Source organism: Pyrus communis, chromosome 1, assembly GCF_963583255.1.
Source record: "Pyrus communis chromosome 1, drPyrComm1.1, whole genome shotgun sequence".
In the NCBI taxonomy this organism is placed as follows: Eukaryota; Viridiplantae; Streptophyta; class Magnoliopsida; order Rosales; family Rosaceae; genus Pyrus; species Pyrus communis.
Genome location: NC_084803.1, coordinates 30,673,069 through 30,745,157, shown reverse-complemented (window position 1 = coordinate 30,745,157; position 72,089 = coordinate 30,673,069). Strand labels below are relative to the sequence as shown.

The window sequence follows — 72,089 nt, the reverse complement described above, 5'->3', positions numbered from 1 at the left end:
TGCTTGGTTGCTACTTAGAAGGCGTTTCATCATATAGTTCCAAATGCTAGAACTCATGCCCATTTCATTCAAAGCATGTTATTGATTTGCATAACACATATTCAAGAAGAAGTTGTGTAGTGACCACCACCATAGCCAAATAGCCTTACTTCCCATACTTCGTATATGTTGTAAGTTTTAACCCCGTTGAGCCTTGTTTAGCCTTTATTCTTTGTTTACCCACATTTTCCTCACCTAGCCTAGTTTAGGACAATCCCCACCCTTGTTCTTAAAAGATAGTGAGCATGACTTAATTGAATTCCTTTTGAGTTACATTATGAAAGAAAATAAGTGTGGGGGAGAGAATGTTTAAGTGTTGATGTTTTGAGATTCAAAAAAAAAAAAAAAAAAAAAAAAAAAAAAAAAAAAAAAAAAAGAGAAAAGAAAAAAAAAAAAAAAATGAAAGAATAAGTGATTGAAGAAAGGTTCCAAAACACCAATTCTGGGTGTAAATTGTCTAAACTCTCCCTTTTTGTTCAAAAGTTGAGTTTTCATTCAAAAGTGAATTCTAAGTTGATTCAAATGCTTTGCTCACTATTTCTTTTAAAAACCTTTGTTTTCCATATCCCTTCTTTGTTATCCACATACCCCAAGCCCCATTACAACCCTTGACTTCTATCTTGAGTGTTGTGTATTTCAATTTGTGGAGTTTGAACTTGGTATGGGCTTATGGTGTCACTGGTTCTCGCGTCTAAGTAGTAGCATTCCATTCATGAGATCATATCTAAACATGCTTATTAACTCCAGAAAATGCTTTCCTTATTATAACATATGTGAGTGTTCGTCTACATGTTTACATCAATCTTCTCACATATACCTAGTGTAGGGTGTGTAGTCAGAAAATCTGTGTGAAAAACGAGAGTACATCTAGTAAGAAATTGAGGAAATTCTCTAAGGCATGTTACTACATTCAAAACATGGTTTTAAATGCTTAATTGTGAACTAGTATGTGGTGACTATGAGTAAGAATGTACTTAAGTGTAAAGATGGCTCAAATCTGTGAGAATAATGATTTTTAATTTGTCATGTGCATTGGAAGTCCCTGATACGATTGTTGGAAGGTGTAGGTTGTGTTTTGTTCTTTTTGTTTTGTTTTTCTGTTTTGCTCGAGGACTAGCAAAAGCTAAGTGTGGGGGTATTTGATAGGAGCATATTTATGCGACTTAAATGGCTTGTTCTCGTACATTTACGTTATGTTTCTTTAGTTATTTTAGTTCTTTATGCTTCTTTTGTGTGTTTTCAGGTTCTAAGGGCAAAGTACGCAAAAGGATGCCTTTTGGAGCCTTTTGGAGCAAATTAGAGATTGGAATGGATATCATATGCTTGGAGCCAAAAGAATGGACGAAATTGAAGACTTGAAGTAGGAAAGTTAAATCCTAAAAAGACCTCATGTTTGAGCATCATTGAAAACTCCTACGCATTTTAGAACACAAAAACAACATTCCTAGCAACCTTAGGACATTGTCGTGTGTTTCCTTGTGTCTCCCTTCCTTGCCATGCAAGGAAGGGCTTTGTTCCCTATTTTAAATACTTAAACACTACCACTTATCATTCACCACATATCATTCACCACTTATCATATCATACATTCATTTATCACTTATCATAATCATTCACTTATCACTTAACAATCATACACTTATCACTTATCACTCATAATCACCTACAACATCCACCTACTTCACCTACAACATCCACCTACTTCACCTACAAATGACATAGCCATATGTTCCCTCCACTACTCCTATAAATACCCTTGCATTCATTCATTCAAAAACATCTCATTCACAACACAACACCCCTCAAACACTTCCATTATTCCCTAGCCGTGAGCTTCCCATCTTCCCCTTAGAATCCAAACCGTGAGTCCCCCTTCCACCATTCCTCATCCATTTCCATAATTCCCCAAACCTCACCTTAGACCTTGTGCTACAACAACGAGGAAGATAAGAGGGCCTAAACGTTCATACAATTCAAGTTTGAGTTGTTGGAATGTTTAGGTGTTTCTTTGATTTCAAAGTTTAAATTCAATTCTCTTTGTTTTGTACGTATGAGGAATGGAAGAGAAGAGTGCCTAAACGTTCATACAATTCAAGTTTGAGTTGTTGGAATGTTTAGGTGTTTCTTTGATTTCAAAGTTATGAGGAACTAAACCCCCTTTAGCTAGGGGGTGATTCGAAACTATGTTTATATTTGCAATATAAAACATATTAATCAATTCATATTGCAAATATAAACATAGTTTCGAATCACCCCCTAGCTAAAGGGGGTTTAGTTCCTCATAACTTTGAAATCAAAGAAACACCTAAACATTCCAACAACTCAAACTTGAATTGTATGAACGTTTAGGCACTCTTCTCTTCCATTCCTCATACGTACAAAACAAAGAGAATTGAATTTAAACTTTGAAATCAAAGAAACACCTAAACATTCCAACAACTCAAACTTGAATTGTATGAACGTTTAGGCCCTCTTATCTTCCTCGTTGTTGTAGCACAAGGTCTAAGGTGAGGTTTGGGGAATTATGGAAATGGATGAGGAATGGTGGAAGGGGGACTCACGGTTTGGATTCTAAGGGGAAGATGGGAAGCTCACGGCTAGGGAATAATGGAAGTGTTTGAGGGGTGTTGTGTTGTGAATGAGATGTTTTTGAATGAATGAATGCAAGGGTATTTATAGGAGTAGTGGAGGGAACATATGGCTATGTCATTTGTAGGTGAAGTAGGTGGATGTTGTAGGTGAAGTAGGTGGATGTTGTAGGTGAAGTAGGTGGATGTTGTAGGTGATTATGAGTGATAAGTGATAAGTGTATGATATGTTAAGTGATAAGTGAATGATTATGATAAGTGATAAATGAATGTATGATATGATAAGTGGTGAATGATATGTGGTGAATGATAAGTGGTAGTGTTTAAGTATTTAAAATAGGGAACAAAGCCCTTCCTTGCATGGCAAGGAAGGGAGACACAAGGAAACACACGACAATGTCCTAAGGTTGCTAGGAATGTTGTTTTTGTGTTCTAAAATGCGTAGGAGTTTTCAATGATGCTCAAACATGAGGTCTTTTTAGGATTTAACTTTCCTACTTCAAGTCTTCAATTTCGTCCATTCTTTTGGCTCCAAGCATATGATATCCATTCCAATCTCTAATTTGCTCCAAAAGGCTCCAAAAGGCATCCTTTTGCATACTTTGCCCTTAGAACCTGAAAACACACAAAAGAAGCATAAAGAACTAAAATAACTAAAGAAACATAACGTAAATGTACGAGAACAAGCCATTTAAGTCGCATAAATATGCTCCTATCAGTTGCATGATCTCATTATTCCTTGCTTGGTTGCTACTTAGAATGCAATTGTATCATGATAGAACTAAATGCTAGAACTTATATCCGTTTCATTCAAAGCATGACATTGAATTGCATAACATATATCAAGATGAAGTTGTGTAGTTGCCACCATAGCCAAATAGCCTTACTTCCCATATGTCGTATATATTAGTTTTAACCCCGTTGAGCCTCGTTTAGCCTATTTTCTTTGCTAACCACATCACCCCTTACCTAGCCTAGAGTAGGACTTTCCTATACCCTTGTTCTTAAAGTATAGTGAGCATGACTTAAATGAATTCCTTTTGAGTACATTATGAAAGAAAATGAGTGTGGGGGAGAGAATGTTTTGTTCTTAAGCGTTTATGTATGTTTTGAGAGTCAAAAGAAAAGAAAAAAAAAATTGTGAAAAACATATGAAAAAGAAAAACAGAAAAGAAAAGAAAGAAAGAAAGAAAGAAAAAAAAGAGCTTGTTCTCCCTTTTTGTTCAAAAGTTGAGTTTTCATTCAAAAGTGAATTCTAAGTTAATTCAAATGCTTTGCTCGCTATTTCTTTAAGAACCTTTGTTTTCCATATCCTTTCTTTGTTAGCCAAACACCTTTAGCCCCGTTTCAACCCTTATGCTTCTATCTTGAGTGTTATGTGTTTCAATTTGTGGAGTTTGAACTTGGTATAAGCTTATGGTGTCACTGGTTCTCGCTTCTAAGTAGTAGCATTCCATTCATGAGATCATATTCATGTCATTATCGTAAATCCGGAAAATGCTTTCTTTGTTATAACATATGTGAGATACTAGTCTTTCATGTTTACATCAATCTCTCACATATAACTAGTGTAGGGTATGTAGTCAGAAAATCTATGTGAAAATAGAGTGCATTCTAGTAAGGAATTGAGGAAATTCTCTAAGGCATGTTACTACATTCGAAATGGTTTTAAATGCTTAAATGTGAACTAGTATGTGGTGACTATGATTAAGAATGTACTTAAGTGTAAAGATGGCTAAAATCTGTGGGAATAATGATTTTTAACTTGTCATGAGAATTGGAAATCCGTGAGACGATTGTTGGAAGGTGTAGGTTGTGTTTTGTTCGTTTTGTCTAGTTTCGTGTTCTTTTGTTGTTTTGTTTTGCTCGAGGACTAGCAAAAGATAAGTGTGGGGGTATTTGATAGGAGCATATTCATGCGACTTAAATGGCTTGTTCTCGTGCATTTACGTTATGTTTCTTTAGTTATTTTAGTACTTTAAGCTATTTTCGTGTGTTTGTAGGTCCAAAGGGCTAAAGGAGCAAAAAGATGCATTTTGGAGACTTTTGGAGCACTTTTGGGCTAAGGATGGATAGCTTATGCTTGGAGCCAAAGTGTTGGACGAAATTGAAGACCTAATTGAAGACCAAAGTGTTGGAACCTTGTTCCCTTTAGTTTTAGGACATTTAAACCTTTCCTAATCCCATTCATCAACACATGCATCCACATGCATTCACCCTTTAAACCATTAAATCCACATGCTTTCCTATTCAATTAAATCAGCCACATGCATTCATCATCATAACCTAGCTGTCATTCCACTTCATTGCACATGCATCTTCAAATAAATCAGCCATTCCACATGCATATTCAACCTAGCTGTCATTGCACATGCATTCACTCTTTAATTCACATGCATTTACTCTTTAATTCACATGCAAAACATCCCATTCCATCTCCCATTTCAGATTGCATTCCATAATCATTCACTCACCTTTAATCCACATGCATCTTCCATAAATCAAATCAGCCACATTCACCACCACATTCACTCACCACAAACATTCCACATGCATTCATCAACATATCTAGTTGTCACTCACATGCATTTCCTTCATCATTTCCAACCCACATGTCCCTTTAATCATTCAAACATACACCCATTCACCACCAGAAATCATCCTTGCCATGAGTTCCCATCAGATTTCCATCATATTCACATGCATTCCATCCTTTAAAACATTGCACATGCACTCACTTTAATTAATTAAGCCACATGCACTCCCATCCATTTCATCATTGTAGCCAACACATGCTTTCACATGCATTTTCAGATTGTCCCCTTGCACATGCAGCCACTTATTCAAAGCACATGCATTTCCACCCTTTAATCACATGCATAAATCAGCCACATGCATCTCCCATCACCATTCCAGATTTCCACCACCCTCCTAGCTGTCATGTTCCCCCCATTTCACCTATAAATAACCCTTCATTGCAGCCACAAAGGGGGGGATCCATTCACCACAGAAATAAGGCCTTTGTGCCAGAAATTCATCCATTCCATAAACACTTCCATTCCATTGTACATACCACCAACACATCCCCCTTTGTGCAGTGAGTTTCCCTTACAATCCAAACACCATCCTTCCATTTTCACCACTCCCCAAACCATTCACACCATCAAACTATCCTTAGACCTTGTGCTACAACGAAGAGGAAGAGAAGAGTGCCTAAACGTTCATACAATTCAAGTTTGAGTTGTTGGAATGTTTAGATGTTTCTTTGATTTCAATGTTAATTTCAATACTCTTTGTTTTGTACGTATGAGGAATGGAAGAGAAGAGTGCCTAAACGTTCATACAATTCAAGTTTGAGTTGTTGGAATGTTTAGGTGTTTCTTTGATTTCAAAGTTATGAGGAAATTCGAAATATATGTTTATGCTTGCATTTTGATTTGATTACTTCTAATTGCGTTTCATAAGTTGTGATTCAATTTGTTTAACCGTTTGATTGATAACTTATTTATGTATGTTTATTGAGAGTGCACGCTTAATTTTCATGCATGAATATGACGCTAGAATATAAGTGAGTTTCACCTAATAGTTACGAACTTATATTCACAAGTAGTGGAGGTTGCTTATAAACAATCGCGTTAAACGAATTCTTGGCATAAGTTTCATGCGTATTCCATAGTAACGAATGCCTCGTCAACACTTATAATTTTCATAGAGCGTAATGATTCTTGCTTGTATCTCTATTATGCAATCATGTAGGGGACTTGTGGGGAATGTTTTGAATTGTTGTATGCGCTAACCCATCCAATTCAATAACGTTAGGAAGATTTGAAGGTTAATTAGTGCATCACGGTTAACTTGGTGTGTTGAGAATTCATGATTTATTGAAATGCAATTGGAAATCGTTTTATTATGCAAGTATAACATGTATGGAGATGAACCCCTTAGCTAGCCTTCATTCCATTCATTCTATCACATTCACATTTACATTTTGCTTTAATTTACAATCTGTACATTTTAGTTTAATTTCGTAAAAACCTAAATCCCCCTTTACTTTAATGTCAAATTAGTTAGAAATACATTTAGTTTGTGTTTTTACGTTTGTGATTCAATTTGTTACATAAATTCGTCCAAAGTACTCAAAGAGCTCAAAACTGCCCATAAAGTGATTTTAAGGCAGTTTTGAGTGTTTTGGGTGATGTTTGAGTCTTTTGGTTTGTTTTAATGTTTTAAGTGTTTAGTTTTACATTCTTTGAGTTAGTTTAGTGTTTTATATTGTGTTTTTACGTTCTTGAGTCAAGTTATTACTTAATTTCGTCCAAATTTGTGTTTGTGCTCAAATCTGCCCAGAAAGTGGTTTTTAGGCATATTTGAGTGTGTTTGTGTTGTTTTGAGTCTTTTGGTTTGTCTTAGTGTTTTAAAGTTTAGTTTTTCATTCTTTGAGTCTAGTATAGTGTTTCATATTGTTATTTTACGTTTTTGAGTCAAATCCAAGTGGTTAACAATCCCTCCTAATCCCCGGTCTAGAACGATCCCTACTTATACATATACTACAATTTGACGAAAAGAGGGTTTAATTTGTGTGCGTATAATTCACGCATCAAATTTTGGCGCCGTTGCCGGGGATTAGAAAATTTGCTAATCCCTTGGATTGTTTTATTTTCGTTTGTTTTTATTTTATTCCAGTTTCTTAATCTTGTTTTGTTTCTTGTTCTAGGTACTAGTTTATGACTCGGAGTTCTCATCCGATTCGTGAACATATCCTGGAGTGATTGGGTTCTTCGTCCGACTGCAAGACGTAAAAGAAAGCACTACTTGGGAGGCAACCCAATGCACCGAATAAAACAAAGCATGTTCAAAAAAAAAAAAAAAAAACATGGCAGAACGATGGAGGCTTCACAAAGGTTGTTTACTTAAAGACCCACTACGTGGCAAAACTCTTGAAGTGGAAGGCATCGGGACGGAAGGCATCGGTGCAGAAGATATAGGAGCGGAAGGCATCAAAGCTGGAGGCATCGAAGATAGAGCATTCGAGGCCTCAATACTTGGCCAAACGCTGGATGATCCAGGAAAAAGGTGCCTCTGGAGGAAAGACGAAAACCTTTGACGGTCACTTTGAATCTGACCTTCAGACTCTTGCAGTTCATCAAGCTTCCTCTTCATGCCCGTCGAATAGTTGTTGGCAAGCACGTGCAAACTTCTATTCTCATGCTTAAGCAGTTTGATCTCCTGCTTAAGACTTTCCACCTCTGCCATCAATGATTCCACCTGACGGGAGCGGGCAAGCAGGCGTTGGCCCATGTTGGACACAGAACTCGCACACTGAACACTAAGTGCGAGGGACTCTTGAACGGCCAACTCATCGGACCGTCTTGACAGTAGTCTACTATCTTTTGGAGTGAGGAGGTTCCTAGCTACTATTGTAGTTGTTGTGGCGTCCTGCATCACGGAGTCTTCACCTGTGAGAGGACCGTTAGAAGATAAGAAAGAAGGGCGCCATACATTACCTTGACGCGGCGCGCCCGTATCACTGCTGAGACTCAATTCTAAGCTAAGGTTCGATGAGTTTGCCATTTTTCAAAAGTGTTCAAAGAGAAGGGATGGAGTTAAATTTCAAAGGGCCGGAGTCGATTTTCAAGAATCGGAAATCTTCAGAGTGTGTTTGTTGGCGGTGATCGATACCTCTATAAAAAGCCAAGGCGACGCGTCCACCGATTCAAAAAGCCGGAATTTCCGGCGTAATTTTGGCAACGCTTTCTCGGCTTTTCAGAAGATGATAGGAGCATATTCATGCGACTTAAATGGCTTGTTCTCGTGCATTTACGTTATGTTTCTCTCGTTATTTTAGTCCTTTATGCTTCTTTTGTGTGTTTTCAAGTTCTAAGGGCCTAGGGAGCAAGAAAGTGCATTTTGAGGCCATTTGGAGCATTTTTGGGCATGGATTGGATAGCTTATCCATGGAGCCAAGAGGATGGACGAATTTGAAGGCCTTGTATTCACTTTGGACATAAAACAAAGGGCCTAGCCCATTCTCTCTTATTCTCTCCCTTATAGCCATGCAAAGAACCATCCATTCCATCAAAAACAATCCATCAATTCACATGCAAAACCACCATTAACACACATGCACCCAAACAAAGCCAACCTAGCTAACCCTACATGCATTCTTTATTCACTCTTCATCATTGCATTCATTCTCCAAACACTTTCATTAATTAAAACACATTTGCACATCCACTCATTCTTTCCCCAAAGCCGTGCCTTTCCCTTCCACTTTCCAACCTTTCCAAATGCAATTTCATCAAACACATGCATTCCCTTCACTTTCACCCACATGCAAATTTAATCATTCACTCAAGCACCCTTGTGCCTTGTTTCCCCCTTTGTTCCCACCAATCACATGCATCATCATCATTCAACCAAGCCTAACCCGTGCATTCCCCCTAATTCCAGCACCAAAACATGCACTCACATGCATTTTCACCACCATTCACACACACATGCATCCTGAAATTCTTGCCGTGCATTTCATACCCTTTCTAGCCATTTCATTTCATCATTACACCACCATTCACACCCCTTTAATCCACATGCAGCCACATATTCATTCACTTAATCATTAAGCCACACATTCACACACACACACCCAAAACACATCCATGCCGTGGCCTACTCACAATTCCAGCATCTTCACATGTCTTTCTAGCTTTCCCTTTCATTTCCATCACTCATTCTTCATCATTGCAGCCACCTACATGCATTATTCATTAACCTTTCATCATATAGCCAGAAAATAAGCAAGAAAACACTCAATGCCGTGCCTTCACACACCATTTCAGCACATTCCAACACCTTCACATGCAATTCCAGCTTTCACATGTTTTTCTAACTGATTTTCCATCATTAATTAGCCACTTGCATCTTAAACAAACAGCCATATGTTCCTTCCACCACTCCTATAAATACCCTTGCATTCATTCATTCAAGAACATCTCATATTTCCATTCACAACACTTCACACAACACAAACACAACCCTTGTGCCGCAAATCATTTCCATTTCTGTGCAGTTTTTCTCCTCCATTGCATCCACTATCCAACCACTTCCCATCCCTCCAAAACACTTCACATAATCCCCAAAGCTCACCTTAGACCTTGTGCCACAACAACGAGGAAGAGAAGAGTGCCTAAACGTTCATACAATTCAAGTTTGAGTTGTTGGAATGTTTAGGTGTTTCTTTGATTTCAATGTATGAATTCAATTTTCTTTGTTTTGTAATGGAAGAGAAGAGTGCCTAAACGTTCATACAATTCAAGTTTGAGTTGTTGGAATGTTTAGTTGTTTCTTTGATTTCAAGGTTATGAGGAACTAAACCCCCTTTAGCTAGGGGGTGATTCGAAACTATGTTTATATTTGCAATATGAATTGATTAACTTTCGTTGGAATTTCATAAGTTGTGGATTCAATTCGTTTAAACTGTTTGATTGATAACTTATTTATGTATGTTCATTGAGATTGCAAGCTTAATTTTCATGCATGAATATGACGCTAGAATATAAGTGAGTTTCACCTAATCGTTATGAACTTATATTCACAAGTAGTGGAGGTTGCTTATAAACAATCGCGTTAAACGAATTCTTGGCATAAGTTTCATGCGTATTCCATAGTAACGAATGCCTCGTCAACACTCATAATTTTCATTGAACTTAATGATCTTTGTTGAATGTCTCTATCATGCGTATTCCATAGTTAGGGACTTTGATTAAGAATAATTTGGTTGTAATGCGTATTCCATTCAATCCAACGAATTTAGGGAAATCTGAAAGTTAATCTAAGCGGACCTAATTAACTTGGAGCATTGAGTTTCACAACTTATCGAAAGACCAACTGAGAATCAATATTGTATGCAAGTGTAACATGTGTGGAGAAGAACCCCTTGGCTATTCCATCATCCATATTTTCATCACATTCCTATTTACATTTTGCCTTTAATTATATTCTGTCTTTTTAATTTAATATCGTCCAAACACATTTCCCCCATATTTCGTTGAGTCTTAATCATTCGTATTTGTTTTATTTTTGTATCTTTAAGCTTTTGGAGTCATAAACACTTGCAAATTCGTCTAAATCAAGTTCTAGCTTCTATTTGAGTCAATTTGATTGTTTTAAGCAGTTTAAGCCTTTCAAAGCTATTCTGAGTCATAATAGTCTTGTTAAGAGTCTTTACATTTAGTTTTTGTGTTTTCAAGTCAATTCAAAATAGATTAGCACCCCTAGTTAATCCCCGGTTAGAACGATCCCTATTTGCTCATATACTACAATTGTCATCCATAGGGTTTAATTTGTGTGTCAAGTTAATTTACGCACCAAATTTTGGCGCCGTTGCCGGGGATTGGCAAAGTTGCTAATCCCTTGTCTTGAGTCTTGTTTAAATTGTTTAGTTTCTGTTTTGTTTTAATTTGTTTTGCACCGTGTGTGTGTTTTATTTTCTTACTTGTGTGCAGGTACTAGTTTATGACCCGTAGCTCACAACCTGTTCGTGAGCAAATCTCCGACTTTGACGGTGATTTCGAGAGGACTTTGAGAAGGAACAAGAAATTGCAAGAGTCTAATCCTCCTAGTCCCGAACCTGAAGTAGAAGAGGAAGCCACAGATTGGGTTAAAGAGGAAGTACCAACCATGGCCGTGGAGAATCGAACCATTAAAGAGCTTTCTGCCTCAGGTTTGGCCAATGCAGCCCCTCTTTGCATTCAATACCCCGCGGCTGCCCAAGACAAGACCGATGAATTTGAACTCAAATCCAGTTTGTTACACCATATTCCGAAGTTCCATGGCTTGTCTATGGAAGACCCCAACAAACACTTGAAGGAGTTCGAGGTGGTTTGTTCGAGCATGACCCCCGTCAATGTGGATGGGAGTATATTGAAGATGAAGGCCTTTCCATTTTCACTTATGGACAAGGCCAAAGATTGGCTCTACGAACTAGCCCCGGGAACTGTGACTTCGTGGGAGAGTATGAAGCGTGCTTTCTTGGAGAAATTCTTCCCTACTTCGAGAGTGATTCTCCTACGGAAGAAAATTAGTGGTATTCAACAGAATCATGGTGAGACATTCCCGGCTTATTATGAGCGCTTCAAGGGCCTTGTAGCTTCATGTCCTCAACATCAAATGAAGGAGGAACTTCTCCTTCAATATTTCTATGAGGGCCTCCTTCCTATCGAACGTCAAATGCTTGATGCATCAGCGGGAGGAGCATTGGTGGACAAAACACCAAGGGATGCCAAGATTCTCATAGCCAACCGAGCGCTCAACGCTCAACAATATGAAGGAGTGGGTCAAAGGGAAGCCCCACGGCAACAAAGTGTAAATGAGGTGAGTGCGAAATTCAATCACAACTTGCTAATCTTACTTCTCTTGTTTCTCAGGTTGTGATTGGTCCAAAAGTACAAGAACACCAAGTTTGTGGCGTGTGCTCAATTCAAGGGCATCCATCCGACAAGTGCCCTCAACTAATCGAGAATGGTGGGTGGGAATCTGCCAATGCAATTGGTTTCCAAGGACAAAATCAAAACAACCCATACTCGAACACTTACAATGTTGGATGGAGGGACCATCCAAACTTCAAATGGAGGGAGCCACAACAAGCGGCCCAACAAGGAGGATTTAGGCCAAACCCCCCTGGTTTTTATTCCAAGCCGTATGCACCCCAACAACCCCAACAACCTTCGGCATCATCTCATTCAGGTACGTCCTTGGAAAGTGATCAAGCTATGCAATTACTAACCTCTATTTCGCAGGGATTACAAAATCAAAACAACCGGATAGCAAATAACGAGAAGGAGATGATGGATATGAAGAAACAAATAGGGTAGATTTCTGAGTTCCTTGGACAGATTAGAGAGCAAGGAAAGCTTCCTAGCTCAACCACAGTCAATCCAAAGGGAGGATTCGAATCCGCCAAGGCCATCACCCTAAGGGGTGGAAAAGAAGTTGGGACCGAGCCAAACAATCCCAAATCTGCCCAGAAAGTAGATGAAGAGACGACACAACCTGAGGCAGATCACCCTAACTCGGCCAAATCAGGTAATTTAAGTTCAAATTCATGTACTTCACGTGCTAATCTGGCCAATGTACCTTTTCCTAGCAGGTTCATGCAAGAAAAAAAGGAAGAAAGCGAGAAGGACATTCTTGAAACGTTCCGGAAGGTGCAAGTGAACATACCGCTTCTCGATGCAATCAAACAGGTTCCAAAGTATGCTAAATTCCTCAAGGACCTATGCAATACAAGGAGAAGAAGGGCAAACAAAGAGGTAGTGAAGGTAAGCGAGAATGTGTCCGCTGTTTTGCAACGTAAACTGCCTACCAAGTGCAAAGACCCCGGTAGTTTCACGATTCCTTGTGTGATTGGACATAATCGTTTTGAACATGCCATGCTTGATTTAGGTGCATCCATAAATGTCATGCCTTATTCTATTTATGCATCTATGAATTTGGGTGAATTAAAACAAGATGGTGTAATTATACAATTGGCCGATCGTTCTAACGCGTATCCAAAAGGAGTTTTGGAAGATGTGCTTGTGCAGGTGAACCATTTAATTTTTCCGGCTGATTTCTACGTCCTAGACATGGAGGATTCAGCCCATTCTACATCTTTGCCGATTCTCCTTGGTAGGCCATTCATGAAGACGGCCCGAACAAAGATTGATGTATACAAAGGCACCTTGACAATGGAATTCGATGGGGAAGTGATTGATTTTAATATTTCTGAAACTATGAGATATCCCGTTGATGACCATTCTTGTTTTTCCATTGATGTTATCGATTCTTTGGCGCAGGTATACCTTGAAGAATTGAACGAAGACGCCCTGGAAACAACCATCACTAAGGCCATAGAGCGCAAAAATGAAGGATTTGGGCCAATGCAAGGCGACGGCAAGGAGGAGGAATTCTTTGCAATGGGTTCTAGTGAAGAAATAATTGAGGTTGTGGCAGCCCTTGAGTCATTGCCACAACAATATGGTAAGGTTCCACTCTCACTTTCAAATTCAGTTTCCACTAAGATGCTACCTTCTGTTGTTCAGGCACCATCGCTTGAACTTAAGCCGTTGCCGGACCATTTGAAGTATGTGTTTTTGGGAAAAGGCGAAACATTGCCCGTCATCATTTCATCAAGTCTCACGGCAATGGAGGAGGAGAAGCTTGTGAGGGTGCTGCGAGAGCACAAAACGGCCATAGGGTGGACTTTGGCCGACATTAAAGGAATAAGCCCTACCACATGCATGCACCGTATACTTCTTGAGGAGGGGACTAAGCCATCCAGAGAGGCTCAACGCCGTCTCAACCCTCCGATGATGGAAGTGGTGAAGAAGGAAATAATCAAGCTTTTGGATTGCGGAGTGATCTACCCTATCTCCGATAGCCGTTGGGTCTCTCCAGTTCAAGTCGTTCGCAAGAAGTCCGGAGTAACTGTTATCAAGAATGATGAGAATGAGCTCGTGCCTACACGCATTCAGACTGGATGGCGAGTATGTATCGATTACCGGAAGCTAAATGCCATGACTAGGAAAGATCACTTTCCTTTGCCATTCATCGACCAGATGCTCGAAAGGTTAGCCGGTCATGCTTTTTACTGTTTTCTTGATGGATACTCTGGATATAACCAAATTGTGATAGCCCCGGATGATCAAGAGAAGACCACATTCACATGTCCCTTTGGAACATTTGCTTATCGTCGCATGCCATTTGGCTTATGCAACGCACCGGCCACTTTCCAAAGGTGTATGGTAAGTATATTTTCCGATTTTGTTGAAAAGATCATTGAGGTTTTCATGGATGATTTCAGTGTATTTGGGAGTTCATTTGATAATTGCTTGGATAATCTGACCTTAATTTTGAAACGATGTGTTGAAACTAACCTTGTCTTGAATTGGGAGAAATGTCACTTTATGGTGAAACAAGGTTTAGTTTTAGGACATATTGTTTCAGAAAAAGGAATTGAAGTAGATAAATCGAAAATAGACCTTGTACGTCACTTACCCTCTCCGACTTCGGTTAGAGAGGTACGTTCGTTTCTTGGCCATGCAGGGTTCTATAGGCGTTTTATCAAGGACTTCTCCAAGATGTCCAACCCTCTTTGCCGATTGCTTCAAAAAGATGTGTCATTCAAATTTGATGAAGAGTGTAATTCGGCATTTAACCAACTCAAGGAGAAGCTAGTCTCGGCCCCCATTATTGTACCTCCAGATTGGAGCCTTCCGTTCGAGCTCATGTGCGATGCATCCGACTATGCATTAGGAGCTGTTCTAGGACAAAGAAGAGACAAGCGGCCGCATGTCATATACTATGCCTCTCAGACTCTCAATGATGCCCAATTGAACTACTCCACGACGGAAAAAGAACTTCTAGCTGTGGTTTTTGCTTTAGATAAATTCCGTTCATATTTAATTGGAACTAAAGTAATCGTTTATTCTGATCATGCAGCTTTGAGGTACTTGCTCACGAAAAAGGAAGCAAAGCCGAGGCTTATCCGATGGATGCTTCTTCTCCAAGAATTCGATATCAAAATCCGGGACAAGAAAGGAAGTGAAAACGTGGTGGCTGACCACTTGAGCCGTATGGTGCATGAAGAGGATGCCGTGCCTATCATAGAGACATTCCCAGATGAGCAACTGATGTCTGTCAAGGTAAGTGAACCCTGGTATGCTGATTTGGTGAATTATTTAGTGTCTAAACATGTTCCTAGTAAATTACTTAAACACCAATGTGATAAATTGAAGAAAGAGGCACGGTTTTATGTGTGGGATGACCCGTATTTGTGGAAATATTGCCCTGACCAGGTTATACGTAGGTGTGTGCACGATTCTGAGTTTAATGCTATTCTAACCTTTTGTCACACTTATGCTTGTGGGGGACACTTTGGCACTCAAAGAACAGCACTTAAGGTGTTAGAATGTGGTTTCTATTGGCCTACCATCTTTAGGGATGCTAGAACATTTTGCATGTCTTGTGATAGATGCCAAAGAACGGGCAATATTGGTCCTAAACAACAAATGCCACAAACCCCCATTTTTAGTGTTGAAATCTTTGACGTTTGGGGTATTGATTTTATGGGTCCGTTTCCTTTGTCACATGGGTTTCTGTATATATTGCTTGCTGTGGACTATGTGTCGAAATGGGTGGAAGCAAAAGCCACCCGAACTAATGATTCTCGAATGGTTGCAGATTTTGTGAAAACTAACATTTTTGCAAGGTTTGGAATGCCACGAGTGCTAATCAGTGATGGAGGTTCCCATTTTTGCAATCGAACCATCGAAGCGTTGCTCAAGAAATACAATGTCATGCATAAGGTGGCCACACCTTATCATCCTCAAACGAGCGGGCAAGCCGAGGTTTCGAATAGGGAAATCAAGCAGATTCTTGAGAAGACCGTGGGGCCTACAAGGAAGGATTGGAGTTTGCGCTTAAACGATGCATTGTGGGCGTATCGCACTGCCTACAAAACCCCCATTGGGATGTCACCTTTTCGGCTCATCTATGGGAAGCCATGCCATCTTCCCGTCGAACTAGAGCATCGTGCACATTGGGCCGTCAAAACGTTCAATATGGACCTTGATACCGCAGGTTTACATAGGAAGCTTCAATTATGTGAGCTTGATGAAATCCGAAATGAAGCATATGAGAATGCCCGGATTTACAAGGAGAAAACAAAGGCATTTCATGACAAGATGATTCGTGCCAAGACGTTCTCTATTGGGCAGAAAGTGTTGTTGTTCAATTCTCGCCTTCGGTTGTTTCCGGGTAAGTTGCGTTCCAAATGGGTTGGTCCTTTTATTGTCACTAATGTTTTCCCTCATGGTGCAGTGCAAATCAAAAGTTCAAGGACGCAGCAAGAATTCAAAGTGAATGGGCATCGATTGAAGCCCTATTACGAGATGTTTGAGGAGCATGTCGTGGAGGAGGTACCCCTCCATGCCGTGGAACTTAGTCAAGCTTAAACGGAGGTACCGTCCGGCTGCAAGACGTAAAAGCAAGCGCTACTTGGGAGGCAACCCATGCATTCAACAAAGGAAGACTTAGAAAGCACTCCAAATCCAGATTCCTAAAAAACTCTTCTCTTTGTTGCTATTTCGTTTCTGCCTTGTTAGGTTGTTTAGTTGTTATTGTTTGTTTATTTATTAATTGTGTGAGTCTATGATTGCAACATTGAGAAAATGTTTGATTTATTGATAGGCACTGCTAAACAAAGAAAGATGGTGCTTCACAAAGGTTGTTTGCTTGAGGCCCCACTACGTGGCTTTACTCTTGAAGCGGATGGCGTAGGAACAGAAGGCATCGGAACAGAAGGCATCGGAGCGGAAGGCATAGGAGCAGAAGGCATCGGAGCGGGAGGCATCGGAGCTAGAGCATTCCAGGCCTCAATACTTGGCCAAGCGCTGGTTGAGCCAGGAAAAAGGTGCCTCTGGAGGAAAGACGAAAACCTTTGACGGTCACTGTGAATCCGACCTTCAGACTCTTGCAGCTCATCAAGCTTCCTCTTCATGCCCGTCGAATAGTTGTTGGCAAGCACGTGCAAGCTTCTATTCTCGTACTTAAGCTGCTGGATCTCCTGCTTGAGACTTTCCACCTCTGCCATCGATGATTCTACCTGACGGGAGCGGGCAAGCAGGCGTTGGCCCATGTTGGACACAGAACTCGCACACTGAACACTAAGTGCGAGGGACTCTTGAACAGCCAACTCATCGGACCGTCCTGACAGCAGCCTACTATCTTTTGGAGTGAGGAGGTTCCTAGCTACTATTGTAGCTGTTGTGGCGTCCTGCATCACGGAGTCTTCACCTGTGAGAGGACCGTTAGAAGAAAAGAAAGAAGGGCGCCATACGTTACCTTGACGCGGCGCGCCCGTATCACTGCTAAGGCTCAATTCCAAGCTAAGGTTCGATGAGTTTGCCATTTTCCAAAAGTGTTCAAAGAGAAGGGATGGAGTTAAATTTCAAAGGGCCGGAGTCGATTTTCAAGATGGGAAATCTTCAGAGTGTGTTTGTTGTGGTGATCGATAGCTCAATAAAAAAGCCAAGGCGACGCGTCCACCAATTCAAAAAGCCGGAATTTCCGGCGTAATTTAGGCGACGCTTTCTCGGCTTTTCAGAAGGCGCGTTCAACTTTGTCAAAAGATTTCTTCTTTTCAGACAACACGTGGAGGCCATCATCACAACTACACATCTTTAGCCGACAAGCGCAAAGTTCGGCGACGCTTTCTCTGCTTTTCAGAAGACGCGTGCAGCTTTGTCAAAAGGAGCCGCATCTGCACTACCACGTGTCGCTCAGAAATCGAAGGTGAGCGACATAAAAATTGTTCAAATGTTGTTCCTTGCTGTTTTAAGGTGTTTTTAAGTTGTTTTAGAGTGTTTTAGTATGTTTTGTTTTTATAACTCCGAAAAGCACATAAAAATTTGCAAAATTGTTTTGAAAAGCCTAAAAAGAGTGTTTTGAGTCGTTTTTGTGAGTTTGTGTCTTAGGGTACCTTCCAACACAATGATAAGGATTTGGTTTATAATTGCATGACGGTTAGAAAGAGTTATAAACATAGAGAAAAGTTTGATTTACTCTTGGTATATGCTTGGTTATGGTTATAATGTATGACTTCACATGCAATCATAAAAGAAAAAAATTCATTTTTGTAACATGCTTGAAGGAAGGAACTCAAACAAACGCTACAACCCTGAGAGACTTGAGCCTATAACGTTCTTTGGAGAGTATAATCTGTGATTTCTTGTTTTCTAAAGTCGTTGCATGATCTCATTATTCTTTGCTTGGTTACTACTTAGAAGGCGTTTCATCATATAGTTCCAAATGCTAGAACTCATGCCCATTTCATTCAAAGCATGTTATTGATTTGCATAACACATATTCAAGATGAAGTTGTGTAGTTGCCACCATAGCCAAATAGCCTCGCTTCCCATATTTCGTATATGTTGTAAGTTGTACCCCCGTTGAGCCGTGTTAGCCCATGTTCTTTGTTAACCCACTTTTTCCTCACCTAGCCTAGCTTAGGACAATCCCCACCCTTGTTCTTAAAAGATAGTGAGCATGACTTAATTGAATTCCTTTTGAGTTACATTATGAAAGAAAATAAGTGTGGGGGAGAGAATGTTTAAGTATTTATGTTTTGAGATTCAAAAGAAAAGAAAAAGAAAAGAAAAAAAAAAAAAAAAAAAAAGAGAAAAGAATAAGTGATTGAATAAAGGTTCCAAAACACCAATTCTGGGCGTAAATTGTCTAAATTCTCCCTTTTTGTTCAAAAGTTGAGTTTTCATTCAAAAGTGAATTCTAAGTTGATTCAAATGCTTTGCTCACTATTTCTTTAAGAACCTTTGTTTTCCATATCCCTTCTTTGTTATCCACATACCCCAAGCCCCGTTACAACCCTCGACTTCTATCTTGAGTGTTGTGTATTTCAATTTGTGGAGTTTGAACTTGGTATGAGCTTATGGTGTCACTGGTTCTCGCGTCTAAGTAGTAGCATTCCATTCATGAGATCATATCTAAACATGCTTATTAACTCCAGAAATTGCGTTCTTTGTGATACTTATATGTGAGTGTTCGTTTTCATGTTACATCAATCTTCTCACATATGACTAGATTAGGGTGTGTAGTTAGAAATTCTGAGTGAAAATCGAGTGCATATCTTGTAAGGAATTGAGCAAAATCTCTAAGGCATGTTACTACATTCAAAACATGGTTTTAAATGCTTAATTGTGAACTAGTATATGGTGACTATGATTAAGAATGTACTTAAGTGTGAAGATGACTAAAATCTGTGAGAATGATGATTTTTAACATGTCATGTGCATTGGAAATCCCTAAGACGATTGTTGGAAGGTTTAGGTTTTGTTTTGTTTTTCTGTTTTGCTCGAGGACTAGCAAAAGATAAGTGTGGGGGAGTTTGATAGGAGCATATTCATGCGACTTAAATGGCTTGTTCTCGTGCATTTACGTTATGTTTCTCTCGTTATTTTAGTCCTTTATGCTTCTTTTGTGTGTTTTCAGGTTCTAAGGGCCTAGGGAGCAAGAAAGTGCATTTTGAGGCCATTTGGAGCATTTTTGGGCATGGATTGGATAGCTTATCCATGGAGCCAAGAGGATGGATGAATTTGAAGGCCTTGTATTCACTTTGGACATAAAACAAAGGGCCTAGCCCATTCTCTCTTATTCTCTCCCTTATAGCCATGCAAAGAACCATCCATTCCATAAAAAACAATCCATCAATTCACATGCAAAACCACCATTAACACACATGCACCCAAACAAAGCCAACCTAGCTAACCCTACATGCATTCTTTATTCACTCTTCATCATTGCATTCATTCTCCAAACACTTTCATTAATTAAAACACATTTGCACATCCACTCATTCTTTCCCCAAAGCCGTGCCTTTCCCTTCCACTTTCCAACCTTTCCAAATGCAATTTCATCAAACACATGCATTCCCTTCACTTTCACCCACATGCAAATTTAATCATTCACTCAAGCACCCTTGTGCCTTGTTTCCCCCTTTGTTCCCACCAATCACATGCATCATCATCATTCAACCAAGCCTAACCCGTGCATTCCCCCTAATTCCAGCACCAAAACATGCACTCACATGCATTTTCACCACCATTCACACACACATGCATCCTGAAATTCTTGCCGTGCATTTCATACCCTTTCTAGCCATTTCATTTCATCATTACACCACCATTCACACCCCTTTAATCCACATGCAGCCACATATTCATTCACTTAATCATTAAGCCACACATTCACACACACACACCCAAAACACATCCATGTCGTGGCCTACTCACAATTCCAGCATCTTCACATGTCTTTCTAGCTTTCCCTTTCATTTCCACCACTCATTCTTCATCATTGCAGCCACCTACATGCATTATTCATTAACATTTCATCATATAGCCAGAAAATAAGCAAGAAAACACTCAATGCCGTGCCTTCACACACCATTTCAGCACATTCCAACACCTTCACATGCAATTCCAGCTTTCACATGTTTTTCTAACTGATTTTCCATCATTAATTAGCCACTTGCATCTTAAACAAACAGCCATATGTTCCCTCCACTACTCCTATAAATACCCTTGCATTCATTCATTCAAGAACATCTCATATTTCCATTCACAACACTTCACACAACACAAACACAACCCTTGTGCCGCAAATCATTTCCATTTTTGTGCAGTTTTTCTCCTCCATTGCAGCCACTATCCAACCACTTCCCATCCCTCCAAAACACTTCACATAATCCCCAAAGCTCACCTTAGACCTTGTGCCACAACAACGAGGAGGAGAAGAGTGCCTAAACGTTCATACAATTCAAGTTTGAGTTGTTGGAATGTTTAGGTGTTTCTTTGATTTCAATGTATGAATTCAATTTTCTTTGTTTTGTAATGGAAGAGAAGAGTGCCTAAACGTTCATACAATTCAAGTTTGAGTTGTTGGAATGTTTAGTTGTTTCTTTGATTTCAAGGTTATGAGGAACTAAACCCCCTTTAGCTAGGGGGTGATTCGAAACTATGTTTATATTTGCAATATGAATTGATTAACTTTCGTTGGAATTTCATAAGTTGTGGATTCAATTCGTTTAAACTGTTTGATTGATAACTTATTTATGTATGTTCATTGAGATTGCAAGCTTAATTTTCATGCATGTATATGACGCTAGAATATAAGTGAGTTTCACCTAATCGTTATGAACTTATATTCACAAGTAGTGGAGGTTGCTTATAAACAATCGCGTTAAACGAATTCTTGGCATAAGTTTTATGCGTATTCCATAGTAACGAATGCCTCATCAACACTCATAATTTTCATTGAACTTAATGATCTTTGTTGAATGTCTCTATCATGCGTATTCCATAGTTAGGGACTTTGATTAAGAATAATTTGGTTGTAATGCGTATTCCATTCAATCCAACGAATTTAGGGAAATCTGAAAGTTAATCTAAGCGGACCTAATTAACTTGGAGCATTGAGTTTCACAACTTATCGAAAGACCAACTGAGAATCAATATTGTATGCAAGTGTAACATGTGTGGAGAAGAACCCCTTGGCTATTCCATCATCCATATTTTCATCACATTCCTATTTACATTTTGCCTTTAATTATATTCTGTCTTTTTAATTTAATATCGTCCAAACACATTTCCCCCATATTTCGTCTAAGCAGTTTAAGCCTTTCAAAGCTATTCTGAGTCATAGTAGTCTTGTTAAGAGTCTTTACATTTAGTTTTTGTGTTTTCAAGTCAATTCAAAATAGATTAGCACCCCTAGTTAATCCCCGGTTAGAACGATCCCTATTTGCTCATATACTACAATTGTCATCCATAGGGTTTAATTTGTGTGTCAAGTTAATTTACGCACCAGAAGACGTGTTCAACTTTGTCAAAAGATTTCTTCTTTTCAGACAACACGTGGAGGCCATCATCGCAACTACACATCTTTAGCCGACAAGCGCAAAGTTCGGCGACGCTTTCTCTGCTTTTCAGAAAACGCGTGCAGCTTTGTCAAAAGGAGCCGCATCCGCACTACTACGTGTCGTTCAGAAAGCAAAGGGGCGTCGTTCAGAAATCGAAGGGGCGCCTGCTCAGAAATCGAAGAGGCGTCGTTCAGATATCGAAGAGACATTTGTCGACAAGGGTAAAAGAACAGTACCACCACTTGATATTATCTCTATATATGTCGACCTTCGTCTTTTATGGCAAGGCAAACCTGAAGAAAATGCCCAACTCTCCCTCACCTCTGAGGGCGCACTCCCAGCAAAGCCTTTCGAAATACTCAATTCTTTCTTCTTCCCCAAAGATGATACCAGATGCCTGGAGTACAGATGACCCAGGAGGAAACGGCGGATTGAAGTATGCTGATTCATTCACCGCTTCTTCAAAAGCAAAGGTATCTCATATCATCAAGGTCAAAAGCAAAAGTATCTCATATCATGCTTTTTCCCTGTCTTTTTCTTTGTCCTTGTTCTTACTCGCATGGCAAAGTAAAAAAAGCAATCAGCCGGCACTTGGAGTCAGTCTTCCGATCTGGATCCAACTGCCTGGAATCTATTCCTGATTGCTTACCTAGCGTTGCTCTCGAGTAGTCATCTTCAACGGTTGATACACTTCCAGAGAAGGGACCACTTCTGCAAAGGGGAGCGAGTAAGGCAAGTGAAAATGATACATTGAAGCATGTGGAGACAAACATAGGCTGAGTTATCCTCCAACCCTTTTCAAAACGAATTGGAAAGATTGAACAAAGAAACAGACCAAAGGGGTAAGCTCAGACCTTCGGGGAAGACCAAAAGAATCCTCCAGCCCAGTAGCACAAAGGAAAATCAACAAGTGGAGGAGACCAAAAGAATCATGCAGCCCAGTTCAAGAGTATGCCTGTGGAATCACCAAGATCAATGCCTCAATGCAATCACCAAGGAGAAGAGGGAATTTACACTCCATAACCAGATTTGCGTCCCTAAACTCTTCTCTTTGTTAATTACATTCTGCCATGTTTAGTATGTTTAAATGCTTTTTGTGTGTTTACTTATGTTTTGTGTGAATCTATGCTTAAAACATTGAGGACAATGTTTGATTTAAGTGTGGGGGGGGGGGGGGGTAACTAAAGTGTTTTGATGCAAATTCGTAGGGTTTTATCCACCATAACTTCTAATGTTGTTCCTTGCTGTTTTAAGGTGTTTTTAAGTTGTTTTAGAGTGTTTTAGTGTGTTTTGTTTTATAACTCCGAAAATCACATAAAAATTTGAAAAAAACATGTTTTGAAAAGCCTAAAAAGAGTGTTTTGAGTCGTTTTTGTGTGTTTGTGTCTTAGGGTACCTTCCAACAAAATGACAAGGATTTGGTTTGTAATTGCATGACTGTTAAAGAGAGTTATAAACATGGATGAAAGTTTGATTTACTCTTGGTATATGCTTGGTTATGGTTATAATGTATGACTTCACATGCAATCATAAAAGAAAAATTCGTTTTTGTAACATGCTTGAAGGAAGGAACTCAAACAAACGCTACAACCCTGTGAGACTCGAGCCATTACCTTCTTTGGAGAGTTATTTTCTGTGATTCTTTGTTTTCTAAAGTTGTTGCATGATCTCATTATTCCTTGCTTGGTTGCTACTTAGAATGCAATTGTATCATGATAGAACTAAATGCTAGAACTTATATCCGTTTCATTCAAAGCATGACATTGAATTGCATAACATATATCAAGATGAAGTTGTGTAGTTGCCACCATAGCCAAATAGCCTTACTTCCCATATGTCGTATATATTAGTTTTAACCCCGTTAAGCCTCGTTTAGCCTATTTTCTTTGCTAACCACATCACCCCTTACCTAGCCTAGAGTAGGACTTTCCTATACCCTTGTTCTTAAAGTATAGTGAGCATGACTTAAATGAATTCCTTTTGAGTACATTATGAAAGAAAATGAGTGTGGGGGAGAGAATGTTTTGTTCTTAAGCGTTTATGTATGTTTTGAGAGTCAAAAGAAAAGAAAAAAAAAATTGTGAAAAACATATGAAAAAGAAAAACAGAAAAGAAAAGAAAGAAAGAAAGAAAAAAAAAAAGAGCTTGTTCTCCCTTTTTGTTCAAAAGTTGAGTTTTCATTCAAAAGTGAATTCTAAGTTAATTCAAATGCTTTGCTCGCTATTTCTTTAAGAACCTTTGTTTTCCATATCCTTTCTTTGTTAGCCAAACACCTTTAGCCCCGTTTCAACCCTTATGCTTCTATCTTGAGTGTTATGTGTTTCAATTTGTGGAGTTTGAACTTGGTATAAGCTTATGGTGTCACTGGTTCTCGCTTCTAAGTAGTAGCATTCCATTCATGAGATCATATTCATGTCATTATCGTAAATCCGGAAAATGCTTTCTTTGTTATAACATATGTGAGATACTAGTCTTTCATGTTTACATCAATCTCTCACATATAACTAGTGTAGGGTGTGTAGTCAGAAAATCTATGTGAAAATAGAGTGCATTCTAGTAAGGAATTGAGGAAATTCTCTAAGGCATGTTACTCCATTCGAAATGGTTTTAAATGCTTAAATGTGAACTAGTATGTGGTGACTATGATTAAGAATGTACTTAAGTGTAAAGATGGCTAAAATCTGTGGGAATAATGATTTTTAACTTGTCATGAGCATTGGAAATCCGTGAGACGATTGTTGGAAGGTGTAGGTTGTGTTTTGTTCGTTTTGTCTAGTTTCGTGTTCTTTTGTTGTTTTGTTTTGCTCGAGGACTAGCAAAAGATAAGTGTGGGGGTATTTGATAGGAGCATATTCATGCGACTTAAATGGCTTGTTCTCGTGCATTTACGTTATGTTTCTTTAGTTATTTTAGTACTTTAAGCTATTTTCGTGTGTTTGTAGGTCCAAAGGGCTAAAGGAGCAAAAAGATGCATTTTGGAGACTTTTGGAGCACTTTTGGGCTAAGGATGGATAGCTTATGCTTGGAGCCAAAGTGTTGGACGAAATTGAAGACCTAATTGAAGACCAAAGTGTTGGAACCTTGTTCCCTTTAGTTTTAGGACATTTAAACCTTTCCTAATCCCATTCATCAACACATGCATTCACATGCATTCACCCTTTAAACCATTAAATCCACATGCTTTCCTATTCAATTAAATCAGCCACATGCATTCATCATCATAACCTAGCTGTCATTCCACTTCATTGCACATGCATCTTCAAATAAATCAGCCATTCCACATGCATATTCAACCTAGCTGTCATTGCACATGCATTCACTCTTTAATTCACATGCATTTACTCTTTAATTCACATGCAAAACATCCCATTCCATCTCCCATTTCAGATTGCATTCCATAATCATTCACTCACCTTTAATCCACATGCATCTTCCATAAATCAAATCAGCCACATTCACCACCACATTCACTCACCACAAACATTCCACATGCATTCATCAACATATCTAGTTGTCACTCACATGCATTTCCTTCATCATTTCCAACCCACATGTCCCTTTAATCATTCAAACATACACCCATTCACCACCAGAAATCATCCTTGCCATGAGTTCCCATCAGATTTCCATCATATTCACATGCATTCCATCCTTTAAAACATTGCACATGCACTCCCTTTAATTAATTAAGCCACATGCACTCCCATCCATTTCATCATTGTAGCCAACACATGCTTTCACATGCATTTTCAGATTGTCCCCTTGCACATGCAGCCACTTATTCAAAGCACATGCATTTCCACCCTTTAATCACATGCATAAATCAGCCACATGCATCTCCCATCACCATTCCAGATTTCCACCACCCTCCTAGCTGTCATGTTCCCCCCATTTCACCTATAAATAACCCTTCATTGCAGCCACAAAGGGGGGGATCCATTCACCACAGAAATAAGGCCTTTGTGCCAGAAATTCATCCATTCCATAAACACTTCCATTCCATTGTACATACCACCAACACATCCCCCTTTGTGCCGTGAGTTTCCCTTACAATCCAAACACCATCCTTCCATTTTCACCACTCCCCAAACCATTCACACCATCAAACTATCCTTAGACCTTGTGCTACAACGAAGAGGAAGAGAAGAGTGCCTAAACGTTCATACAATTCAAGTTTGAGTTGTTGGAATGTTTAGGTGTTTCTTTGATTTCAATGTTAATTTCAATACTCTTTGTTTTGTACGTATGAGGAATGGAAGAGAAGAGTGCCTAAACGTTCATACAATTCAAGTTTGAGTTGTTGGAATGTTTAGGTGTTTCTTTGATTTCAAAGTTATGAGGAAATTCGAAATATATGTTTATGCTTGCATTTTGATTTGATTACTTCTAATTGCGTTTCATAAGTTGTGATTCAATTTGTTTAACCGTTTGATTGATAACTTATTTATGTATGTTTATTGAGAGTGCACGCTTAATTTTCATGCATGAATATGACGCTAGAATATAAGTGAGTTTCACCTAATAGTTACGAACTTATATTCACAAGTAGTGGAGGTTGCTTATAAACAATCGCGTTAAACGAATTCTTGGCATAAGTTTCATGCGTATTCCATAGTAACGAATGCCTCGTCAACACTTATAATTTTCATAGAGCGTAATGATTCTTGCTTGTATCTCTATTATGCAATCATGTAGGGGACTTGTGGGGAATGTTTTGAATTGTTGTATGCGCTAACCCATCCAATTCAATAACGTTAGGAAGATTTGAAGGTTAATTAGTGCATCACGGTTAACTTGGGGTGTTGAGAATTCATGATTTATTGAAATGCAATTGGAAATCGTTTTATTATGCAAGTATAACATGTATGGAGATGAACCCCTTAGCTAGCCTTCATTCCATTCATTCTATCACATTCACATTTACATTTTGCTTTAATTTACAATCTGTACATTTTAGTTTAATTTCGTAAAAACCTAAATCCCCCTTTACTTTAATGTCAAATTAGTTAGAAATACATTTAGTTTGTGTTTTTACGTTTGTGATTCAATTTGTTACATAAATTCGTCCAAAGTACTCAAAGTGCTCAAAACTGCCCAGAAAGTGATTTTAAGGCAGTTTTGAGTGTTTTGGGTGATGTTTGAGTCTTTTGGTTTGTTTTAATGTTTTAAGTGTTTAGTTTTACATTCTTTGAGTTAGTTTAGTGTTTTATATTGTGTTTTTACATTCTTGAGTCAAGTTATTACTTAATTTCGTCCAAATTTGTGTTTGTGCTCAAATCTGCCCAGAAAGTGGTTTTTAGGCAGATTTGAGTGTGTTTGTGTTGTTTTGAGTCTTTTGGTTTGTCTTAGTGTTTTAAAGTTTAGTTTTGCATTCTTTGAGTCTAGTATAGTGTTTCATATTGTTATTTTACGTTTTTGAGTCAAATCCAAGTGGTTAACAATCCCTCCTAATCCCCGGTCTAGAACGATCCCTACTTATACATATACTACAATTTGACGAAAAGAGGGTTTAATTTGTGTGCGTATAATTCACGCATCAGAACCCAATCACACCAGGATATGTTCACGAATCGGATGAGAACTCCGAGTCATGAACTAGTACCTAAAACAAGAAACAAAACAAAATTAAGAATCTGGAAAAATAAAAACAAACGAAAATAAAACAATCCAAGGGATTAGCAAAGTTGCTAATCCCCGGCAACGGCGCCAAAATTTGATGCGAGATTTATACGCACACAAATTAAACCCTCTTTTCGTCAAATTGTAGTATAGGTGCAAGTAGGGATCGTTCTGGACCGGGGATTAGGAGGGATTGTTAATCACTTGGATTTGACTCAAAAACGTAAAAACACAATATAAAACACTAAACTAGACTCAAAGAATGTAAAACTAAACTTTAAAACACTAAAACAAACCAAAAGACTCAAACATCACCAAAAACACTCAAAACTGCCTTAAAAACACTTTCTGGGCAGTTTTGAGCACTTTGGTGAATTTGGACGAATTTGTGCAACAAATTGAATCAAAACACTTATAAACACAAACTAAGACACTTTCTAACTAATTTGGACAATAAAGTAAAGGGGATTGAAATTTGGACGAAATTAAACTAAATGAACAAATTGTAATTTAAAGCAAAATGTAAATATGAATGTGAAGAAATAGAATGATGAAAAACTAGTTAGAGGGTTCCTTATCCACACATGAACATAAGCATATAATTTGATTCCCAGTTATGACTTCAACGAACGATGAATGACAATGCTCCAAGTTAATTAGGTTCGCTTAAACTAACTTTCAGATTTCCCTAGATTCATTGGATTGAATGGAATACGCATTACAACCAAATTATTCCTAATCAAAGTCCCTAACCATGGAATACGCATGATAGAGACATTCAACAAAGATCATTAAGTTCAATGGAAATCATAAACATCGACTAGGCATTCATAACTATGGAATACGCATGTTAATCCAGCCTAGGGTTTACTAAACACAATCGTGACTAGCGATCTTTACTACTCATGAATATAAGTTCATAACGATTAGGTGAAATTCCCTTATATCCTAGCATCAAGTTTAGGCATGCAAATTAAGTGTCGACCCTCAACCCACATACATAAACAAGTTCTTAATCAAAACAGAAAAGTAAACCACATCTAAAGTTCATGAATTCATAACTGGAGTAAATCAAATCATAACCAACATATGTACATGGCTTCAAATTCGCCTCTAACTAAAAAGAAATTAGTTCCACATGTTTAATAAAATTGAACAACAAGTTAAATTAAACATGAAAACAGAAACAAAAGAAGAAAGAACTCCAAAAGTTAAAGATGAAATTGATGGAATTGAATGGATGGAAAGTTAGCTACGGGGTTCATCTCCACATATGTTATACTTGCATAATAAAACGATTTCCAATTGCATTTCAACAAATCATTAATTCTCAACGCTCCAAGTTAATTAGGTCCGCTTAAATTAACTTTCAAATCTTCCTAACGTTATTGAATTGGATGATTGCATACGACAACCCAAAACATTCCCCACAAGTCCCCTACATGATTGCATAATAGAGATACAAGCAAGAATCATTACGCTCTATGAAGATTATAAGTGTTGACGAGACATTCGTTACTATGGAATACGCATGAAACTTATGCCAAGAATTCGTTTAACGCGATTGTTTATAAGCAACCTCCACTACTTGTGAATATAAGTTCGTAACTATTAGGTGAAACTCACTTATATTCTAGCGTCATATTCATGCATGAAAATGAAGCGCGCATTCTCAATAAACATACATAAATAAGTTATCAATCAAATGGTTAAACAAATTGAATCCACAACTTATGAAACGCAATTAGAAGTAATCAAATCAAAATGCAAGCATAAACATATATTTCGAATTTCCTCATAACTTTGAAATCAGAGAAACACCTAAACATTCCAACAACTCAAACTTGAATTGTATGAACGTTTAGGCACTCTTCTCTTCCATTCCTCATACGTACAAAACAAAGAGAATTGAATTTAAACATTGAAATCAAAGAAACACCTAAACATTCCAACAACTCAAACTTGAATTGTATGAACGTTTAGGCCCTCTTATCTTTCTCTTCGTTGTAGCACAAGGTCTAAGGATAGTTTGATGGTGTGAATGGTTTGGGGAGTGGTGAAAATGGAAGGATGGTGTTTGGATTGTAAGGGAGGGCACGGCACAAGGGAGTTTTGATGTCTACATTCTGAAATGTGGAAGGATTTTGTGATTGAAATGTGTATGAATGAGTGTGTGTGAATGTTGTGTGAAGTGTGTATGGTTTTTATAGGGAGATGAATGGATGGGAGAGGGAACATGACAGCTAGGTTAAGTGAATGCATGTGCAAAACAGCTAGGATGGCTGAAATTGTAAGGGGAATGCATGTGCAATGTTGGAAATCTGATGGGAGAAAGGTGGATGCATGTGTTGGCTGATTTAAAGAAAGTGAGGGAATGATGAAAGGGGAAACATGACAGCTAGGATGAATGCATGTGGAGTGCATGTGCAAAGTTTTAAAGGATGGAATGCATGTGAATATGCTAGAAATCTGATGGGAATGAATGATTAAATGTGAATGGCTGATTAGAATCTAGGGTGCATGTTGATGCGAGAATTATACGCACACAAATTAAACCCTCTTTTTGACAATTGTAGTAAGTATGTAAGTAGGGATCGTTCTGGACCGGGGATTAGGAGGGATTGTTAATCACTTGGATTTGACTCAAAAACGCTAAAAAACACAATCTAAAACACTATACTAGACTCAAAGAATGCAAAACTAAACTTTAAAACACTAAGACAAACCAAAGACTCAAAATGCTTTAAAGCATAAACTAAATTGATTTCTAACTAAATTGAACAATAAGGTAAAGGGGGATTTAGGTTTTGATTAAACTAAATGACAGATTGTAAATTAAAGCATAAGGAAATGAAGTAAACACAAAATGAATGAATCAACAGCTAATAAAAAGAGATAGCACAAATGGAGATGAAGCTAGAGATTCGATTTCACCATTGCTAAGCCAAGTCCATGCTTGTTAAGTCAGATTATACTCATTCCTCTACTTATTTCTTGGGTTTGTTTCACTTAGATATGATCAGCCATATGATGTGTGGATTTGATCAAATGTCTCTAATCATGAGCCTAATTGTGATGTGCAACTTTGGTTCCTAATCAAGACTATGTAGTGCACAAGAAACTTTCACAAAACCAAAGGGAACACTCGGCAGGATGTTTGCAAAACATTCCCTTCATTCATTCACATATCTACCAAGATTATGCATGATGTGTGCTTTAATCTTGGCTAAACAACCTGTGGTTAATTCAAATGATGATCAAGCATTAAAATCAACACACTAAGTCACAATTAAATCGGAGAATGAAACAAGAAATAGATAGATTAAATGAGAATTCCGAATTAACTACATGGCAATCTTGCAAGGCTACATCGAATCCCTAGAGAGAGATTAGTTACACTTCATGTTTACAAAAGGTTTGACATAAAAATATATAACATGAGTGAACATAGGATTAAGAAGAAAGAACCCTTGAAGCAAAACTGATGTCGAAATCCTTTAAGAAATGGGAGAGTGTATCTAATGGAATGAAGCCGAGAGGAAGTTCCTCATGGTACAAAACAAAGAGAATCAAAGAAACACCTAAACATTCCAACAACTCAAACTTGAATTGTATGAACGTTTAGGCCCTCTTATCTTCCTCTTCGTCGTAGCACAAGGTCTAAGGGATGTTGTTGGTGTGTTGAATGGATTGGGGAATTATGGAAATGGATGAGGGGTGGTGTTTGGATTATAAGGGAATGGTAGCTCAAGGCAATGAGGGAAGATTGGATGTGTTTGTGATGTGTTGTGTATGAAAATGAGATGTGATTTTTGTGTATGAATGCATGGGTTTTTATAGGGGGAATGGGAGAATATGTGGGTGATTGTTTAAGAGTGAATGTGGTTGTTATGATTGAGAGTGCATGTGGATGAAATGATGAAGTAGGAAGGTGGAAATGCATGTGTTGAATTGGTGGTGCAATGATGAAAGAGTAAGTGCATGTGTGTGTGAATGGTGGTGCAATGATGAAAGAGTAAGTGCATGTGTGTGTGAATGGTGTTTCTTGATGGTTTTGGGGTTGTGATGCATGTGAATGCATGTGGCTAAGGGTTGTTGATTGGGCTAGAGGTTTTGCATGGCTCAAAGGATTGTTTGATTGGGCTAGGCCCTTTGTTTTATGTCCAAAGTGCATACAAGGCTTTCAAATTCGTCCAACACTTTGGCTCCAAGCATATGCTATCCATTCCAAGCCCAATTTTGCTCCAAAATGCATCTTTTTGCTTCCTTAGCCATATGAACCTAAAAACACACGAAAATGGCTTAAACTACTAAAACAATTATGAATTAACAACATAGATGCACGAAAACAAGCTAAGTAAGTCGCCTAAATATGCTCCTATCAAATTCCCCCACACTTAGCTTTTGCTAGTCCTCGAGCAAAACAAAATAATAACAAATAAACAAAACGACACTAAACAAGTAAAACACAACCTAAACCTTCCAACAACCGTCTTAGGGATTTCCAATGCACATGACAAGTTAAAAATCATTATTCTCACAGATTTTAGCCATCTTTACACTCAAGTACATTCTTAATCATAGTCACCACATACTAGTTCACAATTAAGCAATTAAAACACATTTCAAATGTAGTAACATGCTTTAGAGAATTTACTCAATTCCTTACTAGAATGCACTCTATTTTCACACAGATTTTCTGACTACACACCCTACACTAGTTATATGTGAGAGATTGATGTAAACATGAAAGACTAGTATCTCACATATGTTATAACAAAGAAAGCATTTTCTGGATTTACGATAATGACATGAATATGATCTCATGAATGGAATGCTACTACTTAGAATGAGAACCAGTGATTCCATAAGCTCATATCAAATCCAAACTCCACATTATTGAACACGATCAAGATAGAAGTCAAAGGGGTGTAACGGGGCTAGGGTACTGGTTAACAATGAAAGGTGAAGGATAAACAAACATTCTTAAAGCACTAGTGAGCAAAGTATTGAATTAGGCACTTAGAATTCCCTTTAGAGCGCGGAAAACAACTTTTAGACTAATAGGGGAAATTCAAACAACTCTTATTTTTCTTTTTCTTTTTTCAAAATTTTTTTTTTTTCTTCTTTTTTTTTTCTTCTTTTTTTTCTTCTTTTTTTTAGCCGTGCCTATGGCACAACAATTCTCATCAATAATCCTTCCCCCACACTTATTTTCTGCAACATATTAATAAAAAAGGAATTCATTTTCCGTCATGCTTACTATGCTTTAAGAACAAAGGCATGGATGGTCCTATTCTAGGCTAGGTAAGGATAACATGGGTTAACAAAGAACATAGGCTAAACAAGGCTCAAAGGGGTTAAAACTTACAACAAATACGAAATATGGGAAGTAAGGCTATTTGGCTATGGTGGCAACTACACAACTTTATCTTGATATATGTTATGCAATTCAATGTCATGCTTTGAATGAAATGGATATAAGTTCTAGCATTTAGTTCTATCATGATACAATTGCATTCTAAGTAGCAACCAAGCAAGGAATAATGAGATCATGCAACAACTTTAGAAAACAAAGAATCACAGAAAATAACTCTCCAAAGAAGGTAATGGCTCGAGTCTCACAGGGTTGTAGCGTTTGTTTGAGTTCCTTCCTTCAAGCATGTCAAAAAAACGAATTTTTCTTTTATGATTGCATGTGAAGTCATACATTATAACCATAACCAAGCATATACCAAGAGTAAATCAAACTTTTCTCTATGTTTATAACTCTTTTTAACCGTCATGCAATTACAAACCAAATCCATGTCATTGTGTTGGAAGGTACCCTAAGACATAAACACACAAAAACGACTCAAAACACTCTTTTTAGGCTTTTTAAAACATGTTTTTCAAATTTTTATGTGATTTTCGGAGTTATAAAAACAAAACATACTAAAACACTCTAAAACAACTTAAAAACACCTTAAAACAGCAAGGAACAACATTTGAAGTTATGGGTGATAAAATCCCACGAATTTGCATCAAATATACTTAGTTACCCCCCCCCCCCCCCCACACTTAAATCAAACATTGTCCTCAATGTTTTAAGCATAGATTCACACAAAACATAAGTAAACACACAAACAACAACTAAACATACTAAACATGGCAGAATGTAATTAACAAAGAGAAGAGTTTAGGGACGCAAATCTGGTTATAGAGTGTAAATTTCATCTTCTCCTTGGTAATTGCATTGAGGCATTGATCATGGTGATTCCACAGGCTTACTCTTGAACTGGGCTGGAGGATTCTTTTGGTCTCCTCCAACTCGTTGATTTTCCTTTGTGCTACTCTTGAACTGGGCAGCAGGAATCTTTTTGGTCTTCCCCAAAGGTCTGAGCTTCCTCCTTTTATCTGTTTCTTTGTTCAATCTCTCCAATTCGTATTGAAGAGGGTTAGAGGATAGCTCAGCATTGCTTGTCTCTACATGCTTCAATGCCCTACTTTCACTTGCCTTACTTACTCCCCTTTGCAGAAGTGGTCCCTTCTCTGGAAGTGTATCAACCGTTGAAGATGACTACTCGAGAGCAACGCTAGGTAAGCAATCAGGAATAGATTCCAGGCAGTTGGCCCCAGAACAGAAGACTGACTCCAAGTGCCGGCTGATTGCTTCTTTTACTTTGCCATGCGAGTAAGAACAAGGACAAAGAAAAAGACAGGGAAAGAGCATGATATGAGATACTTTTGCTTTTGACCTTGATGATATGAGATACCTTTGCTTTTAACGAAGCAGTGAATGACTCAGCACACTTCAATCCGCCGTTTCCTCCTGGGTCATCTGTACTCCAGGCATCTGGTATCATCTTTGGGGAAGAAGAAAGAATTGAGTATTTCGAAAGGCTTTGCTGGGAGTGCGCCCTCAGAGGCGAGGGAGAGTTGGGCATTTTCTTCAGGTTTTCCTTGCCATAAAAGATGAAGGTCGACATATATAGAGATAATATCAAGTGGTGGTACTGTTCTTTTACCATTGTCGACAAACGTTTTGATCCCGCAAATCCGGCTTTTTGAAATAGCAGGCGCCTCTTCGATTTCTGAACGACGCCCCTTCGATTTCTGAGCAAACGCCCCTTTGCTTTCTGAACGACACGTAGTAGTGCGGATGCGGCTCCTTTTGACAAAGCTGCACGCGTCTTCTGAAAAGTAGAGAAAGCGTCGCCGGACTTTGCGCTTGTCGGCTAAAGATGTGTAGTTGCGATGATGGCCTCCACGTGTTTTCAGCTTTGTCAGAAATCTTTTGACAAAGTTGAACGCGTTTTCTGAAAAGCCGAGGGAGCGTCGCCTAACTTACGCCGGAAAATCCGGCTCTTTGAATCGGTGGACGCGTCGCCTTGGCTTTTATAGAGCTATCGATCACCGCCAACATACACACTCTGAAGATCTCCCATTCTTTGAAAATCATCTCCGGCCCTTTGAAAATTTACTCCCTCCACCCCTTCTCTTTGAACACTTTTGAAAAAAATGGCAAACTCATCGAACCTTAGCTTAGATTTGAGTCTCAGTGATAAGTCACATTTTGTATACGTTATATCTTCATTATTTGGCGTCTTTGTGATTGTTTTGGATTAAACTAGTTGCATTTTACCTTATTTGGTGTTAGTGTGCAGCAAGGGAGAAATTGGATCAATGGGAAGGCAAATGAAGTAAAAACATTCCAGAAAAGATGTGAAGTGTTAAGAAATGCGATTCGGCCATATTGGGTGATTCTAAACAAGGCAAAGTCATTGAAGTCAACTATGTGGTTCCAACACCAAAACATGCATTCATATGCATGTCACAACCTTGACCGTGTGTTCTCATGCAATCCCATCATTTTATGCACTTCTAAACACCAAACATACGGTCACATGCATGCTAACATACAGTCCGTGCGTCCCATGCCATTCCAACTATCTTTTGAGCCAAAAACATCCATTTCCATTACTTAATCCATTCAGCCACATCTTCACATGCATGATCCACATCCATTCCGTGCATTCCATTACATTTCTGCACTTCATCTTTGCAGAAATACACATGCACTTCAATTAAATAAAACCCATGCTTGCACCTTTCCCTTTTGTTATTCACCCATTATTCCAGAAAATCAATCATTCTTAGTCCATGCCGTGTGATCCCTTCTCCTTTCTAGATTTTTACAAAGCATTTTCTGGTGGTCCAAGTCACCTTTGCAGGTTCCACTCACTTGTGGCAGCAAGAGCATGTGCTTCTTTGAATACATTAACATTTCCTTGCAGATCATGTCCAGGCCGTGAGTCTACCATCTCAGAAACACAATCATTTCCATCACTTAAGCTCTGCCATCTGAGTTAAACAAAGCCAAGATCCAATCTGATTTTTGGGGACAGATTCTTTTCCATAAAACAAGTCTCATTGGACATAACAAGGGGCCGAAAGTTCCTTCTTCATTTTCAGTCCATTACACACTCTAAAACCTCCCCCATTTCACTCCATTCTCTGTCCATTTCTGTCCTAAGGGCAGAAACCATCCAAACCAAACCAATTTACTTCATCCGCACCACATTTGGAGAAGCAACACCAAGGAACTCTTCAAGGACTTCAACATCAGTTTTGCTTCAAGGGTTCATTCTTATCAATTCTATGTTCATTCATGTTTTATACTTTTATGTCAAATCTTTTGTAGACATGAATTGTAACTAAGCTTCCTCTAGGGATTCGATGTAACCTTGCAAAGTTTGCTATGTAATTAAGTTAGAATGCTCAGTTTGTCTACCTAGTTCTTGCTTCATTCCCTGTTATAATTGTGAATTTGTGAGTTGATTTGTATGCTTGATCTCCATTTGAGTTAACCACAAGTTATTTAGCCAAGATTAAAGCATACATCATGTCTAATATTGGTGGATTTGTGAATGAATGAAGGGAAAGCTTGGCAAACATCCTGCCGAGTGTTCCCTTTGGTTTAGTGAACGTTTCTTGTGAATTACATACTCTAGATTATGAACCAAAGTTGCACATCACAATTAGGTTCAAGATTAGAGACATTTGATCAAATCCACACATCATATGGTTGATCATATCCAAGTGAAACAAACTCAAGAAATTTGTAGATGAATGAGTATAAACCAACTTAACAAACATGGATTTAATTGAGCAATGGTGAAATCGAATCCCTAGTTTCATTTCCATTGATACTATCTCATTATATTGGTTGTTGATTCATTGATTTGTGTTTACTTCATTCTCTTATGCTTTCAAGTTACAACAACAAATCTGCATAGTTTGATTAGTTTGATTCAAATCTGCCTATTTAGACTAGTTTGATTCATTTCTTAGAGTTTTAAGCAAAACAAGTAGTTACATAGGTCCAATCAGTCCCTGTGGATTCGACACCCTTGCTTGTGCCATTATACTAAATATATTCTAGCATTAGGAAGGAAATATTCATCAACAAAAATGGCGCCGTTGCCGGGGACTGATTTCAGTCCCTTGTAATTGCTTGTTTGCTTGTTTGCTATTTTGATTAGTTTCAAGGTTAATAAATTGTCGATTTGATAACTGGAAGTTGGTTTAAGTTGCATATATTTCGTGAGTAGAGAGGAAGACCTTAGCCATTCCATTATCCATTGGTTTACATCAATTTGCTTTACAATCTGTTTTCTTTATAATCTGTCCATTTAATTGCATTTCGTCCAAATACAATTTCCCCCATATTTTGTTAAGTTTTAGGCTTAGAATCTGTCTTATCTTGTGTTTTGAAGCATTTTGAGTCAAGCTCAAACCTAATTTTCGTCCAAAATTGAGTTTAGTGTCAAAACTGCCCAATTTGTGTTTTTAGGCAGTTTTGAGAGTTTTTAGCTTGTTTTGAGTCTTGTGAATCTGTTTTGAGTCCTTTGAGTCCTTTCAAACGTTTTTAAGTTTGTTTTTGTTCATTTCATTGTTGTTGCTAGTAGATTTTCATTCACACTTGTGTTATTTTATTTCAGGTAGTATATGTCAAATAAACTTGTTGAGTTAGGCCAAAGAATTGAACGGTTGAAGGGCCACACTTTGGACAACTTTGTGCCATCAAGTTCATCCTTTAACCGTGAGGAAGAGGAAGGGAATTCACCTAGTTCAACAAGTAAAGAATCTGAGCAATTTAATTGGGAAAGAGAAGAAGAGATGGCGGGCAACGAAGATGAACTTCGAGCTTTGGAGGACTTTGCTCAACCAATCATACCAAATTCACCTTCATGCATCTTGCTGCCCACAGAAGCTAGAAACTATGATCTCAAATCTTCACATTTTCATATGTTTCCCTCATTTTATGGCTTACCTAATGAAGACCCTTTAGCTCATATTAAAGAGTTTTACAATGTTGTGAGTGGTTTACCTTTGCAGGGAGTAAGTGAAGCAAATTTGAGGATGAGAGTGTTTCCTTACACCTTGAAAGATAGGGCCAAGAGTTGGTTGATGACTCTAACACCAGGTTCCCTCACCACATGGGATGCCGTGGCTAAGAAGTTCTTGGAGAAGTTCTTTTCCACTCAAAAGACAGCCACATTAAGGGGACAAATCTTCAACTTCAAACAAGATGATGGAGAACCTTTCAATGAGTGTTGGGAGCGTTTTAAAGGCCTCTTGATACAATGTCCACACCATGGGTTACCTTTTCACTTACAAATGCAAATTTTCTATGATGGATTAACCCAAAATTGTCAATCAACTGTGGATAATGCAGCAGGTGGAGCATTGAAGAAAAAGAATGCTCAAGAGTCATATAACATTTATGAGATGTTGGGGTCTAATGCTCAACACAAAGATTTAAGGGGTAAGAAAGTTGGGGTCTATGAAACAAGTTCTAATCATGAGCTTTTGTTGCAGGTAGCTAACCTAGAAAGGAAGCTTGAATCCGTGCTCAACATGGTGCCAAAAGCTAATGAAGTGTGTGCCATTTGCAACATACCAAGCCATCCTACTCACCAATGTCCATCTAGGGAAGCTTACCCCGAGTATGTTCAAGAACAAGTGAACCTCATGAATTCTTACAACCAAAGACCAAGGAATGATATGTATTCCAATACATATAACCCGAGTTGGAGAGATCATCCCAATTTTTCATGGAAGAACAACAATCCAATCCAAAATTTCCAACCAAAACCTGCCACTACCCTTGAGGATACGGTTAAATTGTTAGCCCAAAACACCTTGCAATTCCAACATTCCACAAATAGCACACTTCAACAACATTCAGCCGCCCTAACCAAAATGGAGACACAATTGGGGCAGATTGCAGATGCCTTGAACCAAAGAGAGGTTGGGAAATTTCCAAGCCAACCCGTGATACTCCAAAGGAACCAAGAGCAAGCCAAAGCAATCACTACACTTAGAAGTGGTAAGGTTATTGATAATAGAGTTGGCAATGAAGTTACTAATGAATATGATCATGTGAATGCAGGTGTCACTCAAGGAGATAATGAGAAATCAATTGAGGAACCAAGCCATGCCACTTCCTCACTAGAAGCACCAAATCTTCACAAGGCTGAGAAACCATACACTCCACCAATACCATTCCCTGGAAGACTTGCCAAGAGCAAGCAGGATAAGTCATTCAAAGAAATTTTTGATATACTAAGCAAAGTGAATGTTAACTTACCTTTGCTTGATGTCATTAGGAACATGCCGGCATATGGGAAGTTCTTCAAGGAGTTAAACAGCTACAAAAGGAAGTATGGACCACATGAGAATGTAGTGGTGTCTGAGAATGTGAGTGCAGTTTTGCAAAGAAAACTTCCACCAAAGCTCAAGGATCCAGGCAGTTTCTCTATCAACATCACCATAGGGGACAAGAAAGTAGAGAAGGCAATGCTTGATTTGGGTGCTAGCATCAACTTAATGCCTTATTCAGTGTACCTTCAACTAGGTTTGGGAGATTTGAAAGCCACCACCATTTCATTACAACTTGCAGACAGATCCGTGAAATATCCAAGAGGTATAGTAGAAGATATTCTAGTTCAAGTTGATAAACTAATCTTGCCTGCAGATTTTGTAGTGTTGGACATGGAAGAAGCTCCTATACATGATCGTGAGTTGCCAATATTGCTTGGGAGACCTTTCATGGCCACGGCCAAGACCATCATTGATGTGCAAAATGGACTCCTCACTATGACAGTGTTAGGAGAGACAGTTCAATTCAAAGTGTTTGAATCTCTTTCTCATCCTTTGTCATCTCTTGATTGTTACGCCATTGATGTGCTTGATTCACTTGTATTCTCTAAGTTCTTGCAGGCACAATCGAATGAACCATTGCAAACTGTTTTGAGTCAATCTCAAGATGAGTTTGATGAGGAAGATGCACTCATGGAAGAAGTAGCTGCTTTGGAAGCATTAGCATTGTATCCTTTCAATGTTTCACCTCGTTTTGAGCCTTTAGAATCATCAATGTCACATCTAACTCCTTCTACTGTTAAAGCACCAAAACTTGAACTTAAACCACTTCCACCACATCTAAAATATGCATATCTAGCTGAATTTGAAACTCTTCCAATTATCATAGCTTCTGATCTCACCCCAAATGAAGAAGATAAACTAATTAGGGTGTTAAAAGAGTTCAAATCTGTTTTTGGTTGGTCTATTGCAGATATCAAGGGAATAAGCCCTACCATGTGCATGCATAGGATCCTTTTGGAGGAAGGAGCAAAATCAACCCGTGAGCCACAAAGAAGACTCAATCCACACATGAAGGAAGTTGTTAGGAATGAGGTGTTGAAATTGTTAGATGTGGGGATCATATATCCCATTTCTGATAGCAAATGGGTGAGTGCTATTCAGGTGGTGCCTAAGAAGGTGGGAATCACTGTGATGAGGAATGAAAACAATGAGCTTGTGACCACCAAGCCCACGGCCAGTTGGCGTGTTTGCACCGATTACAGGAAGTTGAATTCTAGCACTAGAAAAGATTACTTTCCTATGCCTTTCATAGATCAAATGCTTGAGAGATTGGCGGGTTACTCATACTATTGTTTTCTTGATGGTTACTCAGGTTACAATCAAATTGCAATCGCTCCGAAGGATCAAGAGAAAACAACCTTTACTTGCCCCTTTGGCACATTTGCATACCGTAGAATGCCTTTTGGACTTTGCAATGCTCCAGCAACATTCCAAAGATGCATGTTGGCCATCTTTTCTGACATGGTAGTGATAGAAGCATATTTAGGCGACTTACTTAGCTTGTTTTCGTGCATTTATATTGTTAATTCATAGTTGTTTTAGTCGTTTAAGCCATTTTCGTGTGTGTTTTAGGTTCATATGGCTAAGGAAGTAAAAAGATGCATTTTGGAGCATTTTGGAGCAAAATTGGACTTGGAATGGATAGCTTATGTTTGGAGCAAAAGGAATGGACGAAATTGAAGGATTCCTAATCCATTGCAGCCACATGCATTCACATGCATAAATCAGTCACATGCATCTCCCATCACCATATCAGATTTCCATCATATTCACATGCATTCCATCCTTTAAAACATTGCACATGCACTCCCTTTAATTAATTAAGCCACATGCACTCCCATCCATTTCATCATTGCAGCCAACACATGCTTTCACATGCATTTTCAGATTGTCCCCTTGCACATGCAGCCACATATTCATTGCACATGCAATTCCAACCCACATGCATCCTTTAATCATTCAAACATGCAGCCACATTCCCTCCTAGCTGTCATGTTCCCCCCATTTCACCTATAAATAAGCATTCATTCTCATTCATTCTCATTCACTCTTCCATATTCCAGAAATTCGTCAAAACCTCTCCACACCCTTGCAGCAGCCACCAAAACACTTTTCTCCTCCATTGCAGCCACTCCAACCACTCCCCAAACCATTCACACCATCAAACTATCCTTAGACCTTGTGCTACAACGAAGAGGAAGATAAGAGGGCCTAAACGTTCATACAATTCAAGTTTGAGTTGTTGGAATGTTTAGGTGTTTCTTTGATTTCAATGTTTAATTTCAATGCTCTTTGTTTTGTACGAATGAGGAATGGATGATAAGAGGGCTTAAACGTTCATACAATTCAAGTTTGAGTTGTTGGAATGTTTAGGTGTTTCTTTGATTCTCTTTGTTTTGTACCATGAGGAACTAAACCCCCCTTGGTTAGGGGGTGATTCGAATATATGTTTATGCTTGCATTTTGATTTGAATACTTCTAATTGCGTTTCATAAGTTGTGGATTCAATTCGTTTAGCTGTTTGATTGATAACTTATTTATGTATGTTCATTGAGAGTGCACACTTAATTTTCATGCATGAATATGACGCTAGAATATAAGTTAGTTTCACCTAATCGTTATGAACTTATATTCACAAGTAGTGGAGGTTGCTTATAAACAATCGCGTTAAATGAATTCTTGGCATAAGTTTCATGCAATCCATAGTAACGAATGCCTCGTCAACACTTATAATTTTCATAGAGCGTAATGATTTTTGCTTGTACCTCTTCTATGCATTCATGTTGAGGACTTGTGGGGAATGTTTTGAATTGTCGCATGCATCATCCAATTCAATAACGTTAGGAAGATTTGAAGGTTAATTAGTGCATCACGGTTAACTTGGGGTGTTGAGTATCATAGTTTATTGAAATGCAATTGGAAATCATTTTATTATGCAAGTATAACATGTATGGAGATGAACCCCTTAGCCATTCTATCATCCATTCATTCCATTCCATCAAATTCGTTTTACAATCTGTTTAGTTTATTAACTTGTTTTGTTATTTCAATTTTCGTATAAATCTAAATCCCCCTTTACTTTAATGTCCAATTTAGTTAGAAATCAATTTAGTTTGTGCTTTTAAGTGTTTTGATTCATTTTATTTCCCAATTTCGTCCAGATTCACCAAAGTGCTCAAAACTGCCCAGAAAGTGATTTTAAGGCAGTTTTGAGTGTTTTGGGTGATGTTTGAGTCTTTTGGTTTGTTTTAATGTTTTAAGTGTTTAGTTTTACATTCTTTGAGTTAGTTTAGTGTTTTATATTGTGTTTTTACGTTCTTGAGTCAAGTTATTACTTAATTTCGTCCAAATTTGTGTTTGTGCTCAAATCTGCCCAGAAAGTGGTTTTTAGGCAGATTTGAGTGTGTTTGTGTTGTTTTGAGTCTTTTGGTTTGTCTTAGTGTTTTAAAGTTTAGTTTTGCATTCTTTGAGTCTAGTATAGTGTTTCATATTGTTATTTTACGTTTTTGAGTCAAATCCAAGTGGTTAACAATCCCTCCTAATCCCCGGTCTAGAACGATCCCTACTTATACATATACTACAATTTGACGAAAAGAGGGTTTAATTTGTGTGCGTATAAATCTCGCATCAGGTAGAAAGGTTCATTGAGGTATTTATGGATGACTTCTCAGTGTTTGGTTCCTCTTTTGATGAATGTCTTAACCATCTATCGTTAGTACTTCAAAGATGTCAGGAAACAAATTTGGTTCTCAATTGGGAAAAGTGCCAATTTATGGTGAAACAAGGAATTGTGTTGGGGCATGTAATCTCTAGCAAAGGAATGGAGGTAGACAAAGCCAAAATTGACGTCATCACCAATATGGTAGCCCCCACCACTGTGAAGGGAGTAAGAAGTTTTTTGGGCCATGCAGGTTTTTATCGTCGTTTCATTAAGAACTTTTCAATGATCACCCGTCCATTATGCAATCTGTTAGCTAAAGATGTTGTATTTCATTTTGATAAGGCTTGTATGGATGCATTCAATACTTTGAAAAATGAACTAACCTCGGCCCCTATTATTATGGCACCAGATTGGTCGTTACCTTTTGAATTAATGTGTGATGCCTCTGACTATGCTGTTGGTGCAGTTTTAGGGCAAAGGGTGAACAAGCTTCCACATGTGATCTACTATGCAAGCCGGACTCTACATGATGCTCAACTTAACTATTCCACAACTGAAAAGGAGTTGCTTGCTGTTGTTTTTGCCTTAGAAAAGTTTAGGTCATATCTTGTGGGATCTAAAGTTATTGTGTTTTCTGATCATGCAGCCATTAGGTATTTGATGACAAAGAAGGATGCTAAACCACGCTTGATTAGATGGATACTCTTACTACAAGAGTTTGACTTGGAAATTCGAGATAAGAAGGGCAGTGATAATGTTGTGGCTGACCATTTGTCCAGGCTTAATGAAAACCATGGAGTGGGACAACCTTTGCCCCTAAATGAATCATTTCCAGATGAACAACTCTTTGTTGTTCAAGAAAAAAAACCATGGTATGCGGACTTTGTGAATTATCTTGCCTGTGGTATAATGAGAAATGACCTTTCTTTTCAGGAAAAAAAGAAGTTCCTTGCCATGGTGAAGCACTACGTTTGGGACGAACCATATTTGTTTAAATACTGCCCTGATCAAATCATTAGGCGATGTGTCCCAGAGAGTGAGCAACAAAGCATTCTAACATTTAGCCATACATTGGCGTGTGGAGGACATTTTGGTGCCAAAAAGACATCTCTAAAGGTTTTACAATCTGGTTTCTTTTGGCCTACTTTATTCAAAGATGCGTTTGATTTTTGCTCTAAGTGTGATAGGTGCCAGAAGATGGGGAACATTAGTCGAAGAAATGAAATGCCATTGAACAACATTTTGGTAGTGGAGCTCTTTGATGTTTGGGGAATTGACTTCATGGGACCATTTCCATCCTCCTTTGGCTGTTTATACATATTAGTGGCAGTGGATTACGTATCCAAATGGGTTGAAGCCATTGCTACAAGAACTAATGATCATAAGGTTGTGTTGAATTTTCTTAAAGATGTGATTTTTTGTAGGTTTGGAACCCCAAGAGCTATTATTAGTGATGGTGGCAGCCATTTCTGCAACAAACCCTTTGAATCCTTGATGAAGAAGTACAATATCAACCACAAAGTGGCAACCCCGTACCATCCTCAAACCTCAGGACAAGTGGAGATTAGCAATAGGGAGATCAAGAACATCTTGATGAAGACCGTGAGCCCTACAAGGAAGGATTGGTCATTGAGGTTGAATGATGCACTATGGGCATATAGAACAGCATACAAGACCCCTATTGGCATGAGTCCTTATCGCCTTGTGTTTGGGAAAGCTTGTCATTTGCCAATGGAGCTTGAACACCGTGCATATTGGGCCATCAAGAAGTTCAACTTTGATTACAAGGATGCTGGAATAGCAAGGAAGCTCCAACTTAATGAGTTGGAAGAGCTTAGAAATGAGGCATATGAGAATGCCAAAATCTACAAGGAACGGACTAAGCTCTATCATGACAAGGCCATCCTAAGGAAGGAGTTTCACCAAGGTATGAAAGTACTTTTGTATGACTCACGTTTGAGACTTTTTCCAGGAAAACTGAAGTCTAGGTGGGTGGGACCATTCAAAGTACTGCAAACATTTCCCCATGGAACTGTGGAGATAGAGAACATGAAGAATGGCACTTCTTTTAAAGTCAATGGGCAGCGATTGAAACCATATTTGGAGAAAGTAGAGGAGAAGCCAGTGTATCAAGTTGTAGATTTTCTTGAGTTTACAACACCATGAACAAACTACCATGTCTTGCCTAGACATTAAATAAAGCGCTTGCTAGGAGGCAACCTAGTGTGGTTTGTGTTCTTTCCTTATTTTGTGTTTATGTTATTTCCATTCCATATTCTTTGCCTATTTACTTTGCATACAATTTTAAGCATCGAGGACAATGCTTAGGTTAGGTTTGGGGGTGTGGGATGGAAAGTTTGTGTTTGTATTTGTTTTATGTGTTAGTTTGGTTAAGAGTGTTTTGCTTTTATTTTGTTCAATTATGTGGGTTTGTTTTAGTTAAGTGTGCTTTGCTTACTAATATGAATGTACATGAGGGTTATGTTTGAAAATAAACGATTGGGTTGCTATGAAAAAGTGTGCATCTTGTTGTCATGTATAAAGCTTTAACTCTTGGAATTATGATGATAGAGGTACCATACTTAAATTCTGGAAGAAGAATAGTGGAGACTACCCTAGTGAGTTATTTTGAGCCTAATTGCTTCTTTGAGAGGGTTTAAAGTGTTTCTACTCCTATCTTTTTCTTTCAATTTCACTCTAAATGATCTCATTACTTCTATTTTGTTTGGATACTAAGAATCATTCTCCTTTGCAGATACCATGTGTTTAGTGTCATTCAGGAATGAACTCAATGAGATGATGTTAGGCTATGTATGTTTAACTACTAAAAGGCTTAAATCCTACCCATTTGTGTGCTCCATTCACCCAACCAAACACTTTAGCCTAATTCTTTCATCACCCACACCATAATCTACCCATTCTAGCCCATTACAAGCCATACCTTATAGTTTGGGGAAATACCAATGTGATGAAAACCAAGGGCAGATTGAGTTATAAAGCAAGATTGTGGCGTGTACCGAAGATACGTTATATCTTCATTATTTGGCGTCTTTGTGATTGTTTTGGATTAAACTAGTTGCATTTTACCTTATTTGGTGTTAGTGTGCAGCAAGGGAGAAATTGGATCAATGGGAAGGCAAATGAAGTAAAAACATTCCAGAAAAGATGTGAAGTGTTAAGAAATGCGATTCGGCCATATTGGGTGATTCTAAACAAGGCAAAGTCATTGAAGTCAACTATGTGGTTCCAACACCAAAACATGCATTCATATGCATGTCACAACCTTGACCGTGTGTTCTCATGCAATCCCATCATTTTATGCACTTCTAAACACCAAACATACGGTCACATGCATGCTAACATCCAGTCCGTGCGTCCCATGCCATTCCAACTCCCTTTTGAGCCAAAAACATCCATTTCCATTACTTAATCCATTCAGCCACATCTTCACATGCATGATCCACATCCATTCCGTGCATTCCATTACATTTCTGCACTTCATCTTTGCAGAAATACACATGCACTTCAATTAAATAAAACCCATGCTTGCACCTTTCCCTTTTGTTATTCACCCATTATTCCAGAAAATCAATCATTCTTAGTCCATGCCGTGTGATCCCTTCTCCTTTCCAGATTTTTACAAAGCATTTTCTGGTGGTCCAAGTCACCTTTGCAGGTTCCACTCACTTGTGGCAGCAAGAGCATGTGCTTCTTTGAATACATTAACATTTCCTTGCAGATCATGTCCAGGCCGTGAGTCTACCATCTCAGAAACACAATCATTTCCATCACTTAAGCTCTGCCATCTAAGTTAAACAAAGCCAAGATCCAATCTGATTTTTGGGGACAGATTCTTTTCCATAAAACAAGTCTCATTGGACATAACAAGGGGCCGAAAGTTCCTTCTTCATTTTCAGTCCATTACACACTCTAAAACCTCCCCCATTTCACTCCATTCTCTGTCCATTTCTGTCCTAAGGGCAGAAACCATCCAAACCAAACCAATTTACTTCATCCGCACCACATTTGGAGAAGCAACACCAAGGAACTCTTCAAGGACTTCAACATCAGTTTTGCTTCAAGGGTTCATTCTTATCAATTCTATGTTCATTCATGTTTTATACTTTTATGTCAAATCTTTTGTAGACATGAATTGTAACTAAGCTTCCTCTAGGGATTCGATGTAACCTTGCAAAGTTTGCTATGTAATTAAGTTAGAATGTTCAGTTTGTCTACCTAGTTCTTGCTTCATTCTCTGTTATAATTGTGAATTTGTGAGTTGATTTGTATGCTTGATCTCCATTTGAGTTAACCACAAGTTATTTAGCCAAGATTAAAGCATACATCATGTCTAATATTGGTGGATTTGTGAATGAATGAAGGGAAAGCTTGGTAAACATCCTGCCGAGTGTTCCCTTTGGTTTAGTGAACGTTTCTTGTGCATTACATACTCTAGATTATGAACCAAAGTTGCACATCACAATTAGGTTCAAGATTAGAGACATTTGATCAAATCCACACATCATATGGTTGATCATATCCAAGTGAAACAAACTCAAGAAATTTGTAGATGAATGAGTCTAAACCAACTTAACAAACATGGATTTAATTGAGCAATGGTGAAATCGAATCCCTAGTTTCATTTCCATTGATACTATCTCATTATATTGGTTGTTGATTCATTGATTTGTGTTTACTTCATTCTCTTATGCTTTCAAGTTACAACAACAAATCTGCATAGTTTGATTAGTTTGATTCAAATCTGCCTATTTAGACTAGTTTGATTCATTTATTAGAGTTTTAAGCAAAACAAGTAGTTACATAGGTCCAATCAGTCCCTGTGGATTCGACACCCTTGCTTGTGCCATTATACTAAATATATTCTAGCATTAGGAAGGAAATATTCATCAACACTCAGCAGCGATCCGGTTGCGCCCCGTCAAGGTAATGTATGGCGCCCTTCTTTTTTATCTTCTAACGGTCTTCTTACAGGTGAAGACTCCGTGATGCAGGACGCCACAACAGCTACAATAGTAGCTAGGAACCTCCTTACTCCACTACTTGTGAATATAAGTTCGTAACTATTAGGTGAAACTCACTTATATTCTAGCGTCATATTCATGCATGAAAATGAAGCGCGCATTCTCAATAAACATACATAAATAAGTTATCAATCAAATGGTTAAACAAATTGAATCCACAACTTATGAAACGCAATTAGAAGTAATCAAATCAAAATGCAAGCATAAACATATATTTCGAATTTCCTCATAACTTTGAAATCAGAGAAACACCTAAACATTCCAACAACTCAAACTTGAATTGTATGAACGTTTAGGCACTCTTCTCTTCCATTCCTCATACGTACAAAACAAAGAGAATTGAATTTAAACATTGAAATCAAAGAAACACCTAAACATTCCAACAACTCAAACTTGAATTGTATGAACGTTTAGGCCCTCTTATCTTTCTCTTCGTTGTAGCACAAGGTCTAAGGATAGTTTGATGGTGTGAATGGTTTGGGGAGTGGTGAAAATGGAAGGATGGTGTTTGGATTGTAAGGGAGGGCACGGCACAAGGGAGTTTTGATGTCTACATTCTGAAATGTGGAAGGATTTTGTGATTGAAATGTGTATGAATGAGTGTGTGTGAATGTTGTGTGAAGTGTGTATGGTTTTTATAGGGAGATGAATGGATGGGAGAGGGAACATGACAGCTAGGTTAAGTGAATGCATGTGCAAAACAGCTAGGATGGCTGAAATTGTAAGGGGAATGCATGTGCAATGTTGGAAATCTGATGGGAGAAAGGTGGATGCATGTGTTGGCTGATTTAAAGAAAGTGAGGGAATGATGAAAGGGGAAACATGACAGCTAGGATGAATGCATGTGGAGTGCATGTGCAAAGTTTTAAAGGATGGAATGCATGTGAATATGCTAGAAATCTGATGGGAATGAATGATTAAATGTGAATGGCTGATTAGAATCTAGGGTGCATGTTGATGCGAGAATTATACGCACACAAATTAAACCCTCTTTTTGACAATTGTAGTAAGTATGTAAGTAGGGATCGTTCTGGACCGGGGATTAGGAGGGATTGTTAATCACTTGGATTTGACTCAAAAACGCTAAAAAACACAATCTAAAACACTATACTAGACTCAAAGAATGCAAAACTAAACTTTAAAACACTAAGACAAACCAAAGACTCAAAATGCTTTAAAGCATAAACTAAATTGATTTCTAACTAAATTGAACAATAAGGTAAAGGGGGATTTAGGTTTTGATTAAACTAAATGACAGATTGTAAATTAAAGCATAAGGAAATGAAGTAAACACAAAATGAATGAATCAACAGCTAATAAAAAGAGATAGCACAAATGGAGATGAAGCTAGAGATTCGATTTCACCATTGCTAAGCCAAGTCCATGCTTGTTAAGTCAGATTATACTCATTCCTCTACTTATTTCTTGGGTTTGTTTCACTTAGATATGATCAGCCATATGATGTGTGGATTTGATCAAATGTCTCTAATCATGAGCCTAATTGTGATGTGCAACTTTGGTTCCTAATCAAGACTATGTAGTGCACAAGAAACTTTCACAAAACCAAAGGAAACACTCGGCAGGATGTTTGCAAAACATTCCCTTCATTCATTCACATATCTACCAAGATTATGCATGATGTGTGCTTTAATCTTGGCTAAACAACCTGTGGTTAATTCAAATGATGATCAAGCATTAAAATCAACACACTAAGTCACAATTAAATCGGAGAATGAAACAAGAAATAGATAGATTAAATGAGAATTCCGAATTAACTACATGGCAATCTTGCAAGGCTACATCGAATCCCTAGAGAGAGATTAGTTACACTTCATGTTTACAAAAGGTTTGACATAAAAATATATAACATGAGTGAACATAGGATTAAGAAGAAAGAACCCTTGAAGCAAAACTGATGTCGAAATCCTTTAAGAAATGGGAGAGTGTATCTAATGGAATGAAGCCGAGAGGAAGTTCCTCATGGTACAAAACAAAGAGAATCAAAGAAACACCTAAACATTCCAACAACTCAAACTTGAATTGTATGAACGTTTAGGCCCTCTTATCTTCCTCTTCGTCGTAGCACAAGGTCTAAGGGATGTTGTTGGTGTGTTGAATGGATTGGGGAATTATGGAAATGGATGAGGAGTGGTGTTTGGATTATAAGGGAATGGTAGCTCAAGGTAATGAGGGAAGATTGGATGTGTTTGTGATGTGTTGTGTATGAAAATGAGATGTGATTTTTGTGTATGAATGCATGGGTTTTTATAGGGGGAATGGGAGAATATGTGGGTGATTGTTTAAGAGTGAATGTGGTTGTTATGATTGAGAGTGCATGTGGATGAAATGATGAAGTAGGAAGGTGGAAATGCATGTGTATGTGGGTGATTGTTTAAGAGTGAATGTGGTTGTTATGATTGAGAGTGCATGTGGATGAAATGATGAAGTAGGAAGGTGGAAATGCATGTGTTGAATTGGTGGTGCAATGATGAAAGAGTAAGTGCATGTGTGTGTGAATGGTGGTGCAATGATGAAAGAGTAAGTGCATGTGTGTGTGAATGGTGTTTCTTGATGGTTTTGGGGTTGTGATGCATGTGAATGCATGTGGCTAAGGGTTGTTGATTGGGCTAGAGGTTTTGCATGGCTCAAAGGATTGTTTGATTGGGCTAGGCCCTTTGTTTTATGTCCAAAGTGCATACAAGGCTTTCAAATTCGTCCAACACTTTGGCTCCAAGCATATGCTATCCATTCCAAGCCCAATTTTGCTCCAAAATGCTCCAAAATGCATCTTTTTGCTTCCTTAGCCATATGAACCTAAAAACACACGAAAATGGCTTCAACTACTAAAACAATTATGAATTAACAACATAGATGCACGAAAACAAGCTAAGTAAGTCGCCTAAATATGATCCTATCACATGTGGGTTAGAAATGCATGTGGGTGAATGTTTGAATGATTAAAGGGGAAACATGACAGCTAGGTTGGTTGGTGGCTGCCATGGAGGTGTGGAATGATGGAATTGCACAAGGGGAATGCATGTGCACGGTTTTGGTGTGGAGAAATGATTATGGATGCATGTGTTGAATGATTTCTTGGTGAGGGATGTGGAGTGGCTGGAATGATGAAAGAAAAAAGGGTGCATGTGGGTTAATTAATTAAAGGGAGTGCATGTGCAATGTTGTTATTGGTGCAATGATGGAGGAACAAGTGCATGTGGCTGAAATGTGGAAGGTGTGTGGCTACTTCAAGTAGGAATCCTTGTGACATCAACTCTTCAATTTCGTCCATTCCTTTTGCTCCAAGTATAAGTTATCCCTTCCAATTCCAATTTTGCTCCAAAATGCATCTTTTTGCTTCCTTAGCCACATGAACCTAAAAACACACGAAAATGGCTTAAACGCCAAAAACAACTATGAATTAACAATATAAATGCACGAAAACAAGCTAAGTAAGTCGCCTAAATATGCTCCTATCAATGATAAGTGAATGATATGTGGTGAATGGTTTAAGTGTTTAAAATAGGGAACAAAGCCCTTCCTTGCATGGCAAGGAAGGGAGACACAAGGAAACACACGACAATGTCCTATGGTTGCAAGGAATGTTGTTTTTGTGTTCTAAAATGCGTAGGAGTCTTCAATGATGCTCAAACACGAGGTCTTTTAGGATTTAACTTTCCTACTTCAAGTCTTCAATTTCGTCCATCCTCTTGGCTCCAAGCATATGATATCCATTCCAATCTCTAATTTGCTCCAAAAGGCTCCAAAAGGCATCCTTTTGCATACCTTGCCCTTAGAACCTACAAACACACGAAAATAGCTTAAAGTACTAAAATAACTAAAGAAACATAACGTAAATGCACGAGAACAAGCCATTTAAGTCGCATGAATATGCTCCTATCATGAGATCATATCTAAACATGCTTATTAACTCCAGAAATTGCCTTCTTTGTGATACATATATGTGAGCGTTCGTTTTCATGTTTACATCAATCTTCTCACATATAACTAGATTAGGGTGTGTAGTTAGAAAATCTGAGGGAAAATTGAGTGCATATCTTGTGAGGAATTGAGCAAATTCTCTAAGGCATGTTACTACATTCAAAACATGGTTTTAAATGCTTAATTGTGAACTAGTATGTGGTGACTATGATTAAGAATGTACTTAAGTGTGAAGATGACTAAAATCTGTGGGAATGATGATTTTTAACATGTCATGTGCATTGGAAATCCCTGAGGTAAATGTTGGAAGGTTTAGGTTGTGTTTTGTTCGTTTTGTCTAGTTTTGTGTTCTTTTGTTGTTTTGTTTTGCTCGAGGACTAGCAAAAGCTAAGTGTGGGGGAATTTGATAGGAGCATATTTAGGCGACTTTGTTGGCTTGTTCTTGTGCATTTACGTTGTTATTTCTTAGTTCTTTAAGTCTTTTAAGCCATTTTCGTATGTTTTCAGGTTCTAAGGGCTAAAGGAGCAAAGAAGTGCATTTTGGAGCCTTTTGGAGCGCTTTTGGGCTAAGGATGGATAGCTTATGCTTGGAGCCAAAGCATTGGACGAAATTGAAAACCAAGTGAGCCTAGAATCGAAGGAAGAAGGAGGAATCAAGAATTGGAAACTAGTTTCCATTATGGGGAGTTTCTATTCTTGAAAGGTTTCCAATTATGCAAGTTTCCAAATAATGTGGTTGCCTAAATCACATGTTCTAGAAGCCCTAGACATGTGCCGCACCTTACCTTCCTCTTCTCTCCCAAAATCTGCAAGTTTGGCACTTTCCCCTTCTTTTCCTCCCTTGTGACGCAAGACTTAGCCTTTTTCCCCTAATTCCTGATTTCAATTACCTATTCTAAAGGGATTTAACTTAATTCCTGATTCTTAGAATTGATTTAGGGAATTAAACACTTACTTATTTCATGCAAGCCTTGCCGTGCACTTCCTTTGACCCTTCCTCTTCCTTGCCGTGCAAGGGGGAGGATTCTTTCCTATTTCTAGAGTGTTTGACTTAATTTCTGATTACCTAAATAACCTAGGGTTTTATTTCCTGAAATCCTATTAATAAACCTCCTTGTTGCAGCCACAAAACATTCATTCATTCACCATTCACGCCAGAAATTCTTGCCATCCCTCTAACACATCCATACTTCACCATTCTTCATACTTTCTGCCCAAAAACAACCCTTGCCGTCCCCTACATCCATCCCTATCCTAAACACATCATTCTACATCATCCATAATCCCCAAAACTCACCATAACCCCTTGTGCCGCAGCAACTAGGAGAGGAAGGAAGCCTAAACGTTTCATGCTTGCAGATTGGAGTGTTTAGGTGTACTTCGTTCTTGTTTTCAATGTTTACTTTGCTATTACTTTCTAAGGTTGCTGTAATCATGAGTGGCTAAACCCCTAATTAGTTAGGGGAAAGTTTGAAGCCATGAACATGTTTGAAATATGAATTGATTTCTTCCAATTGTGATTTGTTAAGTTGTGATTGCAATTCAATTATCTGTTTATTAAAAACTTGTTTTTGTATGTTGATTAGGGATGCATACTTAGTCTTCATGCATAAACTTGATGCTAGTTTTAAACGAGTTTCACCTAATCGTCACAAGTTTATAAACATGAGTAGTGAATGTTGCTAGTCACAACCGCGTTAATTGAATTCTTGGCAAGAGTTTCATGCTTTTCATAGTAACAATTGCCTCGTCAATACTTATAGTTTTCATTAAACTTAATGATCTTTGATTGTACCTTTATTGTGCTTTTCACGTAAGGGACTTTTAGAGAATGTTTTGAGTTGTTGTATGCGCATTCCCATCCAATTCAATAACTTAAGGAAAACTTGAAAGTTAGAAAAGTGCAATCCACGGCTAACTTGGGGTGTTGAGCATCATAGTTAATGAAAAGCAATTAGAAAATCAATTCATATATAAATGTGTCATGTGTGGAGAATGGACCTCTAACTAATCCATCCATCATCTTGTTTCCAAAATTCGTTTTACAATCTGCCTAGTTGTATAACTTGTTTTGTTATTTCAATTTTCGTCAAATCAAAACCCCCCTTTACTTTCTTGTTCTATAGGGTTTAGAATCTGTTTAGTTTGTGTTTTAAAGTGTTTTGAATCAAACCATAACCTTAAATTCGTCCAAAATTGTGTTTAAGGTCAGAAACTGCCTATTTAGTGTTTTTAGGCAGTTTTAAGTCTTTTGAACCTGTGTTGAGTCCTTTGAGTCTTTGTGAATGTTTTTAACTTTGTTTTTATGTTTTTGAGTCAGTTTAGAGATTTTAGCAAGCCCTCCTAATCCCCGGTCTAGAACGATCCCTACTTGCATCCTTACTACAATTTGACAACAAGAGGGTTAATTTGTGTGCTTAACTATTTTCGCATCAATGCAAAGTTTTTAAAAGAGTTATGCACAACTAGGAAAAGAAGTTGTGAAAGTAAGTGAAAATGTATCCGCAGTTTTGCAACGAAAGTTACCTCCAAAATGTAAGGATCCAGGGAGCTTTACTATCCCATGCATAATTGGAAACACTAAATTTGAACAATGCATGTTAGATTTAGGTGCTTCTATTAATGTCATGCCATATTCCATTTATGCATCTATGAACCTTGGTGAGTTAAAACAAGATGGCGTTGTAATTCAATTGGCAGATCGTTCTAATGTTTATCCCAAGGGAGTCCTTGAAGATGTTTTAGTGCAGGTCAATCATCTCATCTTTCCTGCAGATTTTTATGTCTTAGAAATGGAGGATTCGAGCCATGCTCCATCATTGCCACTCTTGCTAGGCCGTCTGTTCATGAAAACGGCCCAAACCAAGATTGATGTGGCCAAAGGAGCACTAACAATGGAGTTTGGTGGTGATGTAATTAAATTCAATGTTTATGACTCTATTAAGAATCCTAACGATAGTCATTCTTGTTTTGTCATAGATGTGCATAAGGACATAGGGCCGAAAGGAGCCACACTTATCACGAAGGATGTATCAAGAACCACCATTGGAAAAGAACTTGGAGTGATTGCCCTACAACCACCCAATATGGCCGAAAGTAGCCATGGTGACATTGTTGATAGGGCTGCCGATTTTGAGCCTTCACTACAATATGTTTGTAAGTTGTCAAGCCCAATTTCAATTCCCATTTCAAATAATAGGTTGTTACCTTCTGTGGTGTAGGTGACCAACCGATTTGAAGGTGGTGGGAGCATGTACATGTACATGTACATGGACTTTCGGAGCATGTACATGGACTTTCAAATAATAGGAGAAGATGGAATCTACACTCCATAACCAGATTTGCGTCCCTAACCTCTTCTCTTGGTTATTTACATTCTGCCATGTTTAGTGTGTTTAGTTGCTGTTTGTGTGTTTGTTTTTGTTAGGTGTGATTTTAAGCTTAAACCATTGAGGACAATGTTTGATTTAAGTGTGGGGGGGTAACTAATGTTGTTGATGCAAATTCGTGGGATTTTATCACCCATAACTTCCAATGTTGTTCCTTGCTGTTTTTAAGTGTTTTAAGCCATTTTAGAGTGTTTTAGTGTGTGTTGACTTAAAAATCCGAAAATCCCATAAAAATTTGAAAAATTGTTTTGAAAAACCCAAAAAGAGTTGTTTTTGTGTGTTTGTTTGGGTCGTAGGGTACCTTCCAACACAATGATGAGGATTTGGTTTTTAATTGCATGATGGTTAAAGAAAGTTACAAACATGGATGGGCGTTTGATATACTCTTTGGTTTACGCTTGTTTGTAGTTATAGTTTACGAATTCACATGTAATCACAAAGAAAAATTAGTTTTTGTAACATGCTTGAAGGAATGAACTCAAGCTAACGCTACATCCTTGTGAGACTTGAGCCTAAACGTTATTTGGAGAGTTAAAATCTGTGCATTATTGTTTTCTAAAGTCGTTGCATGATCTCATTATTCTTTGCTTGGTTACTACTTAGAGGGCGTTTCATCACTTAGTTCCAAATGCTAGAACTCATGCCCATTTCATTCAAAGCATGTTATTGAATTGCATAACTGATGCGAGAATTATACGCACACAAATTAAACCCTCTTTTTGACAATTGTAGTATAAGTATAAGTAGGGATCGTTCTGGACCGGGGATTAGGAGGGATTGTTAATCACTTGGATTTGACTCAAAAACATAAAAACAAAGTTAAAAACGTTCACAAAGACTCAAAGGACTCAAAACAAGTTCAGAAGACTCAAAACTGCCTAAAAACACTAACTAGGCAGTTTCTGACCTTAAACCCAATGTTGGACGAATTTAAGATTATGGCTTGATTCAAACGTAAAATAACAATATAAAACACTATACTAGACTCAAAGAATGCAAAACTAAACTTTAAAACACTAAAACAAACCAAAAGACTCAAAACAACACAAACACACTCAAATCTGCCTAAAAACCACTTTCTGGGCAGATTTAAGCACAAACACAAATTTGGACGAATTTGTGTAACAAAATGACTCAAAACTCTTATAAACACAAACTAAGACACTTTCTAACTAAATTAGACAATAAAGTAAAGGGGGATTTTAATTTGACGAAAATTGAAATAACGAAACAAGTTTAATAAACTAGACAGAATGTAAATATGAATGCGATGAAAATGAATGGATGAATGCTAGCTAGAAGGTTCTTCTCCACACATGTTACACTTGCATAATAAAATGATTTCCAATTGCATTTCAATAAACCATGAATTCTCAACACCCCAAGTTAACCGTGATGCACTAATTAACCTTCAAATCTTCCTAACGTTATTGAATTGGATGGGTTAGTGCATACAACAATTCAAAACATTCCCCACAAGTCCCCTACATGATTGCATAATAGAGATACAAGCAAGAATCATTACGCTCTATGAAAATTATAAGTGTTGACGAGGCATTCGTTACTATGGAATACGCATGAAACTTATGCCAAGAATTCGTTTAACGCGATTGTTTATAAGCAACCTCCACTACTTGTGAATATAAGTTCGTAACTATTAGGTGAAACTCACTTATATTCTAGCGTCATATTCATGCATGAAAATTAAGCGTGCACTCTCAATAAACATACATAAATAAGTTATCAATCAAACGGTTAAACAAATTGAATCACAACTTATGAAACGCAATTAGAAGTAATCAAATCAAAATGCAAGCATAAACATATATTTCGAATTTCCTCATAACTTTGAAATCAAAGAAACACCTAAACATTCCAACAACTCAAACTTGAATTGTATGAACGTTTAGGCACTCTTCTCTTCCATTCCTCATACGTACAAAACAAAGAGTATTGAAATTAACATTGAAATCAAAGAAACACCTAAACATTCCAACAACTCAAACTTGAATTGTATGAACGTTTAGGCACTCTTCTCTTCCTCTTCGTTGTAGCACAAGGTCTAAGGGTAGTTTGATGGTGTGAATGGTTTCGGGAGTGGTGAAAATGGAAGGATGGTGTTTGGATTGTAAGGGAAACTCACGGCACAAAGGGGGAAGTGTTGGTGGTATGTACAATGGAATGGAAGTGTTTATGGAATGGATGAATTTCTGGCACAAAGGCCTTATTTCTGTGGTGAATGGATCCCCCCCTTTGTGGCTGCAATGAAGGTTTATTTATAGGTGAAATGGGGGGAACATGACAGCTAGGAACTTGGTGGAAATCTGGAATGGTGATGGGAGATGCATGTGGCTGATTTATGCATGTGATTAAAGGGTGGAAATGCATGTGCAATGTTGGAAATCTGATGGGAGAAAGGTGGATGCATGTGTTGGCTGATTTAAAGAATGTGAGGGAATGATGAAAGGGGAAACATGACAGCTAGGATGAATGCATGTGAATATGCTAGAAATCTGATGGGAATGAATGATTAAATGTGAATGGCTGATTAGAATCTAGGGTGCATGTGGGTTAGAAATGCATGTGGGTGAATGTTTGAATGATTAAAGGGGAAACATGACAGCTAGGTTGGTTGGTGGCTGCCATGGAGGTGTGGAATGATGGAATTGCACAAGGGGAATGCATGTGCACGGTTTTGGTGTGGAGAAATGATTATGGATGCATGTGTTGAATGATTTCTTGGTGAGGGATGTGGAGTGGCTGGAATGATGAAAGAATAAAGGGTGCATGTGGGTTAATTAATTAAAGGGAGTGCATGTGCAATGTTGTTGTTGGTGCAATGATGGAGGAACAAGTGCATGTGGCTGAAATGTGGAAGGTGTGTGGCTACTTCAAGTAGGAATCCTTGTGACATCAACTCTTCAATTTCGTCCATTCCTTTTGCTCCAAGTATAAGTTATCCCTTCCAAGTCCAATTTTGCTCCAAAATGCTCCAAAATGCATCTTTTTGCTTCCTTAGCCACATGAACCTAAAAACACACGAAAATGGCTTAAACGCCAAAAACAACTATGAATTAACAATATAAATGCACGAAAACAAGCTAAGTAAGTCGCCTAAATATGCTCCTATCAATAACACATATTCAAGATGAAGTTGTGTAGTGACCACCACCAAAGCCAAATAGCCGTGTGCCCTTCACTCATTTTGTGTTTAAGTTTAACCCCATTGAGCCGTGTTAGCCATGTTCTTTGTTAACCCTTATCATCCTCACCTAGCCTAGATTAGGACCATCCGTACCCTTGTTCTTGAAGCATAGTAAGCATGAATGAATTCCTTTTGATTTATGTGTTGCAGAAAATAAGTGTGGGGGAAGGATTATTGATGTGAGTATGTGCCATAGGCACGGCTAGAAAAAAAAAAGAAAAGAAAAGAAAAAAAGAAGTGAAAAAGAGTTGAAAAGAGATAAAAAAGAGTTCCAAAGTATTGGGTGTTGAAGTAAGGGTCCAAAACAATGAATTAGGCCCTAAGAGTTGCTTGAATCCTCCCTATTTGTCTAAAAGTTGATTTCTGCATTCTAAGTGAATTCTAAGTCTTAACTTCATGACTTTTCTTGCTATTGCTTAAAGAACTTTTGTTTATCCCTATCTTTTCTTGTTAGCCAATACCCCAAGCCCCGTTACAACCCTTGACTTCTATCTCGAGTGTTGTGCATTTCAATTGTGGAGTTTGAATTTGGTATGAGCATATGGTGTCACTGGTTCTCGCATCTAAGTAGTAGCATTCCATTCATGAGATCATATCTAAACATGTTTAATTACTCCAGAAATTGCATTCTTTGTTATAACATATGTGAGTACTAGTCCTTGATGTAAAGTGAGTACTAGTCCTTCATGTTTACTGATAGGAGCATATTTAGGCGACTTACTTAGCTTGTTTTCGTGCATCTATGTTGTTAATTCATAATTGTTTTAGTAGTTTAAACCATTTTCGTGTGTTTTTAGGTTCATATGGCTAAGGAAGCAAAAAGATGCATTTTGGAGCATTTTGGAGCAAAATTGGGCTTGGAATGGATAGCATATGCTTGGAGCCAAAGTGTTGGACGAATTTGGAAGCCTTGTATGCACTTTGGACATAAAACAAAGGGCCTAGCCCAATCAAACAATCCTTTGAGCCATGCAAAACCTCTAGCCCAATCAACAACCCTTAGCCACATCTCATTTTCATACACAACACATCACAAACACATCCAATCTTCCCTCATTACCTTGAGCTACCATTCCCTTATAATCCAAACACCACTCCTCATCCATTTCCATAATTCCCCAATCCATTCAACACACCAACAACATCCCTTAGACCTTGTGCTACGACGAAGAGGAAGATAAGAGGGCCTAAACGTTCATACAATTCAAGTTTGAGTTGTTGGAATGTTTAGGTGTTTCTTTGATTCTCTTTGTTTTGTACCATGAGGAACTTCCTCTCGGCTTCATTCCATTAGATACACTCTCCCATTTCTTAAAGGATTTCGACATCAGTTTTGCTTCAAGGGTTCTTTCTTCTTAATCCTATGTTCACTCATGTTATATATTTTTATGTCAAACCTTTTGTAAACATGAAGTGTAACTAATCTCTCTCTAGGGATTCGATGTAGCCTTGCAAGATTGCCATGTAGTTAATTCGGAATTCTCATTTAATCTATCTATTTCTTGTTTCATTCTCCGATTTAATTGTGACTTAGTGTGTTGATTTTAATGCTTGATCATCATTTGAATTAACCATAGGTTGTTTAGCCAAGATTAAAGCACACATCATGCATAATCTTGGTAGATATGTGAATGAATGAAGGGAATGTTTTGCAAACATCCTGCCGAGTGTTCCCTTTGGTTTTGTGAAAGTTTCTTGTGCACTACATAGTCTTGATTAGGAACCAAAGTTGCACATCACAATTAGGCTCATGATTAGAGACATTTGATCAAATCCACACATCATATGGCTGATCATATCTAAGTGAAACAAACCCAAGAAATAAGTAGAGGGATGAGTATAATCTGACTTAACAAGCATGGACTTGGCTTAGCAATGGTGAAATCGAATCTCTAGCTTCATCTCCATTTGTGCTATCTCTTTTTATTAGCTGTTGATTCATTCATTTTGTGTTTACTTCATTTCCTTATGCTTTAATTTACAATCTGTCATTTAGTTTAATCAAAACCTAAATCTCCCTTTACCTTATTGTTCAATTTAGTTAGAAATCAATTTAGTTTATGCTTTAAAGCATTTTGAGTCTTTGGTTTGTCTTAGTGTTTTAAAGTTTAGTTTTGCATTCTTTGAGTCTAGTATAGTGTTTTAGATTGTGTTTTTAGCGTTTTTGAGTCAAATCCAAGTGATTAACAATCCCTCCTAATCCCCGGTCCAGAACGATCCCTACTTACATACTTACTACAATTGTCAAAAAGAGGGTTTAATTTGTGTGCGTATAATTCTCGCATCAAATTTTGGCGCCGCTGCCGGGGATTAGAAAATTTGCTAATCCCTTGGATTGTTTTATTTTCGTTTGATCTTTTCATTTTTTTTATTCCAGATTCTTAATCTTGTTTTGTTTCTTGTTTTAGGTACTAGTTTATGACTCGGAGTTTTCATCCGATTCGTGAACATATCCTGGAGTGATTGGGTTCTTCGTCCGGCTGCAAGACGTAAAAGAAAGCGCTACTTGGGAGGCAACCCAATGCACTGAATAAAGCAACGCATGTTCATAATAAAATAAAAAAAAAAAAAATAAAAAAAAAATATAGAATAAAAATAAACATGGCAAAAAGATGGAGCCTTCACAAAGGATGTTTACGTGAAGCCCCACTACAAGGCGTCGGAGCAGAAGGCGTCGGACCAGAAGGCATCGAAGCAGGAGGCATCGGAGCGGAAGCATTCCAGGCCTCAATACTTGGCCAAACGCTGGATGACCCAGGAAAAAGGTGCCTCTGGAGATAAGCCGCAAGCCTTTGACGGTCACTGTGAATTCGACCCTCAGATTCTTGCAGTTCATCAAGCTTCCTCTTCATGCCCGACGAATAGTTATTTGCAAGCACATGCAAACTTCTATTCTCGTACTTAAGCTGTTTGATCTCCTGCTTAAGACTTTCCACCTCTGCCATCAACGATTCCACTTGGCGGGACCGAGCAAGCAGGCGTTGGCCCATGTTGGACACAGAGCCTGCACATTGAACGCTGACAAGCGCAACTACACATCTTTAGCCGACAAGCGCAAAGTTCGGCGACGCTTTCTCTGCTTTTCAGAAAACGCGTGCAGCTTGGTCAAAAGGAGCCGCATCCGCACTACTACGTGTCGTTCAGAAAGCAAAGGGGCGTCGTTCAGAAATCGAAGGGGCGCCTGCTCAGAAATCGAAGGGGCGTCGTTCAGAAATCGAAGAGGCACCACTATTTCAAAAAGCCGGATTTGCGGGATCAAGACGTTTGTCGACAAGGGTAAAAGAACAATACCATCACTTGATATTATCTCTATATATGTCGACCTTCGTCTTTTATGGCAAGGCAAACCTGAAGAAAAATGCCCAACTCTCCCTCACCTCTGAGGGCGCACTCCCAGCAAAGCCTCTTGAAATACTTAATTTTTTCTCCCCCAAAGAAGATACTAGAAACCTGGAGTACAAATGAGGCAGAAGGAAACGGTCGATCGAAGCATGTGGAGACAACCACAACAAATACATGTGCTGCTTCATTCGCCGTTTCTTCAAAAGCAAAGGTATCTCATATCATCAAGGTCTAAAGCAAAAGTATCTCATATCATGCTCTTTCCCTGTCCTTTTCTTTGTCCTTGTTCTTACTCGCATGGCAAAGTGAAAGAAGCAATCAGCCGGCACTTGGAGTCAGTCTTCCGATCTGGAGCCAACTGCCTGGAATCTATTCCTGATTGCTTACCTAGCGTTGCTCTCGAGTAGTCATCTTCAACGGTTGATACACTTCCAGAGAAGGGACCACTTCTGCAAAGGGGAGCGAGTAAGGCAAGTGAAAATGATACATTGAAGCATGTGGAGACAAACATAGGCTGAGTTATCCTCCAACCCTTTTCAATACGAATTGGAAAGATTGAACAAAGAAACAGACCAAAGGGGTATGCTCAGACCTTCGGGGAAGACCAAAAGAATCCTGCTGCGCAGTTCAAGAGTAGCACAAAGGAAAATCAATGATGGGCGGAAACCAGTTCAAGAGTAAGCCTGTGGAGTCACTATGATCAAAGCCTCAATGCAATTACCAAGGAGAAGAGGGAATTTACACTCCATAACCAGATTTGCGTCCCTAAACTCTTCTCTTTGTTAATTACATTCTGCCATGTTTAGTATGTTTAAATTGCTTTTTGTGTGTTTACTTATGTTTTGTGTGAATATATGCTTAAAACATTGAGGACAATGTTTGATTTAAGTGTGGGGGGGTAACTAAGTATATTTGATGCAAATTCGTGGGATTTTATCACCCATAACTTCAAATGTTGTTCCTTGCTGTTTTAAGGTGTTTTTAAGATGTTTTAGAGTGTTTTAGTATGTTTTGTTTTTATAACTCCGAAAAACAAATAAAAATCTGAAAAACATGTTTTGAAAAGCCTAAAAAGAGTGTTTTGAGTCGTTTTTGTGTGTTTGTGTCTTAGGGTACCTTCCAACACAATGATAAGGATTTGGTTTGTAATTGCATGACGGTTAAAAAGAGTTATTAACATAGAGAAAAGTTTGATTTACTCTTGGTATATGCTTGGTTATGGTTATAATGTATGACTTCACATGCAATCATAAAAGAAAAATTCGTTTTTGTAACATGCTTGAAGGAAGGAACTCAAACAAACGCTACATCCCTGTGAGATTCGAGCCATTACTTTCTTTGGAGAGTTATTTTCTGTGATTCTTTGTTTTCTAAAGTTGTTGCATGATCTCATTATTCCTTGCTTGGTTGCTACTTAGAATGCAATTGTATCATGATAGAACTAAATGCTAGAACTTATATCCGTTTCATTCAAAGTATGATATTGATTGCATAACATACAATAAGATGAAGTTGTTAGTCAAGCCAAAGCCAAAAAGCCTATCCCTTTTCACATGTATTGTAGGATTACCCCTTTTGAGCCTTTTCAAGCTTATTTTCTTTGTTAACCCCTTGTTCTTAAAGGATAGTGAAACATGACTTAGAATGAACTCCTTTTGATCAATATACTGCAGAAAATAAGTGTGGGGGAAGATAATAGGGCACGGCCAAAGAATGAAATAAAGAAAAAAAATATTGTTGAAAAGAAAAAAAAAAAAAAAAAAAAAAAAAAAGAGTTGAAAAATAAGTGAGAATGATCTCACAAGCATTGGTTATTGAAGGAAGGGTCCAAAAGAGTGAATTTGACCCTAGTTGTTGCATGAATCTTCCCTTGTGTTTAAAAGTTGATTTCTGCCATTAAAAGTGAGTTTAAGTGTCAATTTCATTACTTCGCTTCCTATTACTTTAAGAACCTTTGTTTTACTTTACCTTTCTTTGTTAAACCATTACCCTTAGCCCCGTTACAACCCTCAACTTCTATCTTGATGTTATGTATTCAATATGTGGAGTTTGGAATTGATATGAGCTTATGGAATCACTGGTTCTCATTCTAAGTAGTAGCATTCCATTCATGAGATCATATTCATGTCATTATCGTAAATCCAGAAAATGCTTTCTTTGTTATAACATATGTGAGATACTAGTCTTTCATGTTTACATCAATCTCTCACATATAACTAGTGTAGGGTGTGTAGTCAGAAAATCTGTGTGAAAATAGAGTGCATTCTAGTAAGGAATTGAGGAAATTCTCTAAGGCATGTTACTACATTCAAAATGTGTTTTAAATGCTTAAATGCGAACTAGTATGTGGTGACTATGAGTAAGAATGTACTTAAGTGTAAAGATGGCTAAAATCTGTGGGAATAATGATTTTTAACATGTCATGTGCATTGGAAATCCCTGAGACGATTGTTGGAAGGTTTAGGTTGTGTTTTACTTGTTTAGTGTCGTTTTGTTTGTTTTGTTTTTTTGTTTTGCTCGAGGACGAGCAAAAGATAAGTGTGGGGGAATTTGATAGGAGCATATTTAGGCGACTTACTTAGCTTGTTTTCGTGCATTTATATTGTTAATTCATAGTTGTTTTAGTAGTTTAAGCCATTTTCGTGTGTTTTTAGGTTCATATGGCTAAGGAAGCAAAAAGATGCATTTTGGAGCATTTTGGAGCAAATTAGAGATTGGAATGGATATCATATGCTTGGAGCCAAGAGGATGGACGAAATTGAAGGATTCCTAATCCATTGCAGCCACATGCACATTCAATCATTCACACCAAAACCTTGCACATGCTTTCCCATTTCATTATTCATTCACTTTGCAGCCACCATTCACTCTTTAATCCACATGCATTCATCATCATTCACCACACCTTGCAGCCACATGCATTCCCCTTTTATATTTCCAACCCACATGCACTTCCCCCTTTAATCATTCAAACATGCACTCCCTTTAATCACATGCATAAATCAGCCACATGCATCTCCCACCACCATATCAGATTTCCATCATATTCACATGCATTCCATCCTTTAAACCATTGCACATGCACTCCCTTTAATTAATTAAGCCACATACACTCCCATCCATTTCATCATTGCAGCCAACACATGCTTTCACATGCATTTTCAGATTGTCCCCTTGCACATGCAATTCCAACCCACATGCATCCTTTAATCATTCAAACATGCAGCCACATTCCCTCCTAGCTGTCATGTTCCCCCCATTTCACCTATAAATAAGCATCCATTGCATTCATTCTCATTCACTCCTCCATTTCAGAAATTCATCCATTGTACATTCCACAACACAAACCCTTCCATTTTCAGAATGTAGACCATCACAAACTGCCCTTGGTGCCGTGGCCTTGAGGCACCACTCCCTTACAATTGATGCGTGATTTATACGCACACAAATTAAACCCTCTTTTCGTCAAATTGTAGTATATGTATAAGTAGGGATCGTTCTAGACCGGGGATTAGGAGGGATTGTTAACCACTTGGATTTGACTCAAAAATGTAAAATAACAATATGAAACACTATACTAGACTCAAAGAATGCAAAACTAAACTTTAAAACACTAAGACAAACCAAAAGACTCAAAACAACACAAACACACTCAAATCTGCCTAAAAACCACTTTCTGGGCAGATTTGAGCACAAACACAAATTTGGACGAAATTAAGTAATAACTTGACTCAAGAACGTAAAAACACAATATAAAACACTAAACTAACTCAAAGAATGTAAAACTAAACTTTAAAACACTAAAACAAACCAAAAGACTCAAACATCACCCAAAACACTCAAAACAGCCTTAAAATCACTTTCTGGGCAGTTTTGAGCACTTTGGTGAATTTGGACGAATTTTGGGAAATAAATTGAATCAAAACACTTTAAAACATAAACTAAACAAAGTCTAAACACTAAAGAACAAGAAAGTAAAGGGGGGTTTTAAATTGACGAGAATTGAAATAACGAAACAAGTTAATAAACTAGACAGAATGTAAAGATGAATTTGATGGAATTGAATGGATGGGAACCTAGCTAAGGGGTTCATCTCCATACATGTTATACTTGCATAATAAAATGATTTCCAATTGCATTTCAATAAACTATGATACTCAACACCCCAAGTTAACCGTGATGCACTAATTAACCTTCAAATCTTCCTAACGTTATTGAATTGGATGATGCATGCGACAATTCAAAACATTCCCCACAAGTCCTCAACATGAATGCATAGAAGAGGTACAAGCAAGAATCATTACGCTCTATGAAAATTATAAGTGTTGACGAGGCATTCGTTACTATGATTGCATGAAACTTATGCCAAGAATTTGTTTAACGCGATTGTTTATAAGCAACCTCCACTACTTGCGAATATAAGTTCGTAACTATTAGGTGAAACTCACTTATATTCTAGCGTCATATTCATGCATGAAAATTAAGCGCGCATTCTCAATAAACATACATAAATAAGTTATCAATCAAACGGTTAAACAAATTGAATCCACAACTTATGAAACGCAATTAGAAGTAATCAAATCAAAATGCAAGCATAAACATATATTTCGAATCCCCCCCCTAGCCAAGGGGGGTTTAGTTGAATTTAAACATTGGAATCAAAGAAACACCTAAACATTCCAACAACTCAAACTTGAATTGTATGAACGTTTAGGCCCTCTTCTCTTCCATTCCCCATTCGTACAAAACAAAGAGTATTGAAATTAAACATTGAAATCAAAGAAACACCTAAACATTCCAACAACTCAAACTTGAATTGTATGAACGTTTAGGCCCTCTTATCTTCCTCTTCATTGTAGCACAAGGTCTAAGGATAGTTTGATGGTGTGAATGGTTTGGGGAGTGGTTGGAGTGGCTGCAATGGAGGAGAAAAGTGTTTTGGTGGCTGCTGCAAGGGTGTGGAGAGGTTTTGACGAATTTATGGAATATGGAAGAGTGAATGAATGAGTATTTATAGGTGAAATGGGGGGAACATGACAGCTAGGTTGCATGTGCACATGTTGGTTGAATGATTATGAGTGCATGTGGCTGAAATAGCATGTGGAATGGCTGGAAATGCAAGGAGAAGGCATGTGCACGGTTTTGGGAGAGAATGGGAGTGCAAGTGGCTGAAATGTTAGAGGAACAAGTGCATGTGGCTGCATTGTGGTGCAATGATGAAGGAACAATCTGAAAATGCAAGGTATGGCTGGAATGATTGTGTTTGTTTGAATGTGCATGTGATTAAATTAAAGGATGCAAAGTAAATAAATAATGAATGCATGTGTTGAATTATGAAGATGCATGTGCAATGAAGTGGAATGACAATCTGAAATGGGATAGGTACCCACGGCAATGATGATTTCTGGTGGTGTTTGGGTGTATGTTTGAATGGTGCATGTGGGTGAAGGTGTGGCTGCATGTTTGAATGATTAAAGGGACATGTGGGGGTGGAAATGATGAATGAAATGCATGTGAATGACAGCTAGATATGTTGATGAATGCATATGACTTGTTTGTGGTGAGTGAATGCATGTGTTGATTAAAGGGGGAATGCAAAGGAAAAGCTAGAAATGCATGTGGAGTGGCTGCAAGGTGAATGGATAATGAAATGGGAAAGCATGTGCAAGGTTTTGGTGTGAATGATTGAATGCACATGTGGCTGCAATGGAGGAGGAATCCTTCAATTTCGTCCATCCTCTTGGCTCCAAGCATATGATATCCATTCCAATCTCTAATTTGCTCCAAAAGGCTCCAAAAGGCATCCTTTTGCATACTTTGCCCTTAGAACCTGAAAACACACAAAAGAAGCATAAAGGACTAAAATAACTAAAGAAACATAACGTAAATGCACGAGAACAAGCCATTTAAGTCGCATGAATATGCTCCTATCAAATACCCCCACACTTATCTTTTGCTAGTCCTCGAGCAAAACAAAACAACAAAAGAACACGAAACTAGACAAAACGAACAAAACACAACCTACACCTTCCAACAATCGTCTCACAGATTTCCAATGCACATGACAAGTTAAAAATCATTAGTCCCATAGATTTTTGTCATCTTCACACTTAAGTACATTCTTACTCATAGTCACCACATATTATTTCACAATTAAGCATTTAAAACTATGTTTTGAATGTAGTAACATGCCTTAGAGAATTTGCTCAAATCCTTACAAGATATGCACTCGTTTTTCACACAGATTTTCTGACTACACACCCTACACTAGGTATATGTGAGAAGATTGATGTAAACATGTAGACGAACACTCACATATGTTATAACAAGGAAAGCATTTTCTGGAATTATTAACATGTATATATATGATCTCATGAATGGAATGCTACCACTTAGAACGAGAACCAGTGATTCCATAAGCTCATATCAATTCCAAACTCCACATTATTGAACACATAACGATCAAGATAGAAGTCAAAGGTTGTAACGGGGCTTGGGGAGTTGGCTAACAATGAAAGGATAGGGAAAACAAACGTTCTTTAAGCAATAGTGAGCAAAGTATTGAATTAGGCACTTAGAATTCCCTTTAGAACCCAGAAGTCAACTTTGAACACCCAAGGGGAAGTCAAATAAAACTTAGGGCCATATTCAAACTTTTTGGGCCCTTTCTTCAACAATCACACTTGTGAGTCCATTCTCACTTATTTTCACTCTTTTTCTTTCTTTTCTTCTTCTTTTTCTCACATTTTTTTTTTCTTTTTCCCGTGCCTCCTTTAAGACTTAGGCACATACATACACACAAAAATCCCTTCCCCCACACTTATTTTCTGCAACATATTAATCAAAAGGAATTCATTTAAGTCATGCTCACTATACTTCAAGAACAAGGGTATAGGAAAGTCCTACTCTAGGCTAGGTAAGGGGTGATGTGGTTAGCAAAGAAAATAGGCTAAACGATGCTCAACGAGGTTAAAACTAATATATACGAAATATGGGAAGTAAGGCTATTTGGCTATGGTGGCAACTACACAACTTCATCTTGATATATGTTATGCAACTCAATGTCATGCTTTGAATGAAACGGATATAAGTTCTAGCATTTAGTTCTATCATGATACAATTGCATTCTAAGTAGCAACCAAGCAAGAAATAATGAGATCATGCAACAACTTTAGAAAACAAAGAATCACAGAAAATAACTCTCCAAAGAAGGTAATGGCTCGAGTCTCACAGGGTGTAGCGTTTGTTTGAGTTCCTTCCTTCAAGCATGTTACAAAAACGAATTTTTCTTTTATGATTGCATGTGAAGTCATACATTATAACCATAACCAATTATATACCAAGAGTAAATCAAACTTTTCTCTATGTTTATAACTCTTTTTAACCGTCATGCAATTACAAACCAAATCCTTATCATTGTGTTGGAAGGTACCCTAAGACACAAACACACAAAAACAACTCAAAACACTCTTTTTAGGCTTTTTAAAACATGTTTTTCAAATTTTTATGTGATTTTCGGAGTTATAAAAACAAAACATACTAAAACACTCTAAAACAACTTAAAAACACCTTAAAACAGCAAGGAACAACATTTGAAGTTATGGGTGATAAAATCCCACGAATTTGCATCAAATATACTTAGTTACCCCCCCACACTTAAATCAAACATTGTCCTCAATGTTTTAAGCATAGATTCACACAAAACATAAGTACACACACAAAAAGCAATTTAAACATACTAAACATGGCAGAATGTAATTAACAAAGAGAAGAGTTTAGGGACGCAAATCTGGTTATGGAGTGTAAATTCCATCTTCTCCTTGGTAATTGCATTGAGGCATTGATCTTGGTGATTCCACAGGCTTTCTCTTGAACTGGTTTCTGCCCATCGTTGATTTTCCTTTGTGCTACTCTTGAACTGGGCAGCAGGATTCTTTTGGGTCTCCTCCACTTGTTGATTTTCCTTTGTGCTACTGGGCTGGAGGATTCTTTTGGTCTTCCCCGAAGGTCTGAGCATACCCTTTTGGTCTGTTTCTTTGTTCAATCTTTCCAATTCGTATTGAAAAGGGTTGGAGGATAACTCAGCCTATGTTTGTCTCCACATGCTTCAATGTATCATTTTCACTTGCCTTACTCGCTCCCCTTTGCAGAAGTGGTCCCTTCTCCGGAAGTGTATCAACCGTTGAAGATGACTACTCGAGAGCAACGCTAGGTAAGCAATCAGGAATAGATTCTAGGCAGTTGGCTCCAGATCGGAAGACTGACTCCAAGTGCCGGCTGATTGCTTCTTTTACTTTGCCATGCGAGTAAGAACAAGGACAAAGAAAAAGACAGGGAAAGAGCATGATATGAGATACTTTTGCTTTAGACCTTGATGATATGAGATACCTTTGCTTTTGAAGAAACGGCGAATGAAGCAGCACATGTATTTGTTGTGGTTGTCTCCACATGCTTCGATCGACCGTTTCCTTCTGCCTCATTTGTACTCCAGGTTTCTGGTATCTTCTTTGGGGGAGAAAAAATTGAGTATTTCAAGAGGCTTTGCTGGGAGTGCGCCCTCAGAGGTGAGGGAGAGTTGGGCATTTTTCTTCAGGTTTGCCTTGCCATATAAGACGAAGGTCGACATATATAGAGATAATATCAAGTGATGGTATTGTTCTTTTACCCTTGTCGACAAATGTCTCTTCGATATCTGAACGACGCCTCTTCGATTTCTGAGCAGGCGCCCCTTCGATTTCTGAACGACGCCCCTTTGCTTTCTGAACGACACGTAGTAGTGCGGATGCGGCTCCTTTTGACAAAGCTGCACGCGTTTTCTGAAAAGCAGAGAAAGCATCGCCGAACTTTGCGCTTGTCGGCTAAAGATGTGTAGTTGCGGTGATGGCCTCCACGTGTTGTCTGAAAAGAAGAAATCTTTTGACAAAGTTGAACGCGTCTTCTGAAAAGCCGAGCAAACGTCGCCTAAATTACGCCGGAAATTCCGGCTTTTTGAATCGGTGGACGCGTCGCCTTGGCTTTTTATAGAGCTATCGATCACCACAACAAACACACTCTGAAAACTCCCCATTCTTGAAAATCGACTCCGGCCCTTTGAAATTTAATTCCACCCCTTCTCTTTGAACACTTTTGAAAAAAATGGCAAACTCATCGAACCTTAGCTTGGAATTGAGCCTTAGCAGTGATACGGGCGCGCCGCGTCAAGGTAACGTATGGCGCCCTTCTTTCTTATCTTCTAACGGTCTTCTTACAGGTGAAGACTCTGTGATGCAGGACGCCACAACAGCTACAATAGTAGCTAGGAACCTCCTCACTCCAAAAGATAGTAGGCTGCTGTCAGGACGGTCCGATGAGTTGGCCGTTCAAGAGTCCCTCGCACTTAGTGTTCAGTGTGCGAGTTCTGTGTCCAACATGGGCCAACGCCTGCTTGCCCGCTCCCGTCAGGTGGAATCATTGATGGCAGAGGTGGAAAGTCTCAAGCAGGAGGTCCAGCAGCTGAAGTATGAGAATAGAAGTTTGCACGTGCTTGCAAACAACTATTCGACGGGCATGAAGAGGAAGCTTGATGAGCTGCAAGAGTCTGAAGGTCGGATTCAAAGCGACCGTCAGAGGTTTTCGGGTTATCTTCAGAGGCACCTTTTTCCTGGGTCATCCAGCGTTTGGCCAAGTATTGAGGCCTGGAATGCTCTAGCTCCGATGCCTCCCGCTCCGATGCCTTCCGTTCCTATGTCTTCTGCTCCGATGCCTTCCGTTCCGATGCCTTCTGTTCCTACACCTTCCGCTTCAAGAGTAAAGCCACGTAGTGGGGCCTCAAGCAAACAACCTCTGTGAAGGCTACATCTGCTTTATTTTATTTTTTTTTCTTTTTATTTTTTTTTTCTCTTTTTTTTTTTTCTTTTTTTTTTTTCTTTTTTTTTTTTTTTTTTTCTGAATCAATCGGCATGGAATTTATCTTTGAATGGGCGGTGATACTTGAAATGATCCGGTAATGGATTAAATTCAAGATTGGATGCCTGAATCATTAACAACATGTTAGTATAAAAGAAAATTGAAATTGGAGGAGGTGGCTTACTTATGTGCTCCGACAT

General features: G+C 38.2%; 1 protein-coding gene and 1 non-coding gene across 2 annotated transcripts; one reads left to right on the top strand and one right to left on the bottom strand.

The window, feature by feature from the left end:
* Window positions 1–38,252: 38,252 nt before the first annotated feature.
* LOC137720231 (small nucleolar RNA R71) lies at window positions 38,253–38,363 on the bottom strand. The gene has a single exon (XR_011066475.1). It is a non-coding gene; the product is annotated as a small nucleolar RNA R71 (small nucleolar RNA).
* Window positions 38,364–40,056: 1,693 nt separating this feature from the next.
* On the top strand, window positions 40,057–45,873 carry LOC137725759 (uncharacterized). Its single transcript, XM_068464544.1, has 6 exons — window positions 40,057–40,114; window positions 40,337–40,516; window positions 43,407–43,601; window positions 43,803–44,165; window positions 44,412–44,721; window positions 45,843–45,873. The coding sequence occupies exons 1-6, from the start codon at window positions 40,057–40,059 to the stop codon at window positions 45,871–45,873; spliced, it is 1,137 nt and encodes a 378-aa protein (XP_068320645.1).
* Window positions 45,874–72,089: the final 26,216 nt, after the last annotated feature.

Bases quoted from the DNA above. Each gene is read 5' to 3' on its own strand.
- LOC137725759 (XM_068464544.1), top strand. From the start codon at position 40,057: ATGGAAGAAGTAGCTGCTTTGGAAGCATTAGCATTGTATCCTTTCAAT. The intron at 40,115-40,336 runs GTTTTGAGCCTT...GGTCTATTGCAG, and splicing joins TCCTTTCAATGTTTCACCTC to ATATCAAGGGAATAAGCCCT. The intron at 40,517-43,406 runs GTGCTATTCAGG...TGTTAGCTAAAG, and splicing joins TTCTGATAGCAAATGGGTGA to ATGTTGTATTTCATTTTGAT.